The 72,089-nt window shown below is 45.1% G+C and overlaps 4 protein-coding genes across 4 annotated transcripts; 2 read left to right on the top strand and 2 right to left on the bottom strand.

Annotated features, from left to right (window-relative positions):
• Positions 1-15,306: 15,306 nt before the first annotated feature.
• Positions 15,307-17,058, bottom strand: LOC123189145 (60S acidic ribosomal protein P2A). Its single transcript, XM_044601489.1, has 4 exons — positions 16,909-17,058; positions 16,253-16,341; positions 15,704-15,930; positions 15,307-15,539 (listed from the first exon to the last, which is right to left on the bottom strand). Exons 2-4 carry the CDS (start codon positions 16,338-16,340, stop codon positions 15,513-15,515), a joined length of 342 nt encoding a protein of 113 aa, XP_044457424.1. The 5' UTR covers position 16,341; positions 16,909-17,058; the 3' UTR covers positions 15,307-15,512.
• A 175-nt stretch (positions 17,059-17,233) lies between these two features.
• LOC123189144 (uncharacterized) lies at positions 17,234-22,067 on the top strand. Its single transcript, XM_044601488.1, has 8 exons — positions 17,234-17,431; positions 17,557-17,699; positions 17,782-17,849; positions 18,345-18,494; positions 18,588-18,661; positions 18,749-18,867; positions 20,973-21,056; positions 21,764-22,067. The coding sequence occupies exons 3-8, from the start codon at positions 17,843-17,845 to the stop codon at positions 21,864-21,866; spliced, it is 537 nt and encodes a 178-aa protein (XP_044457423.1). The 5' UTR covers positions 17,234-17,431; positions 17,557-17,699; positions 17,782-17,842; the 3' UTR covers positions 21,867-22,067.
• A 710-nt stretch (positions 22,068-22,777) lies between these two features.
• Positions 22,778-24,311, top strand: LOC123185459 (uncharacterized). The gene is made up of 2 exons (XM_044597338.1): positions 22,778-23,145; positions 23,251-24,311. Exons 1-2 carry the CDS (start codon positions 22,869-22,871, stop codon positions 24,033-24,035), a joined length of 1,062 nt encoding a protein of 353 aa, XP_044453273.1. The 5' UTR covers positions 22,778-22,868; the 3' UTR covers positions 24,036-24,311.
• Positions 24,312-43,236: 18,925 nt separating this feature from the next.
• On the bottom strand, positions 43,237-46,740 carry LOC123185458 (uncharacterized). Its single transcript, XM_044597337.1, has 7 exons — positions 46,372-46,740; positions 45,813-45,895; positions 44,574-44,771; positions 44,314-44,487; positions 43,841-44,221; positions 43,610-43,756; positions 43,237-43,530 (listed from the first exon to the last, which is right to left on the bottom strand). The coding sequence occupies exons 3-7, from the start codon at positions 44,685-44,687 to the stop codon at positions 43,399-43,401; spliced, it is 948 nt and encodes a 315-aa protein (XP_044453272.1). The 5' UTR covers positions 44,688-44,771; positions 45,813-45,895; positions 46,372-46,740; the 3' UTR covers positions 43,237-43,398.
• Positions 46,741-72,089: the final 25,349 nt, after the last annotated feature.

The raw sequence follows: 72,089 nt of genomic DNA, 5'->3' as shown, positions 1-72,089 counted from the left end.
TGGAAAATAATGTAAATTGCAAGGAGATGAGATTTGTGATTAGGAACCTGGTAGATGTTGACAATGTCTCCGCGGCAACGGCGCCAGAAATTCATGAGTTGTCGGGGGACTATCTTGACTGGATCCTCCTCGGCAACGGCGCCAGAAATTAGCGAGTTGTCGGAAGACTATCTTGACTAGATCCTCCCCAGCAACGGCGCCGGAAATTCCTTTTGATGCGGCTTGAACTACGTCGGTATTTCCCCAAAGAGGAAGGGATGATGCAGCACATCTACTGTAGGTATTTCCCTCAGCGGTGAGACCAAGGTTATCAAACCAGTAGGAGAACCACGCAACACTACGTGAATGGTACCTGCACACAAAGAACAAATACTTGCAACCCGACGTAAAAGAGGGGTTGTCAATCCCTCTCGGGTAAAAAGATAGATAAAATTGTGGTAGATTGGATAAATATATCTCGCGGGAACGCGAGATAAAATAAATAACAAAAAATTGCAGCAAGGTATTTTGGGGTTGTTGGATTAATAGATCTGAAAATAAAAGCAAATAAAAATAGATCTCGGAGGAAAATATGATAAAGAAGAGACCCGGGTGCCGTAGATTTCACTAGTGGCTTCTCTCGAGAAAATAGCATACGATGGGTAAACAAATTACCGTTGGGCAATTGATAGAACTTCAAATAATTATGACGATATCCAGGCAATGATAATTATATAGGCATCGCATCCAAGATTAGTAGACCGACTCCTGACTGCATCTACTACTATTACTCCACACATCGACCGCTATCCAGCATGCATCTAGTGTATTAAGTTCATGGAGAAACGGAGTAATTCAATAAGAACGATGACATGATGTAGACAAGATCTATTCATGTAGGAATAGACCCCATCTTTTTATCCTTAATAGCAATGATACATGCGTGTCATTTCCCCTTCTGTCAGTGGGATTGAGCACCATAAGATCGAATCCATCACAAAGCACCTCTTCCCATGGCAAGAAAAATCGATCTAGTCTGCCTAACTAAACCAAAGATTCGAAGAAGAAATACGAGGCTATAAGTAATCATGCATATAAGAGATCAAGAGACTCAAATAACTTTCATGGATAAAAACATAGATCTGATCATAAACTCGAAATTCATCGGATCCCAACAAACACACCGCAAAAAGAGTTACATCAAATAGATCTCCAAGAGACCATTGTATTGAGAATCAAAAGAGAGAGAAGAAGCCATCTAGCTACTAACTATGGACCCGTACGTCTACAATGAACTACTCACGCATAATCGGAGAGGCCCCAATGAGGATGATGAACCCCTCCATGATGGTGTTTAGATTGGATCGGTGGTTTCTGGAACTTGTGGCAGCTGGAATTGTGTTTTCGTCCACTCCCCTAGGGTTTCTGGAATATTGAGGTGTTTATAGAGCGAAGAGGCGGTGCAGGAGGCCACCGAGGTGGGCACAACCCACCATGGCGCGCATGGGCCCCCAGGCGCGCCCAGGTGGGTTGTGCCCCCCCCCCTCGGGGCACTCCTCTAGTACTTCTTTGGCCCATCATGTGTCTTCTGGCCCAGAAAAATTCTCCAAAAAGTTTCGCTGCGTTTGGACTCCGTTGGTATTGATTTTTGCGAAGTAAAAAACAAGCAAAAATAGCAACTGGCACTGGGCACTATGTCAATAGGTTAGTCCCAAAAAAATGATATAAACTTACTATAAAATGATTATAAAACATCCAAGAATGATAATATAACAGCATAGAACGATAAAAAAATTATAGATAGGTTGGAGACGTATCAATATTCAGATCCATAAGATTCAAAACAAAAGTTCAATATTGTCAGAAAAATAATAATACTTCAAGCATACTAATAAAGCAATCATGTCTTCTCAAAATAACATGGCCAAAGTAAGTTATCCCTACAAAATCATATAGCTTGGCTATGATCCATCTTCATCACACAAAGTATTTCATCATGCATAACCCCGATGACAAGCCAAGCAATTGTTTCATTCTTTTAGTTTTTTCAACCTTTTTTCAACTTTCATGCAATACGTGAGCGTGAGACATGGATATACCTTATAGGTGGAATCGAATATGGTGGTTGTGGAGAAGACAAAAAGAAGGAGAAAGTCTCACATCAACTAGGCGTATTAATGGGCTATGAAGATGCCCATCAATAGATATCAATGTGAGTGAGTAGGGATTGCCATGCAACAGATGCACTAGAGCTATAAGTGTATGAAAGCTCAAAAGAAACTAAGCGGGTGTGCATCCAACTCGCTTTCCCTTGAAGACCTAGGGCAAGCCTAGGGGGAGCTCATCATTGGAATATACAAGCCAAGTTCTATAATGAAAAATTCCCACTAGTATATGAAAGTGACAAAATAAGACTCTCTATCATCAAGAACATGGTGCTACTTTGAAGCACAAGTGTGGAAAAAGGATAGTAACATTGTCCCTTCTATCTTTTCTCTCATTTTTTTGTTTGGGCTTCTTTGGCCTCTTTTCTTTTATTTGGGATTCTTTGACCTCTTTTATTTTTTATAAAGTCTGGAGACCCATCCCAACTTGTGATGGGATCATAGCTTGCATCACCCTTTCCTCATATGGGACAATGCTCTAATAATGATGACACTTTTATTTACTTACAACTCAAGAATTACAACTCAATACTAGAACAAAATATGACTATATGAATGCCTCCGGCGGTGTACCAGGATGTGCAATGATCTATCATAGAAAATGACATAAAACGGACAAGCCATGAAAACATCATGCTAGCTATCTTACGATCATGCAAAGCAATATGATAATGATGGTGGTTGTCATAGTACACGGAACGATGGAAGTTGCATGGCAATATATCTTGTAATGGCTATGGAAATGCCATAATAGGTAGGTATGGTGGTTGTTTTGAGGAAGGGTATATGGTGGGTTTAATGCACCAACGAAAGTTGCGCGGTACTAGAGAGGCTAGCAATGGTGGAAGGGTGAGAGTGTGTATAATCCATGGACTCAACAATAGTCATAAAAAACTCATATACTTATTGCAAAAAATTTATTAGCCATCAAAACAAAGTACTACACGCATGCTCCTAGGGGAGAGGTTGGTAGGAGTTAACCATCGCGCGCTCCCGACCTCCACACGAAGGATGGCAATCAAAAAATAGATCATGCTCTGACTTCATCACATAACGGTTCACCATACATGCATGTTATGGGAATCACAAACTTCAACACAAGTATTTCTATCAATACACAATTACTCACAAGGATGACTCTAACATCACCATCTTTATATCTCAAAACAATATGCAAGGAATCAAACTTCTCATAGTATTCAATGCTCTTTATATGGAAGTTTTTATTATATCCCTCTTGGATGCCCATCATATTAGGACTAAATTCATAACCCAAGCAAATTACCATGCTATTTAAAGACTCTCAAAATAATATAAGTGGAGAATGAGAGTTCAACAATTTCTATAAAATAAAGCCAACGATGTGCTCTAAAAAGATACTCCCTCCGTTCCTAAATAATTGTCTTTCTAGATATTTCAAATGGCTACCACATACGGATGTATGTAGACATATTTTAGATTGTAGATTCACTCATTTTGCTCCGTATGCAGTCACTTGCTCAAATATCTAGAAAGACAAATATTTAGGAATGGAGGGAGTATAAGTGAAGCACTAGAGCAGACTGCCTAGCTCAAAAGATATAAGTGAAGCACATAGAGTATTCTAATAAATTCACGATTAAAGTGTGTCCCTCTCAAAAGATGTGTACAGTAAGGATTATTGTGGCAAACTAAAAAGCAAAGACTCATATCATACAAGATGCTCCAAGCAAAACACATATCATGTGGTGAATAAAAATATAGCCTCAAGTAAATTTACCGATGAAACAAAGACGAAAGCGGGGATGCCATCCGGGGAATCCCCAAGCTTAGATACTTGGTTGTCATTAAATATTACCTTGGGGTGCCTTGGTCATCCCCAATCTTAGGCTCTTTCCACCCCTTATTCCATAGTCCATCAAATCTTTACCAAAAACTTGAAAACTTCACAACACAAAACTCAAGAGAAAACTCATGAGATCCGTTAGTATAATAAAGTAAATCACCACTTTAGGTGTTGTTGTGAACTCATTCTAAATTTATAATGGCATAATATCTATTGTATTCCAACTTCTCCATGGTTCGAACAGCCCCCCCCCCCCCACCCCGATACTATCCATAGATTCATCAAGATAAGCAAATAACACATAGAAAACAGAATCTGTCAAAAACAAAACAGACTATAGCAATCTGAAAACTTTGTATACTTCTGTAACTCGGAAAATACTGAAAAATTAGGACAATCTAGGCAATTTGTATATCAATCTTGTGTAAAAAAAGTCAGATCAAAATCACATTTCTGTGGATCTTTTTAAAATTCTCTCAATGAGCGCAAAAGTTTCTGTTTTTCAGCAAGATCAAATCACCTATCACTGTAGACCATCTCAAAGGTCTTACTTGGCTCAAACACTAATTAAAACATCAAAACACAATTACTACAGAGGTAATAATGTGTATACTCATAAAAACAGAAATAAAAAATATTGATTTGTCTTCCAACAAGCACATATGTTAGCCAACTTATCTCTTTCATTAGGTCTGGGACGCCACGTCTGGTTCAGCCAATCCCATGACTAGAACTGTATCCCGACATTCCCCGGCCTTGATGAATAAAGCTTGATTATACCCCTATTGATTTTGCAAAAATAGTAGGAAGGAGTGCCTTAAGTGCCAATAGGGATTGACATTAGAAACTTCAAATTAGAACGGTGAGAACGATGGGAGCCTTATCCCTTTGGTTCCTTATCAAGTCCTCCAAGTTCGTTGTATTGCCGCTTCATCCTAAAAGAAACTTTAAATATTATATTTTCTAGTGCCATAACTTTCGTGGCATATATTTTATATTGTATTGGTCAAATTGTCTATCTAAAGGTACACACGGGCCTTTTTAAGAACAAAAAAGAAGGAGTAACATTCTTTTTTTTTAACAAGGAAAGGCGCCCACAACGCCAAATTTCATTCAGCTCAATAACAGTGTACAACATGTAGTACAAAACCATGTAGATTGAGGTTACAAAGAAGAGAGATTACAGGGCAGGATATGTTCCTATGAGCGGAACCAAAGCAACTAAAAACAGGTTCCGATGCATAAGTGAGAACCTAATGAGCAACATTATGCGCAATCCCATTGATCTCCCTATATATGTGCATGAAGATCGTTCGTTGTTCTGAACAAATCAACAAGAGTAGTTCTGGTAGTCCATCGAATACAGTCTTATGAAATACTTTTGGTCGCAGCCACCTTCGCGGCAGATAGACAGACAGTGAGAAAGGTTGATTGATCCACCTGCAAAATATGAGCCACTTTGGCTGCAAGAAGAAGAGCAAGGGCTTCAGCTTGAAGAGGATATTGTGTGATCGGGGTGGAGGCTTGAATCTGCACTTGAACGTCCTTTTGACCCTGCAAAAAGTTTAGAAAAACTCCAATGCTCCGTGCCTGGTCTACCCTGCACTAAACCAGGAATTTTTAAACATTTTTAGGAGGCGTCGATGTATATTTTAGCTCATGTGACAAGTAAATCGGTTCTAAGAGTGCATCCTCAAAGCGGCATCACGTACATAAAAAGATGGGAGCCTTATCCCTTTGATTCCTTTGCAGTTAAATTCTCTGACTAAGTTGTATTGCTGCTTCACCCTTGTAATAGATTAGTCATCGGGCTATCTGTTAAACGCACATAAGCCCCAGGCTAATTCTTTGTGTTGCACATGAAATTAAAGAATGTTATTTTATTGTAATTATATTTACCGCATTGGTACCATTGTGAAAGAAATATCACCTCCGTACAGGTTTATTAGGACCAAGGACCACTTTGGCAGGACCAAAGGCACTACTGAAACATATGTCTGAAAATTAAAGCTTAAACACGTCAATCAGCCACCTTCAATCCAGCAGAGGGTAAGTGAAAAAATAATAAGGTTTTTGCTCTGCAATGCTTGCATGCAAAGATTTACTACACACGCAAAAAATGAGGCACATCATGCGCGGCCAGGAACGAACCTCATCAGTATGCACGGGAAACAAGGTGTGCAGCCTAGGAATAAGAAAATAAAAGCGCATTCATTGGTGCAGGCTTAGCTCTAGCGGTCTAATTTTCCGGACAGAGCTTCGTGACCAGCAGACCTTTAAACACGGACGGAGGTAGTACTTTTCTTACATTTAAAAAAATCTAATTTGGAAAGATGCAGTTGATGTATTAAAATGGAATAGTGTAGAGAAGGTTGAGGCAAATATATTGAGTATGTCATCTATAAAGTTTCGTACTCAATAATATATGGTGGACCGATGCGAAAATTCATCTTTGCACTCGAGCTCATCTGTACCAGCACTGACGAAAAAAAATCAAAACAAATACTAGAAAATTTTGAAAAAATCCAAATTTTTTATGTGTGGTAGACAATCTGTTGCGTGAGACCCACTCCAAATTTCAAGTCATTTGAATATATGAGCTGCTCTCAGCAAAAATGATAAATTGAGGGTCTGTAAAAATGTTTACTGTTTTGACCCGATTTGTCTTTTTTTGCTGAGAGCGCTTAGATGTCCAAATAACGTGAAATTTGGAGCGGGTTTCACGCATCAAATTTTGTACCACACAAAAAAATGGAATTTTTTTAATTTGCTTTGAATTTTTTTACGAATTTTTTTCTAACCGGGTGCAGATGAGCCTGGGCACCGAAACGCCTCTTTCGGACCGATGCAACTAGTAAACTCTTTCTGGCCCGATTTCCTCTCTTTATCACTCTTCTTTCACTATAATAGTTCTTTTTATTGAACCAAAAGGGGCTTCCTCCTTCCCCAACTTTATATTAAAGCCAAGGCAAACGTCACACAAACTGTTAACAGCGCTCGGCGGCAACCGGAGAGTAGCTGCCACAGACGGAAAGCAAGATTTTAAACTGCCCTATTACAAGTTTGAGGCAGAAACTAAGCAGGATACATAACAAGGCGGTGACATGCCAGCCTACTTTACAAGATCAAAGCTAAGATATGCAAGCTGACAGAGACACAACCCAGCGATGCCCCTTGGATAAGCAGCATTTTAGCGCGATGCAATTCTAAGCAATTCCCCTCTTCGGTTGTCCAATAGCCTTAAGCACCGGAGGAGAAGCGCACCCTGAGCCTCTAAACATAGGATTTTCCACTGTCTGATCGTTGCCCCCAACAGGTCCATAACACATCGTATACTTTGCCATCTTCGCCCCTGAAAGACAAAGTCATTTCGGAAACGCCATAAGCTCCACAAGGTAGCAACAGTAACAATGTTTAAAGCTTCACAACTTTTTCTCTTCTTCCAGAAGGAAGCCAACAGAACAAAGGAATCAGGTGCAATAACATTAAAGCTATCAGGTACTAAATCCCAACATGTCTAGCAACAATGCAATCAAAAAATAGATGCTGAATAGTTTCAGGCTCACTGCAGAAGACACAGGACATGTCGTCTACATGCCTGCGTTTGGCAAGATTATCTCTAGTTAAGCTCTTATTATAGTAAATCAACCAAAGAAAAACATGTATATTGGGTGGGACTTTGATTTTCCAGATATCATCTCGGATAGTAGAAACTACCCCCCCCCCCCCCAAGTTAATTAGCTTGTAAAAGGACTTAACAGAGTACTTGCTAGAAGATTCTAGCATCCAGATAGGCTGGTCTGGGGAATCAGATAGACACACTAGCTCAACAATCTTAATAAGTTCCTTCCATCTAATTAAGGTGCTTTCCTCAACACATCTCCTAAAAGTCAGACGTAATTCGCCATTCACCCATACCTGCGCAAGGGTAGCATCTTGTTGTTGAAAAATAGTAAACAAATCCCAAAAGGCAGTTTTAAGAGAGCAATCCACAGTCCATATGTCATGCCAGAAGGCAATGCTTTTACCATCTCCAAGGGTCCATCTATAAAAGTTCTTAGAGGCTGTAAGAGCCCAAGATAGACTTTTCATAAATGGAGACCCCAAGGCCACCCTAGTGTTAAAGAGATACAAGCAGTGTTGTATTTGTAGGTCAACATCTTCTTCCAATCACTATCACTCTCATCATAAAACCTCTTCCCCCAAGAGGCCAGAAGGGCCAGGTTGAATTCTCTAAGGTTGGGAACCCCCATACCCCCAAACTCTTTCCTTCCGGAGATCAACCCCCGGTTAGCAAGGTGATATTTATGATTATCACCCATATTTTCCCAGAAGAACTGAGACAATTGCGACGTGATCATGTCAATAGCCCACTTGGGAAATTTCATAATAGACATTAGGTACGCAGGAATGCTGGCAATGCAAGTAGTGAGCAGAATCAGTTTACCCCCATATGAGAGAAATCTCCCTAACCACCCAGAGATGTTCTTGATAATTCTATCAATAATGGGTTGGATGTCCTCCCTTCTAAGTTTTTTAAAGTGGAGGGGACACCTAAATATTTAAAGGGGAAATCCCCAAGCTGGCAGCAGAAAACCTAGGCAAAGTCATTAGATATCTGCTCAGAAATATTAATAGCATGAAGATCACTTTTATGAAAATTAATTTTCAAACCAGATAAGTTTTCAAAACAGGATAGAATCCATTTCAAATTATTGGCATACTCCAATGAGTTATCCAAGAATAGAACGGTATCATCAGCATACTGTAGACTGATGACCCCACCTGGAAAAGTCTAAGGTAACAGTCCACAGACTAAACCATTATTGGCAGCTTTGTGAAGCATTTTAGAGAAAACATCAGCTACCAAATTGAACAGGAGGAGTGAGTGGGGATCACCCTGTTTCAAGCCTTTCCCCCAGAGAACTGGGGACCATTAGAGTCATTAATCCTGACCTGAAAGGTCCCTTGATAAATAGTAGACATCACCCACTCCACCCATTTACTACCAAAGCCTCTAGAAAGAAGCATTTCCTTCAAGAATTCCCAACTAACTCTATCATATGCTTTTTCATAATCAAGTTTAAGAATTAAACCAGCTGAACCAGACCTATGAATTTCATGAATGACCTCATGAGCCATAACCACACTTTCCAAAATGAATCTGCCCTTAATGAAAGCAGTTTGGTTGGAAGAGATAAGCTTGTCACATAGGGGGGAGACCCTGGTAGTCATAGCTTTAGAAAAAAAATTAATAGCACAATCGCTAAGGCTGATAGGCCTAAAGTTCTTCATATCTCTAGCCATAGGAATTTTTGGAATGAGGGTAATAATGGCATGATTCAACTTATATATATCAAGATTACCATTCTCAAAGTCTCTAACCATCCACATAAAATCTTTTTTGATCAACTCCCAAAAGGTTTGATAAAATAAAAAGGATAGGCCTTCAGGGCCAGGGGCACCACTAGCATAAGAGCTCATCACAACTTGTTTGATTTCCTCTTCAGAAAAAGGTCTCTCTAGATGCTCTCTCTCATCATTACTAACTAATTCATCCTCATACCAAAAGTTAGCATCTAGATGGGTGTCAGGTTTGGGTTCAAAGGCAAACAGATCTTTGTAAAAAGAGGTAGCAACCTCAAGCATCTCTTTGGTCGAAGTGACCACACCACACCACTAGGACTGTTTAGTTCAGAAAGATGATTCTTCCTGTGTCTGTGGTTAGCCAGGGCTTGGAAATAAGCATTATTTCTATCCCCTTCTAAAATTTTCCTATCCCTAGATCTCTGCCAAAGAGCTGTCTCCTCTTTCTTCCACACTTCTTCCAGTTCTTTTTTAATCTCTTTCATTCTGTCATAGTCAAGCACAGATAGTTGTTGAGTTTCAGACAAGACATCAAGAGTGTCAAACTCCAAAAGGAGTGCCCTCTTCTTTTTCTTCAACACTGCATCTCTATTAATACTCCACCCCTTAGTTTTCTTCCTAAGAATTCTAGTCTTAAGCATCCAGTTATCAGCTGAGGATTTAGATGATGACACGGAATTCCAGGCTTCTGAGACCATTTGATGAAAACCTGGTTGGGAGAGCCACCATTTCTCAAACCTAAAAGGTTTGGGGTTGGATGGGGCTCTAGCACCAGTATCCAGGACCAAAGGAGCATGATCACTCCCTACTCTAGGAAGGGCAGACAAGGTAGAAAAAGGGAAATGGGTGTCCCAGTTCAAAGAAATGAACACTCTATCTAGCACAGCAAACATACAGGAAGCCTGGTTATTAGACCAGGTAAACATCCTGTTAGAGACAGAAATCTCCATCAAGGCCCATCTGTTGATCCAATCATTAAACAAGAAAGCAGTCTGTTGATTCACTAAGCCACTACTTTTCTCTTTGTCATTCCTAATCAGGTTGAAATCACCAAAAATCATGATAGGATAAGAAGCATTTGATAAAGTATCATGTAGCTCGGCTATAAAATCTACCTTTAATTCAGGGTAAGCAGATCCATACACTAATACCATCTGCCAGACAAAACCATCAGATTTATCTTTAACAGTAGCAATAATAGAAAATCTTTGGTTAATAAAACCCACTACCTCAAACATCAGTTTCTTAAAACCCACAAGGATTCCCCCAGTAGTATTATCAGCTGGCAAAAAATGCCACACAAAATTATCAAATCTATCAATAGCTTTGAGGAGACCCTCCGAAATATTCTCCCTCTTTGTTTCTTGAAAACCAATAAAATCAGGATCAGACTTAGCAATAGCATCACACATGCACTGTATCTTTCCATGTTGCCCTAGACCTCTAATATTCCAAATGAGACCTATCATAATTAATTAATTTTGAAAGGATGGGATAGGCCACAAGGCCTAGCTTTAGTTAGAACAGCAGGTGTCCCCCTAGTAGCATCAGAAGTGCTAACTGGCTCCAGGGGGAGAGCACCCTCAGGTGTACTAACTAACTCACTAGAGTCAATATCAAGATTATCAGGAAGGACTATTTCAGGGTTATTATTGGCAAACACCAAACATCTCTCTTTCTCCACACCTATCATCTCATCAATGGTGAGACTCTTTTGAATATCACCCCCCCATTATCAAGTTCATTTGATTCATTTGATTAGCAAGGACAAATTTATCCATAGTAGAAAAGGATTTACCTTTAAAAGTTTGTGGGATTTCCAGGTTCTTCTTCCTTTTGTATGCATCAGCTTTCTCCATGATGTTCATATTGACATGTCCTCCCATAGCAGGCCTTTGAGCTAGCATAGGGCCCCATCTTGGTTTCTTCTCATGAATGGCCTCATCTTTTTGGGTTTGGTTAAGTGACTCCAGCAGGGACCTCTTCTAGGTCTCACTTTGTAGGATTTGTACAGCCTCATGAGGGAGAACCCCCAACTCTTCTTCTTTTGGTCCCTCATTATCAGAATCAGATATGTCCACTGATCTTAATAGACCCTCACAGTATTCCATACTACCAGCACTTTGATTAGGAGTTTTATGTGTAGCCTTCTTTCTAAGAGGAGAAGGGGTTTCTTGGTCACCACTCCTTCATCCCCCTTCCCCTCCCCATCAGTTTTTTGGTTCTGTTCTGTAAAGTTACCAACACAACCAGACTTAAGTTTGTATCCATCAGAAGATGCACCATCAAGATCAACAGCCACCAAAGCACATTCCATAATGAAATTCTCCTGATCAGCATCATGTTCATATTCCGTAGGTGTAACCACCAACTTTTGAGCACCATATTTTTTTGAGGACACATGTTTAGCTGAGAAATTTGCTCTGTCAAGCTCATTAATGGCCAGATCACCACCTGACCCTTCAGAAGCATGTTCTCCTTGAGTTCCAGTATCTTTTTCAACTTATTCTTCTTCAGCTCCCTCATCCTCCTCATTACCATCATCATCCTCATCTATATCAATGACAGAGTCAGCACCCCCAGTTTGTTCAAACCCCTCAACAGTGAAGCCAAGTAGGAATACTTTTTTCTTCATCTCAATCAGTCTCTCAAAAGGGATCTTGGTTGGATCTCTGCAGGCTATTTTGATTCTGACATTCTCAAAAAAAGTTCTAAACATCCCATTCCAATCCACATCTGTAAGCACCCCAAATAGTGAAGCAATCTGGGCAAACACTTTCCAAGTGCACCACTTTGGGGGAATCCCCTCAATCAGTACCCAGGCTTCAATCAACTCTCCAAAAGGTTCACATCCACCCTTCCATTCAGTTAATGTCACATTCACATCTTGTGGGAGGGAGAATCCAGGCATCTCGATGAGGTCTTCCACTTTCTTCCAGAGGGGGGGTCTGACCAAAAAGGTCTTGCTGGAGAGCCCCCTGATTTGCCAAGCCCAGTGTTTAGTTTTGCAAAAGGTAGCAGACAGTAGTTCCATCAGTTTAGCACAATCTACTTCTCCTTTTAAGATATTAACCACCGCACAGTTCTGGAAATTTAACCACTTAGATTCATTAGCAACAGGGACATCCACATGGTAAAAACCAAGGCCTTGAGTTCCACTACCAAAAAAGGCACCAGTAGGTTGAATCTTAGACCATGCTGCGTAGTTGTTCATATTGTGATTCTGCTGACAAATAAAACAGGCCTTCGGCTTCACGCAGTATCCTTATACCTAGGATCAAGGACTTGTTCCATTTCAACCTCTATAGACTGGGATGATTGTACCTGAGCGGAACCAGCAGTTGAGGCTGTAGATTTGGTGGGCTTGGGGGTAGGAGCTTGTTCTTTAACTGCAGGCGCAACTGGCTTCCACCCAACGAACGTAGTTTATTTCTGGCCTGCCCCTTTTGACTAGCCAGCAGCAAGATTGTTGCCCCCTCCTGCATGGCGATCGGCCATCTTCAACCCTCTCTTGACAGCCTCCGCAAAGGAGATTGAACCAGGCCCAATCCCCTCGCGAACCACCTTGACTTGCTTTGGAGGCGGGTCAAATGGTCGATGGGATGCAGGAAAGCAATCCGCGGCCGAAAAGGACTTGTTCTCGACCAAATCTCTCCAGATCCAGCAAAGGAATCCGGTTTTTGGAGGATCTGGTGGCTGCTGGGTAGGGTTTCTATGTGGACGGCGGGGGGGGGGGGAGGAACGAGCCAGAGTTGGCCAAAGTGTTCCTCCATGTTTTCTAGGGATTCGACTTTACGTAACCCTCTCGCCCTACCCGCTTTCTTCCCAACAACACGTAAACTGAGTGTGGGGCCAGGCAAAGCTGGAGACACAAGGGAGGAACGACAGGGAGTCGCCGCCCCTGTTTTGATGTCAGATTTGAAACTATGGCCGAGCCCCTCGCCGAAAACCAACTCCGACGAGGTCTCACCGGCTCCAGAAGCAGTCACACATTCCTTATCATTACTAGAACCCGGAGGGAAAACCCTCGACTCTACCAGCGACTCTTGTTCATGTGAATGAGGATTCGAAATACTCCCTCCTTCCATCTATATAGGGCCTAATGCATTTTTTAAGACCGCCTTTGATTATTGACAAGATTAATAGTACATGACATGCACAATGTGAAAATTATATCATTGAAAGCTCCTTTCACACACGAATTTCCCGATGTGCTTTGTGTAAGTTGCATGTCATATATTATTGCTCTAATATTTGGTCAAAATTAGCCTTGAAAAACGCATTAGGCCCTATATAGATGGAAGGAGAGAGTAGCATAATCTCGCATCCCTCGATGACGCAACCGAAAATCCCGCAATCTAGCCTTAAGATTTAAATCAATGCGCAGATGCATACCTAACTCACCAGGCCAGGGCGGGGGGGGGGGGGGTCGATGGGTCGTCGCTGTGTCTGAACCAGTCGGGCAGTCGATCTATTGTCGGCGCGGGCGCCAGACGGTCCCCGGTGGGAGAAACTCCGGCGGAATGTTGGCGATGCCCTTGACGGCGGGCGGATGTTGAGCCTTGAAGGATCCGCCGTCCTGGAGTTCTCCCAGCGGGCAGCATGTCGCGGATCTGACGACTCCGCCTCCTGGATTGCCCAGAAGAGGAGCCCCACATCCTCGCAGCCGTCGTCTCCGATGAAGCGCGCCCGCTCGACGAAGTTCGCGTGGTGGAGGATGTGGAGGTGGATCTCCCTCCACTCGTCGCGGTCGGGGAAGCGTTCCAGCACCACCCGTCACATCTCGCGGCGAGTGCAGGTCGATCTCGGGCAGCGGCACCGGTGCAGGGGGTGGAAGAGCCCGCGGCTCCGCTACCCGTGCCACCGGCGCAAGTCGACGCACCCGCACGCCGCGGCGACGCGCTTCAGCCATGTGGTTTCTCATATGGGGATTTGGAATGGGGAGAGCTCGGTGAGATGCGGGGGTGGGTGGGAAGCTGGGGGTTGGGTTTTAATGGCGGCTTCGTTGCTTCGCGCGAGGATGAGGGAAGGGGCGAGAGGAAGAGCGAGACACCATTTTCGGCTCGGTCACTATAATAGTTCTCACCCCTTGAGTGTTTGATCCTACAAGTACATGTACATATATGGTCATGCCCAAGATTACTTTCACGTCAATAATCGACACCGGACCCGGGCAAATATTTAAGAAGCTATTTTATCTATCATTTCCCTTTATCTAATCCTTTTTCCTCACGATATTTCAAGCTCAAGACGAGGTACTCATCCATGTTCCACCTCTTTCTCGGTACTTGCATCAAAGTCTTCCAAATATGATTAACTCTTTAATCATAAGCATGGCCATGCAGTTTCAGAAATGGGACACTCAAGAAGGCTGTTTGTGTTTTTTTTTCATTGATCCTGTTTTTCAAAATGAAATATCTTGTGTGTCCAAATCACAAATCGTTTTATCACTGAATTTCAGATACCATTGACAGGCCTCGATGAAATCTTTTTATGGTGAAATTTCTTCCAAAATGAAAATAGGTCATGCTCTCACATGAATTAACTTGTGCTACCTCATTGATGAACCAATATTGCACTAACCTACGTTCCCAATATTACTAATCTACAACCCTAGTTCCTAAATATATGTCCTTCTAGAGATTAGTACATACAGAAACCTACAGGATTATTGTTTGTTTGATTGCATCATAGGAAAAACGTACAAATTCTTTTAGAGGTTTGAGTGGGTGTCAAAAATCCTAGCAAGTAGAAAAAACAAACTTCTATGGGATTCAATCCCATGAATCAAACTCCAAAGTTCCTATGAAAATCCTTTGGTGTACTAAGCAGAATGAGATTTGCTTTGCTGTAACGACCATGGCACTTAACACTCAAGGATGTGCCGATTTACAAAGAAATCTGAATTAGGTCGACCAAACACTTAAGAAAATGGGGAAGCCATAGAGGATACATGGAACAGGCAGAACATATCAAAACAATGCATTGTTAAAGCACCAAAATTGGATAGCAAAGGTATGGTTCACCAGTAAATCAACCAGCAACCAGGGGCTGAATTACATATCAAAACATTGTCTTGCCAGCGTTTCACAACTCAGCTAAATAAAGGCTAAAACATCATTGACTCTAGTTTCCTGGCCAAGGATAGATACTGCAGACACAAGATGCCCCACGACTTAGTCGAACAGACTGAAGCCCATGTCCTGCAAGTAGAAGCAGACGCACAAACAGTTAGTACATTATCTTAAAAAATGAATGAAAACAACATCAAAACAAGAACATTATCAGGTTCATAATCTGCAAGGCCAGTTATTATAGAGATGATACAAGTTCGTAACAAGGGGACAGGTGGGAATAGTGATCTTACATCATCACTCTCTTCCTTCTCCACGACCTTCTCTTCTTTCTTCGACTCAGCTGCAGGGGCAGCAGCACCACCAGCAGCAGGAGCAGCGGCTGAAACAGCCACACCACCACCACCAGATGGAACCGCAGCAAACTTCTCCCTACCAGCAGCCAAGAGCTCAGTGATGTCCTTGCCCTTCACTTGGGACAGCATGAGTTCCATCTTCTCATTGTCGATTTCACAACCAACTGCAACAGTGTAACGGTAAGATTACAAGCTAACACTAGAAAACAAAGAAGAACAACACATTACATACCAGTGACCGTTACTACAGATACAATCTCCCATCTGTCAGAACTAAGCACATTCTACCCTATATCAGTACAACTAAAGCCATAGAGGTTGCTTTCATTGGTAAGACACATTTCAGGTGTAGGTAACTATTGCTAAACATTACATAATGATAATAACAAATAGTAGCATAAAATGTAGGAACCACAGATGTCTTTTGCAGTAGAAGAAAACAGTAGGACGAAAACTAATGTAGGCCGCCCAGTAAGACAAAATTACCTGACTCAAGAATGGATGTCAGGTCCTCTGCAGAGGGGCTGGCGTTGCCAGAGAGGTAAGCAAGCAGATAGGCAGCGATGAACTTCATCCTGGACAGATAGCAAAGGAACAAATTAAGCCTGTGTGACCTCAACATTACAGCCAACTAAATTCGAGAAGTCACAATCAACGAAGCATCAGTTATGAATGCAAACTATTAACCTACATCAAATCTCATTAGCTTTTCTTACAAATCAAGACAACTAAGGGCATTTAAGTGCAACAATAATAGATGATAAATTCCTTTTACGAGGACAAAGAAAGTTATCTACATTCCAGTAAGAACCACGTAGTACATACATATTTCTATGGCAGTGAAATCTTAGCATCGCATTCATTCATTTTTGGATCTACGAAACCGACTAGCTAACTTGCAACTATACCGAGATGTTTTACTGAAACCAGAGCATCGTGACAAGGTGCACCTACAAAGCTGTCAGCAACAAGAACAACCCCGGACACGCAAGCAAAAAATGTAACTTCCTAGCACATGGCCCAACTAAAATCCCATTTCTTCAACATCTAATGGAGTGCAGCATACGAACAACACTATGCAGTAAGAAGATCATATCGACGGACGGAAGTACAGAAGCGCAAAGGAATGAACGACACGTTACTTGAATCGGTGAAGGAAGGAGAGAGCTGAAGGCGCGGCGGCGGCGGAGGGCTCGAGCGATCTGCTAGGGTTTCTGCGAGTAAGGGGCTCCGTGGCTGCGGCGGGGTTGCATATTTATATAGACCAAGGCCAGGTCGCACTGCGATCTGAGCCGTCCGTGTGCCATTCAGTTCCTGCCCTAGCTCCCGCCCTGGCGTTCCAGCCGTTGATCCCAGCCGATCGACGCCCCCGGTAAAGGAGTAGTAATGGGCTTTGTGTGCTGCTTACCTCGTCGACTAAAATATTCGGCCCAGTTGCAACTTTTATAGAGGCTTTTGAGTCGTTTACTAGGCCCAGCAACCGTTACTCTGTGTTTCAACGAGAAAGCCCACGAGTGTTACTGAGGCATAAACCCCCTGTTCCTCTTGTTTCCTCCCCGTCGGCCTCCGGCGCAGTTGGTTGCCACGACGAGGGGCGGACCCACCCATCGGACGAGGTCCGGCGCCGGACATTCCAGCCGGTGGTGAGCCGACGGCGGCAAGGCGGTGAGTGTCCTCTCCAATTTCCCCTGGTTTGGCTGAGATGATTTGCCCCAATTTGGGACATGTGTGTTCGTGCACGTGAGGTGTTTGATGGAATGGTGGCTGTGGGTGCTGATTGGTCTGTGCAGTGGGAGCTCGCGGCGACGTACAAGGCTGGGTGAGAGTGCGCTTGAGTCAGGGTGCTTGAGGTGGACGGCCAACTCCGACAGCGGGCCCCTCTGCCGACGACGCCACCGTCTCTGATCTATTTCACCGGCAACCGCTGGAGCTGGTAGGCATATCTGCTGCTTCGCTTCCCTTCCCGCAGAGTGAAACAAGCCTAACTGTTCCTTTTTCCTCTTGGTTGGCTGCAGGAAGTTGGTCAGCATTAGCTGCTTCAGGCTTCTGGCCGGTGTGAAAAGTTGCTAGGTCACCATGGATGGTATGCGCGTACTGCCTCTCCCACCCATTGATTTATGTTATCGTTACTCGCCGTGCATAACTCGTGTCAGTTTTAGTGGTGGATCGTGGTTTAATACGAATGAGCATTTAGTAATATGTTTAGTAGACCTGGGATGATTCCTTGATTGGCCCCCTTGTGGCATTGTGTTTATCTTCGAGGTGAGCCTAGTTGATCTTGAAGGTAGGAACCACAAATCCAGGGACGTTGATGTTACAGCTGCATCCTAGTAACGCTTCACAACGAGAAAAGAAGAGGGAACTGCGTCCACATTTTGTCTCAGCACATTGAATTGCGTTTTTCATTTCTAGAAACAATAATAAATGGAAAGATTGAAAAAAGCTGTCAGTAATAAAAGGATGCACTTGCGCTTATTTGTGCGAGAATTAGATTCTAATTTCTTCAGTTTGCTACTGCTCGTGCTCCTGCCTTTTTTCATTTTCTTCTTTTGTGGGGAATGCCTATTTTTGTCAATAGTCGATCGACAAGAAACGATGGAAGAGACTATTCTCGTCGGTGATGATCTTATGCGTGGGCCACCTTCCCCTGTCGTACCGAAAGAGATTGCATCCCATGTCCTTGAAGGTGTTGAGCTCTGTGATGGTATCCTGAAGAATCTTTTCCTATGTGAGTAACTGTTTACTCTGACATCTCTATATGTTTGTCGTTTTCCATATGTAAATAAGTATGGATAAAATGAATCCTATTTCTGCTGTCCAGGCTTGCAAATCAATGATATTGAGCCATTTTGTCAAGACGAAATTGTACTATACAAACAATGCGCTGAGAAAAGGGTCAGTTATATTAAAACTATTTGGGGCTGCAGCTTCATTCCTTTTCCTGTTTAACCAATTGTGCCATTTTCTGACTTATTTTTCCAGGATAAGGAAATAAGGGAACGACTGCAGGATAGTGAATATAAATTGGGTTTCTCGATGCCCCTCGAAGATGCAAAGGAAAGAGTCACTCAACTCCAATCAGAACTCACACTGCTCGAAAGGTAGCCTTAGTGCTGGTGCTCTTTATCATAGATACATTCCTATAGATGTGAAACGGGTTAATAGACTTATGTTCAACTTCATAGATTAACCTCCAAGCGTCATTTTTCCTTTAGAATTTTATAGACTGTGGTAAAATATACAAGGAGATATCCCATGGTGTATGCTCTTTGCGGATGATGTGGTGCTAGTTGACGATAGTCGGACGGGGGTCAATAGGAAGTTAGAGTTATGGAGACAAACCTTGGAATCGAAAGGTTTTAGGCTTAGTAGAACTAAAACCGACTACATGAGGTGCGGTTTCAGTACTACTAGGGGCGAGGAGGAGGTTAGCCTGGATGGACAGGTGGTGCCTCAGAAGGACACCTTTCGATATTTGGGGTCAATGCTGCAGAAGGATGGAGGTATTGATGAAGATGTGAATCATCGCATCAAAGCCGGATGGATGAAGTGGCACCAAGCTTCTCGCATTCTCTGTGACAAGAGAGTGCCACAAAAGCTAAAAGGCGAGTTCTACAGGACGGTGGTTCGACCCGCAATGTTGTATGGCGCTGAGTGTTGGCTGACTAAAAGGCGACATGTTCAACAGTTACGTGTGGCGGAGATGCGCATGTTGAGGTGGATGTGTGGCCACACAAGGAAGGATTGAGTCCGGAATGATGATATACGAGATAGAGTTGGGGTAGCACCAATTGAAGAGGAGCTTGTCCAACATCGTCTGAGATGGTTTGGGCATATTCAGCGCAGGCCTCCAGAAGCTCCAGTGCATAGCGGACGGCTAAAGCGTGTGGGTAATGCCAAGAGAGGTTGGGGTAGACGGAATTTGACATGGGGCGAGTCCGTAAAGAGAGATCTGAAGGACTAGAGTATCACCAAAGACCTAGCTATGGACAGGGGTACGTGAAAGCTTGCTATCCATGTGCCAGAACCATGAGTTGGTCGCGAGATCTTATGGGTTTCACCTCTAGCCTACCCCAACTTGTTTGGGACTAAAGGCTTCATTGTTGTTGTTGTTGTTGGTAAAATGTACATACATCAAATTCCCTCAGGGATACCTGCCAATCTGCATCAGCAACTAGATTAAGACTTATGGGCGTCGAGAAATGTAGGGAGATTTCTTATCCAACCTCCTTCGTATCTCAACTATTTAAAGTGGATAATGATTTTAAAAGCTTCACAAGCATTCAGCCTTCATATTTAGATCTTGTTTTCTCATTTCATTATCGCTAAAGGATCACTTTGTACACTTTTACATACTGTTGCCATGATAGTGTCCATAAGTACTGAATGGTGTAATAAGCTTGCTCCATTGATTGTGACAAACTAGAAAATACTTATCGGATTGTCTAAGCTTGCCTCCATTGATTGTGATTCCTCGGCAGCTAAGGTTATTTTAGTTTAAAATTTGTCTGTTGGAAGTCATTTGGTGTTAACACACTGAATAAATATTTGTTATCTTCAAGCCTGAGCTGTTGTACCTACTGCTTGGGCTTGTTGAGAGAGAGGGATGGACTGAGGGTGTCAGACCCAGTTAGCAAGCTCCCAGTGTCAGTGTACGAACTGAAACAAGCTCCTGGTCGCGCAGGGTTAATTCTTAATTTCTTAGTCATCATGTGCCTAACATTGTAATTTAGGCCATGGTGTTCTTTTGACTACCTAGAGGCTAGAGCTTGGTGAGATCAAAGGGTTATGATTTTCTTGGAAAGTTCATGCAAAAGACTTTCATGTACACATCAGTACTCCCATATTAATTAGTTATAGCATTTGGTATTCCCCCCAGCCGGAAGCTGCCAGAGGTATTATGTGACATTAGAGAATTGAGATAGCACATGGTTCTGCCGGCAGTAGTTTGGTAGGCCTCCTCCATTTCTGGTGGTCCACTGCTTATGAGCAGTACTAGTTCTCCAAAAGGAAGGTACTTCTAGATTGCCTCGTGACCATTCTTCAGGGCAGTACTAAATGGATTTACAGCTTTTTGTTTGAAAGACCACTTTGTTGTTCCCAATATATATATACAAAAGGAAGCATCAGGCAGTTTACTCACATAATTCTTTTCATAATTATATATGGAAAGGTTTGCCCCAATCTGATCTTTACTCTATTTTAGGCGCATGATTCTTGCTAGTGGTCTTCCGGGTATGGAAGGATTTCGCCAACGATGGAGCTTGCATGGACAGCTCGGCGATACAAGGTAATTGTTTAAGTACCAGAATGAAAACATAAAAAAAAAAGTGTGTTTGCTTTGATCCTAGGTTTGCCCCACCAAATATTTGGCTAGCCAAAATATTGGTCAAGGTTTTGTGTGCCCGTGAGTTGGCCAACTTTGGCCAAAAATATGAAGTACAGTTGGTAAGGAGCCATTGGCATGCCAAAATATTGGCAACCATCCAAACTAGAGTATCACCAAATCGGTAAGGTACATGTTGGCTATAAACCTAACATACCCTTATTGCTTTTCTCATTTGCATTGTAGCCAAGGAGGAAAATTTTCTAGTTTTGCAGTTTAGGAGATAAGAGTATTCATCGGTAATCTATCTATTATGTTTTCATGCTGCTGTCAAAACGGGAGTTCTGCTTCGCTGTTGTCTCCTTAAAAGTAAACTTGACAGTGTATTAATTGGTCTGTGTCTGTTTCATTGTGGCTTCCTCTGCTCAGTATTGTGAAGGGGGGTGATTTTCAAACGTTAGTATCCAACAAACTAATACACATCATATCTCAATGGACTCCATAGTCTATATCCGTAGTGGGATGGCAAATCATTAGTGATTAGGAAACTGTTTCGATGTTTAGTCCAAATAAAATTCTCAGTATTTCCAGAGCAAAATGAACTTAATTATTCTATTTTTTATTTGTCCAGCTAGTGTTTTTATTTATTTATGTTACTATTTTTTCTGCAGGAAAAGGTTGGAGGCGCTGAACCGTGGGATGGCAAAAAGAGAGAGCCCAAGTCCTCCAGGCGAAGGCACAACACCTGCAGTTAAGAAGAGGTGGTTCTTTTAGTGCGTTAGCGCATTTTTTTTTCCGACTTGCAAAACATTGTAACTAATGCTGTGTTAATGGCAATGTCATCCACTCATTTCTTGGTTTGGTGTTTCTACTTCCAAAGCAACTACTGTGCTGTGTTTGCTAACAGTGGTTCGCCACAGCTGTTGTAAACCTTGAACTTACCATTTGAATTACCATCGAAATGATGATACGCAACTCTTCCCCTCTCCTGGCTCTTGCGCACATACACGGACAGTATGGATTGTTTTTGTTATCGGTGGAGTAAATTGGCCGATGCACTCAACCCGCATAGTGGTGCTGTAGAAGCTGCTATGTGTAGCATAGCAATAGGGTTTAATATTGTGGAATATGCAAGCTTCATCCAACTGTGCGATTAATATGGTCTAGAGCGTAGTCTGGAGCAACTTTCTGAAGCAAGATAACAACTTGACACCTTGTGCTCTGTTAAGATGAACACTAACCATGTTCCTCTAAGGCGCCTTTTCCCTGAAGATTGTATGTACCCTACTCATGGTCCTCTTCTTGATTACTTCCAAGTTCGCCTATATATAATCCTGCACATATAGTACATAGTGCAATTTCTGTCGACCATGCTATATCTGAATCTTGGTTTCTTTCTCTAAGAAATGAGAAGAAAATTTTGTCCTAGCGGGGCATGTAGATTCTGCTTAGCCATAACGTAGAGCAGATGACACTTGACACAAAGATCGAGACCAAGCGCCCCGGATTTGAATCAACCGTTCGCCGGGACGGCAAGCGTGGAATCGTTTCATGTGGCGCGCGGGGGAGCTAGCCGAGCGATCTATCGAGCGGCAGTTGACTTGCCGGGACTAAAAGCCGTGCGTGGTTCCGACGACACTCGTTTAGTCAGATCATCCCGGGCCATAAAAGAAGGCGTTCCACGCCTTGCACCATCACACCATCACGATCGAGCACTCGCAACAGCTTCACTCAACTCGCAGTGAAGATCACCTAGAGACCGACTAGCAGTGATCGATGGCGTCCGTCCGGCGCCCGTGCGCGGTGGCGCTGCTCGCCTGCGCCGCCGCATTCCTCGTGACGGTCGGTGCCCAGCCGAAGGACAACCCCATTTTGTCGGACCCCAACGTGGTCCCCATCTACATGAGCCCCGGCGCGCAGCCCACCGTGGTGAGCTGCTACAACCAGAGCAGCCCGTCGCAGGCCCCAGAGTGCATGATTCCGGTGCGCCGGTGCCCCGCCGGCTGCCGCGACCTCTGCTACGTGCACTGCCCCAGCTGCAAGCTCGTCTGCAGTAAGAACACCACGCACATACACGTCCATGTTTTTTTTTTGCATTCATTTCACAGTTGAAGTTGCTGATCGATCGTGTGCTTGGCGCATCATTGGAACCCAACAGTGTGTGAACTGGCCGGCACGGAGTGCTACGACCCGCGCTTCGTGGGTGGCGACGGCAACAAGTTCCTCTTCCACGGCCGCAGGGACGCCGACTTCTGCCTGCTCTCCGACGCCAACCTGCACATCAACGCGCACTTCATCGGCAAGCGCAACGTGAAGGCGGCGCGTGACTTCACATGGGTGCAGGCGCTCGGCGTCCGCTTCGGTGGCCACCGCCTCTACCTCGGCGTCAAGAGGACGGTCACCTGGGACAACGCCGTCGACCGCCTCGTCATCACCTTCGACGGCGTGCCCGTCGAGCTGGACGCGGCGCCGGCCGCCAGCTGGAGCCCGGCCTCCGCGCCCGCGCTGTCCGTCTTCCGCATCGGCGCGGCCAACGGCGTGGTGGTGCGCCTCGACGGCCGGTTCCGCATCGTCGCCAACGCGGTGCCGGTGACTGAGGAGGACTCGAGGGTCCACGACTACGGCCTCACCGCCGACGACAGCCTCGCGCACCTCAACGTCGCATTCAAGTTCAACTCCATCAGCGCCGACGTGCACGGCGTGCTCGGCCAGACCTACCGCCCGGACTACGTCAGCGCCGGGGTTGACATGGGCGCCAAGATCCCGGTGATGGGGGGTGCCGCAAAGTACCAGGTGTCGGACATCTTCGGGACGGACTGCGAGGTGGCGCGCTTCGCCGGAGAGGACGTCGTCCGCGTCGGGGCGGTCGACATGATCGACGAGCCGGCCGACACCATGTGCGGCAGCGGCAAGGGCAGCGCCGGGCTGGTCTGCAAGAAGTGATGTGGTATCGCGAGCTGATTTTGCTTCGTTACCCTCGTAAGTGTGCCCATACACGTCTACGTGCTCGCTGCTGCTACACTACATTATCGGTAGTAGCTCCGCATTTCAGAATAAATAACCGCTGGTGATGTCGTGTCGTTGTGTGTTAGTCAATCGATAGTCGTGTAGGGCAACGTTGGAAATCCAGGCGTTGCTCGGTGTAACAGGCTACTTTTTTTCCCTCCATGTTTTTTCAAATGTAATGATTGAACAATCAAGTTTGTGATTTTCATGTTACATGTGTGAGATACAATATTTCGTTGAGCCACATCCGAAAGTTCGGGAATAAATAGCATAAAACTACCACAATTTGTGTTAAGGTTTCAAAAAACTACCACAAATTTGTTTGTGACTGATAACTATCAGAATCAGCGTCGGCTGTCTCAAAAAACCCAAATCACCGAGTGCTTTGCAATTGATCGCGGTTATGACCTAAAGAAACCATCTGTTTGACTGTTTACATTGACCATTACCTGACGTGTGGGTCCCACACGTTAGTGTCTCTTACACACCAATAAAAAATCTCAAAATATATGGCCTCATTTTTTACAGGATAACCCCTTCATTTTTTCAAAAGCGATAGAGTCCCTAAAAGTTTTTGAAAAAAGCAATCGGGTCCCTAGGAGAAGCCCCATCCGCCATGACAAATGGCGCCGGCAGCTCTGCAGCGTCCAGGTCGCGACAGCAGCGTGGCCGTCGGTGGAGCAGCACGACACGCCGGCGGCTCGCCGACTACAGGTCACGGGAGGCAGCGTGGCTAGCGGTGGAGCAGCTCGACGCGTCGGTCCATGGCGGCGCTGACTCGAGGTGGTGGTGGTGTGGCCGGCCTCGGCGCGGAGACAGCGACCATGCCCGCGCAGAAGGGGGCGGCATGGGCAGCAGCGAGGGCCGGCAGCCATGGCCGCGCAAAGGAGGCGGTCGGATGTGCCATAGGGCGGCGGCATGGGCAACGGCGTGGCCGACGGCTATGGCCGCGCAGAAGGGAGCGGCGTGGGCAGCAGCGAGGATCAGAAGCCATGGTCGCACTAAGGAGGTGGACAGACGTGCCATAGGGTGGCGGCATGGGCAGCAGCATGGCCGACGGCCATGGCCGCGTGAAGGAGTGGCGGCGTGGGCAGAACAAGAGGAAGGAGAAGGAAGTCAGAAAGGAGGAGAAGAACAGGAGGAAGAGACACTGATGTCGGGGTTATGATCCTGACAATGCGTACTAGGGGTACGAATAAAGGGCAGGTGTAACACTCGGTGTTTAACGAGTTCAGGCCCCTCTCGGCGGAGGTGAATGCCCAACGTCTCGATTACTCGGTGTTTAACGAGTTCAAGCCCCTCTCGGTGCTTTGACTGCATGGGTATGGTTACAAAGATTACTCGATGCCTGGCTATGGAGAGGGGTGCGGCTTATATAGAGTGCACTGATGCCCTGATACGTCTCCAACGTATCTATAATTTTTTATTGTCCCATGCTATTATATTATCATTCTTGGATGTTTTACAATTATTTTATAGCAACTTTATGTCATTTTTTGGGACTAACCTGTTTACATAGTGCCCAGTACCAGTTGCTGTTTTTTGCTTCGCAGAAAATCAATACCAAACGGAGTCCAAACGCAGCGAAACTTTTTGGAGAATTTTTCTGGGCCAGAAGACACGGGATGGGCCAAAGAAATACCAGAGGGGTGCCCCCGAGGGGGTGCACAACCCACCTGGGCGTGTCTGGGGGGCCAGGCGCGCCCTGGTGGGTTGTGCCCACCTCGGTGGCCTCCCGCACCGCCTCTTTGCTCTATAAATACCCCAATAGACCAAAAACCCTAGGGGAGTGGACGAAAATCAATTCCAACCACCGCAAGTTCCAGAAACCCACAGATCCAATCTAGACACCATCACAGAGGGGTTCATCATCCTCATTGGTGCCTCTTCGATGATGCGTGAGTAGTTCACTGTAGACCTACGGGTCCGTAGTTAGTAGCTAGATGGCTTCCTGTCTCTCTTTTGATTCTCAATACAATGGTCTCTTGGAGATCTATTTGATGTATCTCTTTTTGCGGTGTGTTTGTTGGGATTTGATGAACTTTGAGTATATGATCAGATCTATATTTTTATCCATGAAAGTTATTTGAGTTTTTTTTGATCTCTTATATGCATGATTACTTATAGCCTCGTATTTCTTTTTTGAATCTTTGATTTAGTTAGGCCGACTATGTCGGCGTCCTGGGAACGGGGGTACCCAGACTTGCCTGCCTGCGGCCCATGGCATTGCTCCGTCAACGGCTTAGTATGGCCTAGCATCAGCAACAACAACTCAAGACCCTCGCGAGGCGGACGACACCAAGACCTCCCTGGGGGGGGGCTCGCTAGGCTGACTCCCCAGGAGCGGAGATATCAAGGCAAGGTGCACCTCGCGAGGTTCATGTGACGTGAGCCATCACGATCAAGGCCAGGCGGGCGCCAGTGGGCGCAGTGTACCAGTTTCCTCTTTGGCGCTAAGGAGGAAAGCGCAGGCGCAGAGTCCTGAGGAATCAAGCAAAGGTTTCCATATCGGTGCAACAAGACCAAGACCGCCAGGACGGCAGGACGGAGGTCATCGCAGAGCCCACCGCAGCGTCACCACCAGAGCCTTTTGCAGGCGAAGACTACTTTTGTCAGGATAGTTTGTACTAGTTGTCCCCCTTCAAATTTGGCCGTTGCGGGATCCCTTCCCGCCTACATTTGGAAAGAGGACCAAGGCCACTATAAATAGGACTTAGCCTCCACCATAGAGAGGGGGATTGAGACCATCCTCTTATCCACTAGCTCATCGAGCTCAAGAACACCTCACCTCCTGAGGCTGTTCCACCACTGTACTAGTTCATCCTCAGCCCCTCGAGGCAATCCACCACAAAGATGAAGTAGGGTATTACACTGCAAGGTGGCCCGAACCAGGATAAACCGTTGTGTCTCTTGTCCCTTGGGTTCGTCAAGCTAGGCCGTGGAATCATCGAGCGGGCAGACTGGGATGGGAGAGTTCTTCACACGCACCCCAGTGTTCGAACCTCTCAAGGGTCTGCAGAACCCCGAATCCGACATTTGGCACCGACCGTAGGGATGTGTCGAAGCTCCGCCTCTCCATTCGCTCCGTCTCCCCGCTTGCTTCGTCTCTTCGTTCGGCTCTCATGGCAGGCGTCGCCCCTCCGGCTGGATCGACCGCCGCGCGCAGTGGCGCTGAGGGCCTTCGAGCCTTCACCCCTACTTTGCGACGAGTGCGGTTGCCACCCAAGTTTAGGCCAGACCTGCCGCCATGGTACGACGGTGCAGCGGACCCGGCAGGCTTCCTCCAGGCGTATGAGGAGGCCGTCTGGGTGGAAGGCGGCGACGACAAGGTCATGGCAAACTGGTTCACCATGACCCTCGCTGGCGTACCGCATGCCTGGATTCTGAGCCTGCTGATAACCCACAAGTATAGGGGATCGTTTGTAGATTTTTTTGATAAATAAGAGTGTCGAACCCAACGAAGAGCTAAAGGCAGAAAAAATATTCCCTCAAGTTCTATCGACCACCGATACAACTCTACGCACACTTGACGTTTGCTTTATCGGAAACAAGTATGAAACTATTTTGTAGGTGTGATGCTAGAACTACTTTGCAAGAATAAAACTAGAAGTACTTTGCAAGATAATAAAAGTTAGGTGTTTAGTAAAAGGGTTTGTGACAACAAGAAAGTTATTTGCCCCTAGGCAATCGATAACAAGTACCGGTAATCATTCTTGTAATTTTATATGAGGGAGAGGCATGAGCTAACATACTTTCGCTACTTGGATCATCTGCACTTATGGTTGGAACTCTAGCAAGCATCCGCAACTACTAAAGACCATTAAGGTCGTGAAACCCAACCATAGCATTAAGTATCAAGTCCTCTTTACTCCCATACGCCATAACGCACCTACTCGGGTTTAAGTTTCTGTCACTCTCGCAACCCACCGTAAGCAAATCATGAACATATTGCAACATCCTACAACAAGGGCCCCTCACGTTTGCGCAAGAACGGAGGGCACCGTAGGACAGCACCATAAATAAAATATACAATCATACCAACCAAGATCACGATTAACCCACAGGACAAAACGAATCTACTCAAACATCATAGGGTAACCATAGATCATTGGGAAATAATATATGGAGTTGAGCACCATGTTTAGGTAGAGATTACAGCGGGGGGAAGAGGTGTTACACCGCTTCATAGAGGGGAAGAGAGTTGGTGTTGATGGTAGCAAGATTGTTGATGTAGATCGCCGTCCCGATTGTTGCCCCGGTGGCACTCCGGCACCACCGGAAGCGAGGGGGAGAGAGCCCCCCTCCTTCTTCTTCTTCCTTGGCCTCCTCCCTAGGTGGGAGAAGGGTTCCCCCTCTGGTCCTTGGTCTCCATGGCGGCGTAGGGGCGGGAGCCCTTCCGAGATTGGATCTCCCTCTCTGTTCTCTTCTGTTTCGCGTTCCCCAGATCTGGCTGAAAACCGTTTCTTATATTCCTGGAGATCCGTAACTCCGATTGCGCTGAGATTTTAACACGATTTTTTTTCTGGATATAAGCTTCCTTGCACCCGAAGTAGAGCTCCAGCCGACGTATGAGGTGGGCACAACCCACCACCGCACACCAGGGGCCTCTGGCGCGCCCTGGTGTCTTGTGGGATGTGTGGTCCTCCATTTGCGGTGATTCCAACTCTAAAAAATCACATATATTCCAAAATAATTCTTCGTGAAATTTTATTGCATTTGGACTTCATTTAATATCGATACTCTGCGATACAAAAAACATGCAGAAAACAGGAACTGGCACTAGGCACTGGATCAATAGGTTAGTCCAATAAATCATATAAAAAGTTGCCAAAAGATTGTGAAAGTGATATAATATTGGCATGAAACAATCAAAAATTATAGATATGGCGGAGACGTATCAACATCCCCAAGCTTAATTCCTGCTCGTCCTCAAGCAGGTAAATGATAAAAAAGATAATTTTTGATGTGGAATGCTACCTAGCATAAACTTGATCATATATATAATCATGGCATGAATATTAAGACATAAGTGATTCAAAGCAATAGTCTATAATTTGACATAAAGACATCAATACTCAAGCATCCCAACAAACAATCATATCTTTCAAAATATCAACGCTAAAGAAAGCTATCCCTACAAAATCATATAGTCTTGTCATGCTCTGTCTTCTTAACACAAAGTATTTATCATGCACAACCACGATGACAAGCCGAGCTTGGTTCATACTTTTTAACGCACTTCAGCTTTTTCAACCCTCACGCAACACATGAGCGCAAGCCATGGATATAGCACTATGGGTGGAATAGAGTATGATGATATGGGTAAGTATAAAGAAGACAAAAAAGTAAGAAAGTATCACATCGATGTGGCTAACCAACGGGCTATGGAGATGCCCATCAACTGATATCAATGTGAGGAGTAGGGATTGCCATGCAACGGATGCACTAAGAGCTATAAGTGTATGAAAGATCAATATGAAACTAAGTGGGTGTGCATCTAATCCTATAATGAAAAATTCCCACTAGTATATGAAAGTGAAAACATAGGAGACTCCCCATATGAAAAAGATGGTGCTACTTTAAAGCACAAGTGTGGTAAAGGATACTGACATTGCCTCTTCTCTCTTTGTTTATTTCCTTTTTCTTTTTTTTCTTTCTTTTTTTTTTCTTTTTTTCTTTTTTAATATTTTTCTTCTCTCATTGTCCGGAGTCTCATCCCGACTTGTGGGGGAATCATAGTCTCCATCATCCTTTCTCACTGGGGCACTGCTCTAAAAATGAATAATGATCATCACACTTCTACTTACTTATAACTCAAAAGAAACAAAAATTACAACTCGATACCTATGACAAAGTATGACTCCATATGAATGCCTCTGGCAATGATCTAGCGTAACATGTATGAAAAATGATGAATGGTGGCTAAGCTACAACTACTATGTCAACTATATGATCATGCAAAGCAATATGAAAATAAATGCTCAAGTCATCAAATGGATGCGGTGGAAGTTGCATGGAAATATATCTCGGAATGGCCATGAAAAAGCCATAATAGGTAGGTATGGTGGCTGTTTTGAGGAAGATATAATAAGGCTTATGTGTGATAGAGCGTATCATATCACAGGGTTTGGATGCACCTGTGAAGTTTGCACCACATTTTGATGTGAGAAATGGCAATGCACGGTACCGTAGAGGCTAGCAAATTGTGGAAAAGTAAGAGTGCGTATAATCCATGGACTCACATTAGTCATAAAGAACTCATATACTTATTACAAAAGTTTATTAGCCCTCGAAGCAAAGTACTACTATGCATGCCCCTATGGGGATAGATTGGTAGGAAAAGACCATCGCTCGTCCCCGACTGCCACTCATAAGGAATACAATCAATAATAAATCATGCTCCAACTTCATAGCATAACGAGAGACTATACGTGCATGCTTTGGGAATCACAAACCTTAACACCAATATTCCTACTAACCCCAACCATTTACTAGTACCTCCCACATATTCCATCTCTATATCGCAAAACTATTATAAGGAATCAAATATATCATATTCAGTGATCCATAAGTTTTATGTAGGATTTTATGACTAACCATGCAATTGACCAATTCCTTTTAACTCTCTAAATAGATATAAGTGAAGCATGTGAGTTTAATTCTTTCTACAAAAGATCATGCTCTAATAAATATAAGTGAAGAAAAAGAGCATTCTTCAAACAATGGTTTTCTATGTGAAGAGAAACAGGCAATCCAAACTTCAAATGATATATAAGTGAAGCACATGAAGCATTCTATAAAGCCATACTCAAAAGATATAAGTGAAGTGCAATGAGCATTATATAAATCAACCATGGACTATCTCATACCAGCATGGTGCATAAAAGAAAAGTGAAAAATAAATGCAAAAGACGCTCCAAGATTTGCACATATCACATGAACGAAACGAAACCGAAAACATATTGATACTTGTTGAAGAAAGATGGGATGCTTTCCGGGGCATGCCCAAGCTTAGACACTTGAGTCTCCTTGAATATTTACTTTGGGTGCCTTGGAATCCCCAAGCTTGAGCTCTTGCCTCTCCTCCTTCTCCTCACATCGAGAACTCCTCGATCTTTGATCACTTCATCCATGCAAAACTCAACAGAAAGTTCGGTAAGACCCGTTAGTATAATAAAGCAAATCACTACTCTAAGTACAATTGCAAACCCATTCATATTTTGTTTTTGCATTGTAGCTACTATAATATAACTTTTCCATTGCTTAATCCACTGATAGAAATTGATAGTTTCATCAAAACAAGCAAACAATGCATAAAAACAGAAACTGTCTTAAACAGGACAGTCTGTAGCAATCTGAACATTAACTATACTTATGATACTCCAAAAATTCTGAAAAAATTACAAAAAATAAACAATTTTTATATAAAGATAGTGCAAAAAGTTTCAGAACAATTTGACGTTCCAGTAAAAATGTAAAATCGAGCACTACAGCCAAAGTTTCTGTTTTGCACCGCACAAACCAACAAGCAATCTAAACATCCTAAAGGCAAATCTTGGCACATTATTTTTATAATACAATGGAATTTTACAAGGGGACAATTATTTTTGTGATAATCTTCATGGAAAATTCTACATTTTTTCCATGAGCATGAAGACAAGTGTTCAAGGTCGACCCTCACTTCTCCAATGCATAACTTCGAATCGCTTCTCTTTTGTGAAAAAGTTTTTAAGTTCCCCTCTATATTTTTTTGTTTTTAAACTTTATAAAAGCACTCAACAGGAATAAATGACCCTCTAAAACTTCCGGGTTGTCTCCCTGGCAGCGCTTTCTTTAAAACCATTAAGCTAGGCATAAAGTGCTCAAGTAATGGATCCACCCGGATCCCAAGGTATATCAAAGCCAATTTTAATTAACAATGATTTGGCATTTAGTAGTGAGCACAAAGCAACATATATCATGCAATGACAAAGTCTAACTCTCTTCCTATGCATCGGCATGTCATACAAGAACAATTCATGCACATCAAGTAAAGGCCAATACATAGCATAAGCAGTTTCTTGCAATTCTTTCGTGTTGGAAACATAAAGAGGAGGAGATGTAGTTCCTCTCTCATAATAATTGCAAGTAGGAGCAGCAAGCACATGCATATTATATTCATCAAAATTATCATGTGAAATAGTAAAAGGCAACCCATTAATATAATCCTTAATAAGTGCAAACTTCTCTGATATAGTGTAGCTTGGAGAATTCAAAAAGATAATAGGACTATCATGTCTGGGTGCAATAGCAATAATTTCATTCTTAATATAAGGAATTATGGCAAGTTCATCTCCATAAGCATAATTCATATTGGCATCTTGGCCACAAGCATAGCAAGCATCAAGTTCATCAAAAAGGGATATTTCAAATGAATCAACGGGCTCATAGCAATTATCATAGCATTCATCCTTCGGTAAGAACGAAGGAACATTAAACAATGTATGAGTTGGAGGGTTACTCTCATTAGAAGGTAGGCATGGGTGATCAATCCACTCTTCCTTCACTTGTTCTTCGCTCTCCTCATCATCTTTTTCATCCAATGAGCTCACAGTTTCATCAATTCCTTCTTCCATAGACTCCTGCAAAATATTAGTCTCTTCTTGGACAACGGAGATTTTCTCAATAAATTCATCAATATCGGAATTGAATTTATAATTATCATAGAAATATTTAAGGATGGCAGAATTTTCAGGTCTATAAACATCATCATCAAAAGCTTCATACTTTTCAAACAAAGATTCAATTTCATAAGCACCCTTAAAAGCAACAAATTCTTCTATTCGTTCCACATCATAATAATCATATATACCATTAGCATAAGAAGCCAATGTTTCATTATCATTAAATTCACATGAAAAGGGAAGATGTGGAGCCTTCATCATAGAGAAACAAGTATAATCATATCTCAAGCATAGCTCCCGAGCATACCAATGCAACATATGAATTTGATCCCATAACAATTTCGCTTTATGAGTCAAGTGATAATCCCTAAAGTATTCACGTTGATCCAAACTTACTCCCATTATATAGTTGAATGGGGTTTTCTCAGGATTATCAAAGTAGTGCATAATATCTTTCACATAATGAGCATCGAGGGTTTTAGGAGGTTCCCCATCTCCATGAGTAGCAAGTACAACTAATTTTTTTGGTATTTCGTGTTCCATATCCATAACTAAAGATAGAGAACAACTTAGATCAGGAAATAAAAAACTACTTAGTGATAAAGCAAACAAGCACACACGAGAATAATCACCCCACGCTATTGCTCCCCGGCAACGGCGCCAGAAAAAGGTCTTGATAACTCACAAGTATAGGGGATCGTTTGTAGCCTTTTTTGATAAATAAGAGTGTCGAACCCAACGAGGAGCTAAAAGCAGAACAAATATTCCCTCAAGTTCTATCGACCACTGATACAACTCTACACACACTTGAAGTATGCTTTATCGGAAACAAGTATGAAACTATTTCGTAGGTGTGATGCTAGAACTACTTTCCAAGAATAAAACTAGAAGTACTTTGCAAGATAATAAAAGTTAGGTGTTTTGTAAAAGGATCTGTGACAACAAGAAAGTTATTTGTCCCTAGGCAATCGATAATAAGTACTAGTAATCATTCTTGTAATTTTATATGAGGGAGAGGCATGAGCTAACATACTTTCTCTACTTGGATCATATGCACTTATGATTGGAACTCTAGCAAGAATCCACAACTACTAAAGATCATTAAGGTCATGAAACCCAACCATAGCATTAAGTATCAAGTCCTCTTTACTCCCATACGCCATAACCCACCTACTCGGGTTTAAGTTTCTGTCACTCTCGCAACCCACCGTAAGCAAATCATGAACATATTGCAACACCCTATAGCGGGGGCCCCTCACATTTGCGCGAGAACGGAGGGTGCCATAGGATGACACCATAAATAAAATATACAATCATACCAACCAAGATCACGATTAACCCACAAGACAAAAGAGATCTACTCAAACATCATAGGATAACCATAGATCATTGGGAAATAATATATGGAGTTGAACACCATGTTTAAGTAGAGACTACAGTGGGGGAAGAGGTGTTACACCACTGCATAGATAGGGGGGGAGTTGGTGTTGACGGTAGCAAGATTGTTGATGTAGATCGCCGTCCCGATCATTGCCCCGGTGGCACTCTGGCACCACCGGAAGCGAGGGGGAGAGAGCCCCCCTCCTTCTTATTCTTCCTTGGCCTCCTCCCTAGGTGGGAGAAGGGTTCCCCCTCCGGTCCTTGGTCTCCATGGCGGCGGAGGGGCGGGAGCCCCTCCGAGATTGGATCTCCCTCTCTGTTCTCTTCTGTTCCGCGTTCCTCAGATCTGGCTGAAAACCGTTTCTTATATTCCCGGAGATCAGTAACTCCGATTGCGCTGAGATTTTAACACGATTTTTTCCCGGATATAAGCTTACTTGCACCCGAAGTAGAGCTCCAACCAACGTACGAGGTGGTCACAACCCACCACCGCGCGCCAGGGGCCTCTGGCGCGCCCTGGTGTCTTGTGGGCTGTGTGGGCCTCCGTTTGCGGTGATTCCAACTCTAAAAAATCACATATATTCCAAAATAATTCTTTGTGAAATTTTATTGCATTTGGACTTTGTTTGATATGGATACTCCGCGATACAAAAAACATGCAGAAAACAGGAACTGACATTGGGCACTGGATCAATAGGTTTGTCCAATAAATCATATAAAAAGTTGCCAAAAGTATGTGAAAGTGATATAATATTGGCATGAAACAATCAAAAATTATAGATACAACATAGACGTATCACCTTCCAGAGTCTTCTGTGGCCTCCTGGGAGGAGTTGTGCGGCCTCTTCTCGCGCACTTCGCGGCACCGGCGCCCCACGCCATTGCAGCCCTCCTTGGCGGTTCTCAGGCGCCGCCCTCGGACCGCCATATCAAGCAGTTCTTTCACCAAGCGTGTGTCGCGTGCATGTAGCAAGGAGCTCCTTCGGGATGGGCGGCATCTGAGGCCGACCTCACCTTCGACTCAAGAGACCATCCCGTGACCACCACGGGCACAAGCGCGCTCCCGATGCTTTGCACCCCCACCATCTGTAACGTGGCGGTAACTAAGACTCTCATTGACGGAGGGGCCGGGCTCAATGTGCTCTCCGTGGAAGCTTTTGGTTTGCTTCACGTATCACACGGCTGGCTCCACCCCACGAAGCCGTTCTCCGGGGTCGTCGATGGCTCCACCAGCCCCCCGGGACAAATCCGCCTCCCAGTCACCTTTGGCACCCGCGACAACTACCGCACCGAGCTCATCAACTTCGACATCGCTCGCATCGGCCTCCCGTACAACACCATCCTCGGGTACCCGGCCTTAGCCAAGTTCATGGCGGCAACTCACCCTGCCTACAACCTCATGAAGATGTCAGGAAGCAACGGCGTCCTCACGATGGTCGGGGACACCAAGGGAGCGCTGGCGGCTCTCAAGCTCGCCTTCAGGACTGCGGCTGCCGCGCGGCCGGTGGAGGAAGGAATCCCGGGGGCTCCGGGGGCTACGCCAGCAAAAAATAAGCAGTTGTTCTCTCAAGACCAGGCCGAGACGAAGCAGGTGTTGGCCGACCAAGATGGGGCATCAGGAGCCACCTTCACCATAGGTGCCAACCTTGCCCCAGACCAAGAAAAGGCACTGGTCAATTTCTTGCGCGTGAACAAGGAGGTGTTCGCATGGGAGCCCAAGGACCTGGTTGGAGTCCCAAGGGGAGTGATTGAGCATCACCTGAATGTGTGCCCCAATGTATGCCCAGTAAAGCAGAAGGCGCGACGCAGTCCACGGAGAAGCAGTCCTTCATTGTTGAGGAGACCCGCAAACAGCAAGAAGCTGGTGTCATCCACAAAGTGCGGTATCCGGAGTGGCTGGAAAACTCGGTCGTCATGCCCAGGAAAGGGGGGAAGGAGTGCATGTGCGTCGATTTCACCAACCTCAACAAGGTGTGCCTCTCAAGACCCCTTTCCTCTACCACGCATCGACCAGATCGTCAACTCCACGGATGAGTGCGACCTGTTGTGCTTCTTGGACGCATTCTCAGGGTACCACCAATTCAAGATGGCAGTACAAGATGTCGAGAAGACGGCCTTCCTGACCCCGTGCGGGGTGTACTGCTACACCTGCATGCCCTTTGGGTTGTGTAACACCGGAGCAACCTTCCAGCGGCTGATGCACATTGCTCTGGGCCAACAACTCGGGAGGATCGCTGAGGCCTACATCGACGACATACTGGTGAAGTCTCGGGAGGCAAGGACCCTCATCGAGGATTGATACGTCTCAAACGTATCTACTTTTCCTAACACTTTTCCTCTTGTTTTCGACTCTAATTTGCATGATTTGAATGAAACTAACCCCGGACTGACGCTGTTTTCAGCAGAACTACCATGGTGTTGTTTTTGTGCAGAAATAAAAGTTCTCGGAATGGAACGAAACTTTGCAAGGAATTTTTATATAATATATAAGAATTTCTAGAGCCAAGACCTACCGGAGAGGGGCCCTTGGATGGGCACAACCCACCAGGGCGCGCCCCCTCTCCTGGCGCGCCCAGGTGGGTTGTCCCCACCTGGTGGCCCCGCTGACACTGAAACCAACGCTATAAATTCCTATTTTCGGAGAAAAAATTAGGGAGAAAGAATTATCACGATCCACGAGACGGAGCCGCCGCCAAGCCATGTTCTTCCTCGGGAGGGCAGATCTAGAGTCTGTTAGGGGCTCCGGAGAGTGGGATCTTTGTTCTTCATCATCACCAACCCTTCTCCATCGCCAATTCCATGATGCTCCCCACCGGGAGTGAGTAATTCCTTCGTAGGCTCGCTGGTCGGTGAGGAGTTGGATGAGATTCATCATGTAGTCGAGTTAGTTTTGTTAGGGCTTGATCCCTAGTATCCACTATGTTCTTAGATTGATGTTGCTATGACTTTGCCATGCTTAATGCTTGTCACATTGGGCCTGGGTGCCATGATTTCAGATCTGAACCGTTTATGTTATCACCATTATATTCATGTTCTAGATACGATCTTGCAAGTTATAGTCACCTACTACGTGTTATGATCCCGTAACCCCGGAGTGACAATAACCGAGACTTCTTCCTGTGATTATCGTAGTTTGAGGAGTTCATGTATTCACTATGTGTTAATGCTTTGTTACGGTTCTCTATTAAAAGGAGGCCTTAATATCCCTTAGTTTCCAATATGGACCCCGCTGCCACAGGAGGGTAGGACAAAAGATGCCATGCAAGTTCTTTTAATAAAGCACGTATGACTATTTATGGAATACATGCCTACATTATATCGATGAACTGGAGCTAGTGCCGTATCGCCCTAGGTTATAACTGCCACATGATGAATATCATCCAACAAGCTGCCGATCCAATGCCTACGAATTTATCTTATATTGTTTCTGCTAAGTTACTACTGCTATCATCACTGTTACACTTGCTACAAAAGTACTGCTATCACTTCTACCGTTACTGGTACTAATGCTACTATTATCAAAACTATCATACTACTTTGCTACTGATCACTTTGCTGCAGATAATTAATCTCCATGTGTGGTTGAATTGACAACTCAGCTGCTAATACCTTCAAATATTCTTTGGCTCCCCTTGTGTTGAATCTATAAATTTGGGTTGAATACTCTACCCTCGAAAACTGTTGCGATCCCCTATACTTGTGGGTTATCAAGACCTTTTTCTGGCACCGTTGCCGGGGAGCATAGCTATATTTGTTGAGTCACTTGGGATTATTATCATATTATCACTATGGAGAATCTGAAGGATGCTAATACTAAGATATTTCCCTAAAAGACGTGGGGAGGTAAGGAACTGCCATCCAGTTCTGCTTTAGATTCACCTTCTGTTATGAGTAAACTTGCAACACCACCACATGCTATTAATTCTGATATGTCGCAAGTTATTGATGATGCTACTTCTACTATGAATGATGCTTATGATGATGCTAGTACCTTGCTTGATAATGATGATGTGCCACTTGGTGAATTTCTTGATAAAGAAATTGCTAGAGTTATACAACATGATGTTGTTGAATCTGATGATGAGCTTGAAACTGAAACTCCTGAAACACCTACTAGAACTAGCCCTCCTAGATATGAATTGCCTAAGGCACCGGAAGGTTATGTTATGAGTTAAGAAACAACTAGAGATATTCTTGCTTGCAATGATAGAGATGATCTAGAGAAATTACTATGCAAGTATAAAGAAAAATCTCTGAATGCTAGAATGAAATGTGATTCTAAGTTTGCTACTTCACCTATCTTTATTGATGATAAGGATTATGAATTCTCCATCGACCCACAGTTAATTACTTTGGTTGAATTCGATCCTTTCCATGGTTATGAAACTGAAACTGTTGTGGCACATCTTACTAAGTTGAATGACATAGCCACCCTTTTTACTCATGATGAGAAAACTTGCCATTACATCATTCTCAAATTATTTCCATTCTCATTAAAGGGTGATGCTAAAGCTTGGTACAATACTCTTGCTCCTGGTTGTGTGCGTAGTCCCCAGGATATGATTTATCACTTCTCTCAAAAATATTTTCTCGCTCATAAGAAACAAGCTGCCTTATAGGAAATATTTAACTTTTTGCAAATTAAAGAAGATAGTCTCCCACAAGCTTGGGGGAGGCTTTGCCAATTACTTAATGCTTTGCCTGATCATCCACTTAAAAAAATGAAATACTTGATATCTTCTATAATGGACTAATCGATGCTTCTAGGGACTTCCTAGATAGTTGTGCTGGTTGTGTTTTCAGGGAACGAACTGTTGGACAAGCTGAAGAATTATTGAATAATAGATCGAAAAATTATGATGATTGGATTCTTCCTAAACCACCGGCTAAACCTACTCCAAAGAAAAGGGGTATATTATATCTCAGTCCTGAAGATATGCAAGAGGCAAAGGAATCTATGAAGGAAAAATGTATTAAAGTTGGGGATGTTAAATTTTTTACCTCCTATTGAAGAAATACACGGGCTTAATACACCACCACTGCCTAAGGTGGTAGAGGTAAATTCTCTTATGAAGTTCAATGATAATAACAATTCTCACAATATGCATCCTAGTCAATGTCTTTATGAGTTTGAAAACTATATTAGAAAACAAGATCACCTCAATGCAAATGTTATGAAACAATTGAAATACAATTCTGATACGATTGCTCGCTTGAGTGACTTGTTATTTAGAATATCAAATGATGTTAGAGGTGTTGGAAAGCATGATTCTATGGTTCAAACTCAGTTAGAACAAGTTGCTAAATCTCAAAGAGAATTACTTGATGAAATGAATCATAATATGCATGACTTTGCTGTTAGAGTTGCAACTAGAGGAGGGAAAATGACTCAGGAACCACTTTATCCTGAGGGGCACCCAAAAATAATTGAACAAGATTCACAAAGAGCCAACACTAGTGCACCTAGTCCTTCTAAAAATAAAAAGGAAAATAAGAATGATAGGACTCTACATGCTCCTAGTGAACCCGAAATAGAAAAACCTCCTGACAATGATAATGAAGTTTCTATCTCTAATGTTGAAACCCAGTCTGGTAATGAACACTCACCTAGTGATAATGAAAAATATAATGCTAATATTCATGAAGATACCCAACCAAATAATAAAGAACCAGACAATGATGTTGAGATAGAACCACCTGTTGATCTTGATAACCCACAAGCTAAGAATAAAAGGTATGGTAAAATAGACTTTGTGGCTAGAAAACACGGTAAAGAAAGAGAACCATGGGTTCAAAAACCTATGCCTTTTCCACCTAAGTCAACTAAAAAGAATGATGATGAAGAATTTGAATGCTTTGCTGAAATGCTGAGGCCAGTCTTTTGCATACTCGCTTGACTGATATCTGATAACCCACAAGTATAGGGGATCACAACAGTTTTCGAGGGTAGAGTATTCAACCCAAATTTATTGATTTGACACAAGGGGAGCCAAAGAATATTCTCAAGTATTAGCAGCTGAGTTGTCAATTCAACCACACCTGGAAACTTAATATTTGCAGCATAGTGTTTAGTAGCAAAGTAATATGGTAGTAGAGGTAACAATAGCAAAAGTAATGTTTTTGGTATTTTGTAGTGATGATAACAATAGCAACGAAAAAGTAAATAAGTGAAGAACAATATATGGAAAGCTCGTAGGCAATGGATCAGTGATGGAGAATTATGTCGGATGTGGTTCATCATGTAACAGTCATAACATAGGGTGACACATAACTAGCTCCAATTCATCAATGTAATGTAGGCATGTATTCCGAATATAGTCATACATGCTTACGGAAAAGAACTTGCATGACATCTTTTGTCCTACCCTCCCATGGCAGCGGGGTCCTAACAGAAACTAAGGGATATTAAGGCCTTCTTTTAATAGAGTACCGGACCAAAGCATTAACACATAGTGAATACATGAACTCCTCAAACTATGGTCATCACCGGGAGTGGTTCCGATTATTGTCATTTCGGGGTTGCCGGGTCATAACACATAGTAGGTGACTATAGACTTGCAAGATAGGATCAAGAACTCACATATATTCATGAAAACATAATAGGTTCAGATATGAAATCATGGCACTCGGGCCCTAGTGACAAGCATTAAGCATAGAAAAGTCATAGCAACATCAATCTTAGAACATAGTGGATACTAGGGATCAAACCCTAACAAAACTAACTCTATTACATGATAAATCTCATCCAACCCATCACCGTCCAACAAGCCTACGATGGAATTACTCAGGCACGACGGTGAGCATCATGAAATTGGTGATGGAGGATGGTTGGTGATGATGACGACGACGAATTCCCCTCTCTGAAGCCCCGAACGGACTCCAGATCATCCCTCCCGAGAGAGTTTAAGGCTTGACGGCGGCTCCGTATCGTAAAATGTGATGAATCCTTCTCCTTTATTTTTTCTCCCCGAACACGAATATATGGGGTTGGAGTTGAGGTCGGTGGATCTCCAGGGGGCCCATGAGGTAGGGGGCGCGCCCCCCACCCTTGTGGCTAGGGTGTGGGCCCCCTAGCCTTGATTCTTTGCCAGTATTTTTTATTATTTCCAAAAATAATCTCCGTGGAGTTTCAGGTCATTCCGAGAACTTTTGTTTCTGCACATAAATAACACCATGACAATTCTACTGAAAACAACGTCAGTCCGGGTTAGTTCCATTCAAATCATGCATGTTAGAGTCCAAAACAAGGGCAAAAGTGTTTGGAAAAGTAGATACGACGAAGACGTATCAACTCCCCCAAGCTTAAACCTTTGCTTGTCCTCAAGCAATTCAGTTGACAAACTGAAAGTGATAAAGAAAAACTTTTACAAACTCTGTTTGCTCTTGTTGTTGTTGTAAATATGTAAAGCCAGCATTCAAGTTTTCAGCAAAGATTATGAACTAACCACATTCACAATAACACTTTGGTCTCATGTTTACTCATATCAATGGCATAATCAACTAGCGAGCAATAATAATAAATCTCGGATGACAACACTTTCTCAAAACAATCGTAATATGATATAACAAGATGGTATCTCGCTAGCCCTTTCTGAGACCGGGAAACATAAATGCAGAGCACCTTTAAAGATCAAGGACTGACTAGACATTGTAATTCATGGTAAAAGAGATCCAATCAAGTCATACTCAATGTAAACTAACAGTAATGAATGCAAATGACAGCGGTGCTCTCCAACTAGTGCTTTTTAATAAGAGGATGATGAATCAACATAAAAGTAAATAGATAGACCCTTCGCAGAGGGAAGCAGGGATTTGTAGAGGTGCCAGAGCTCGATTTTGAAATAGAGATAAATAATATTTTGAGTGGTATACTTTCATTGTCAACATAACAACCAAGAGATGGCGATATATTCCATGCTACACACATTATAGGTGGTTCCCAAACAGAATGGTAAAGTTTATACCCCCCCCTCCACCAACAAGCATCAATCCATGGCTTGCTCAAAACAATGAGTGCCTCCAACTAACAACAGTCCCGGGGGAGTTTTGTTTGAAATTATTTTGATTTGATTTGCATAAAGCATGGGGCTGGGCATCCCGGTGACCAGCCATTTTCTCGTGAATGAGGAGCGGAGTCCACTCCTCTTGAGAATAACCCGCCTAACATGGAAGATACGAACAACCCTAGTTGATACATGAGCTATTCGAGCATACAAAACAGAATGTTTATTTGAAGGTTTAGAGTTTGGCACATACAAATTTACTTGGAACGACAAGTAGATACCGTATATAGGAAGGTATAGTGGACTCATATGGAATAACTTTGGGGTTTATGGGATTGGATGCACAAGCAGTATTCTCGCTTAGTATAGGCACTACAGGAAACTGCTAGTTTGCCGTCTGTGGATAACAGACGGCAAAGACGTAAATCCAGACGGCAAAGAGTTTGCCGTCAGGAAGTAGATGGCAAAGTCAGACGGCGAAGAATAATCGGCAAAGAATACTTTGCCATCTACTATTTTTTCTGCTTGACGGCAAAGACTTTGCCGTCAGTCTATACCTTCTGCCGTCAGCGGGTAAAGCCAGACGGCAAAATATTGCAGCAGATGGAACAGATGGACTGACGGATGGCGTCAAGTGTTTTGCCGTCTACCGGCCGTCCAGGCAGACGGCAAAGTCTATTAACTTTGCCGTCAACTATCGCGGCAGGCAGACGGGAAAAACTCATACTTTGCCGTCTGTCGTTCTTCGGCCAGTGGGCAAAATAGTTGGACTTTGCCGTCTGTCGATCGATCCCCAGTGGGCAAAGATGCATACTTTGCCGTCTGGTAGGGCTGTCCCAGACGGCAAATAGTCACCTCTTTGTCGTCAACCGTCTTGTTGGCCAGACGGCAACATTCCAGCAGAAGCACAGGCTAGCGACATGTGGCAGTTTTGCCGTCTGTCACTAGACGGCAAAGCTTTTTTTTATAATCTCAAATTTTAATACACAATTAAACAGTTTAATACACAATATAGTAATTGCCTTGATCCATAACCAAAGATCCTCACAGCACAGTACCATAACAGGACAGCATATAGTTCCATAGCAAATATAAGCAACAATGAACAAAGTGCCATAGCATATAGTCCCAGGACAAAGTTCCATAGCATACAAGATTGAATGGTGACTGTCACGTTTTGGCACAAGAACAAATAACATGCTTGAAATCATCAATATGCCAAACAGACAAAAGAACCACCAACCATACTTGATCTCATACATTCGGAGAACCACCAAGGTTGTTGTCGCTTGGGCCTCGTGCATGTGAAGATCCATCAGTATTAGATCCATGGCCTGATTGATGAGGCATCGTCATAGCGGGCATACCATTCTGGGTACAATAAGCCTGCAAATTATGTTTGAGTGAAGATTAAGTACTGGTGGTAGAAGAGTTCATGTATGTCTTTGGCAATTAAGGAACTAACCACAAACATTGCAAAGCATTGACTAGTTTGTGCCAACACTGCCTGCTGCACCGCCTGCTGCACCGCTTGCTGCGTCCTCTCATCAGCCAGTCGCCTCTCCTCCGCCCTCTCCTCCGCCGCCACTCGCCTCAACTCCGCCAGTCGGGCCTGCAAAATATGGCATGGCAATCGCATCTTCAATCCAACAGTAAGTAAGAAACAAACATATATAGAAGGACTTGTATAGAATACCTCCATCTCAACCATAGCTGGAGTCGAGCGTTTACATGTAGAAGATTTTGAGATACCTAACCGAGCTTTGTATTCAGGGAGAGAGCTACGGGAGGAACTAGGGAACATGCCTCCTGCAATTGCTTCCTTGCCATGTTTCCTGCCTTCTCCAGAGATCATGACCAACGCGTGGTAAAGAGGCTCTGTTGTCACATCATACTCGGGCTCTTTCAACTCTTTTGCCATCCCTTTAAATTTCTCCATCCGATCGTAGGCGGTCTTGCTGGAGTACGCGGACGCTGTGTCATTCTCATCGTAAGGCGTGGCTGTTCTGTACGGTGCCTTATGGGCCAAAGCATACGAGACGAAAAGGTTGGGCAGTGGAGCATTATGGTGAGACGCCTGCAACCAAAGCAACATGATTAAGATTTCATCACAAGGATTGGCAACATGTATGACAAGAAAAAGCTTATGAAGAACTCCATAAGATATACCCAACATTCACTGAACTCCATAACGTTCAAGTTGCCTTGATGATGTGGTGGATCCAGCATTGCGGCTCGCCGATTTCTATAATCTTTGTTTTTCACCCTGTACTCTTTGGAACACCAATAGTCCATGATCCGCTCCCAACACTCCCCCTTATCGACGCACCATCTCGGAGTAACCTAATTGATCAATTGCATCTCATATATGTCAAAAAGAAATTGAGTGCCAGCCTGTTGAGGAAATAACAAGCATGAATATGCTTTACCTCCATGTACTTGTCCTTCTCAAGACGGAATCTCCTACCAGCTTTCTTATCAAGACTCTTATAGCCTTGAGTTGCCATATATTTGCGGATGGCTAAAGGGCGCGCCTCATGCATCAGATTATGCACAAGCTTCGGGCAATGTTTGTTGACAACTGCTCGTGCCTCCTCCAACTTTCCATCCTCGCATCTATAGAAATCCTGCAAATATAGAGAAAATTAGTTTGGTGCAGTAATTTTCAAACCTTTAAGTCTGAGGTTTCTTATAAAATCTAAATAAAGTAAAATCTGCTAGTAGTACGTGTACTGGTTATGGAAACTGAATTTGTTTGGTGCAGTGTAGTACGTGTACTGCTAACATATTAGCTATATGATCTAGTACATGTGAGGATGGATGTGATTTGTGCAGAATGCATCTGAAGGAAGATAGTGTCAACTGACGAAAAAACTACATGTCAAGCGATGAACATGTGGATTCAGGTTGCAGCGTCAGTGAGCTCCAAGCACTATGTACTCTATACACAGCCATTCACCCAAGCACTCTGTACAGCCACAAATCGCAGAAATATTTTCAACCCAGCTTCAAGCGATCAACATATTTTCAACCCAGCTTTACTACACAAAAGTACTCTGTACAGCCACAAATCGCAGAAATTATATCCTGTGAAAAAAATTGTGCCCAGCCATTCACCCAAGCACTATGGCCCAGAGATGGGCTCCTTTAAACATTGTTGCTCAGAAATTTCATTCAATAAAGATGATCAGATGCACATATTTCTTTGAATTGACAGGTCCAAAAATCAGGTATATATATATGCACCCAGGTTCTAGAAATATACTCTAGATACAAATAACACAATTAAGAAATACAGTACGCACTAGTTTTCCAACATAGGGAGCTCCAGTACTGAATATGTACTCTTTCTAGGAATTCATATATTAATAACTAGAGGTCGAACCAAGATTTACAGCAAAGTATCCATGTCACAGATTTTTATTCAAGTTAGATATCTGCAGGTTAATCAGCAGAGCTCAAAGAATGCCTCATGTGGTATAACATGGACAATTCGAAAGGACGACGGTTATAAATATGCAAAGACATGCATATTTATAGATGCCACCCTTTCGAACGGGAGACGCCTAGGTTACGAGACTTGACAAGAAAATAAAATCTAGTGGCATCGGCACGACGACCGGAACGAAGCAAATAGGGGAGGGGGAGGAGATGACAGTCAAGCTCACCCCGAGACCGTAGAGGCGGTAGTCGAACAATGATGGCAATGGCAGCGGGACGGACAATGCTCCTCGAGGTGAAGAGAAAATCCCTGCACATGAAAAACACCGGCACAACCAACATTAGCACTCGTGAAACAATCTGATAAAAACATTATCAACATCATCTCATAGTTGACAACTATATATATGTGTAGCAAGACTAGACTCTCTGGCTTGTCTTCTCCAATCTAAGCATGTTGCAAAAAACTGAGCATTTAATTTCCTACGAGCATTAATCAAAAGTTGAAATTTTGCCTTGCAGAACAACCGTCAGCAAATAATCCATACATCCATCAGCAAATCATCCATACATCCATCAGCAAATCAGCATGGACAAGCACAAGGCTGCCTTATACTAAAAAATTTAGGCAGAAGAAAATGGAAAGGGATACATCCATCAGCCAATCATCCATACATCCATCTACGCATCCATCCTTGCATACATCTATAAATCCATCCACATATACTGCAATCCATACATCTATCCATCTAAAAGAATATGAACAGAGATGGGAGCGGTGCTCACCGTGGGGTGGGGCAGAGGGGGAGGTGCTGCCCCGCTTCGGTGGTAACCAGCGGCGGTGGATGCGTAGGAGGGAGCCGGCGGCGGTGCTGCCCACGGCAGCCGTGCCGCTAGGGCAGGGGAGGACGGCCCGGTGGCGGTCGCGCCATTGGAGGAGGACGGGTGGGGGGCGCAGTGGACAAGGGTCCCGACGGCGGCGCGGTGGAGGCGGGGACCAGCTGCGGCGGCGCGGTGGAGGTGGAGACGGGCGGCGGCGGCGCGGTGGAGCCGGGGATGGGCGGTGGCGGCGGCGCGGTCGAGCTGGGGACGGGCGGGGATAACCTAGCGTGCGGTCGAGACAGAGCAATCGGGGAGATGCGGTCGGGTGGGGGATTTTCTTTTCTTAGTTTCCATTATTTTGCCGTCAGTGGGACCAAAAGGAGACGACAAAGCAAGGCTCGGTGCCAGTTTTTTTCTATTAGTTCGCCGTCAGTAGGACAGCAGGCAGACGACAAAGCAACTTCCTTTGCCGTCAGTGGATAACAAACACAGACGGCAAAACTGGGGCACCGTTACCTACCGTCAAACTAGACACGTGTCCATCCTTTGCCGTCACTCAGTGAAACAACAGACGGCGAAGAGCCAGTTTGCCGTCTTGGTTTCTTTGCCGTCATCCTTTCTCTAGGTTTGCCGTCAGCCAGTGCGCTCACAGACAGCAAAGAGCAGATTTGCTGTTAGTCATACTTTGCCGTAAGCTCATGACGGCAAAGTTTTCTTTGCCGTCTACCCCGACGAAATGCTGACGGCAAAGCCGCTCACTGACGGCAAACTAACAGTTTCCTGTAGTGATATACATATCCGTATTGCCTAGCTTGCCTTCCACGCCAAGTAGAGTCCCATCCGAACATGAGACGAAGTCTTCAATCTTGCATCTTCATAGTCTAACAGTCCGGCTGTCCGGAGACCCCCTAATCCAGGACTCCCTCACCTTGGTTTCAACTTAATGTATGTCTCAATGCTTTGTTACTTGAACATGATTGTGATATTTGGAAAATATCGTTGCCTTGTGCTAATGGAATCTGACAAGTCTCTAGTCTTTGAAGGGTACCGAAAAGGTGATCTATACATGGTAGATTTCTTAGCAGGACCACAGTTGGTAGTATGTCTTCTAGAAAAAGCTTCAGAGTGCTGGCTCTCGCATCGGTGGCTAGGGCATGCTGGCATGAGGAACTTGTACACTCTCGCGAAGAAGAAGCATGTCGTAGGCATCGAGGGCGTCAAGTTCAAAAAGGATCATCTGTGCGGTGCCTGCGAAGCCAGGAAGATGACTAGGGCCAAGCATCCTTCAAAGACAATCATGACTACATCACGTCCCTTCGAGCTGCTTCACATGGACCTATTCGGCCCTACTCATTACTCCACTCTTACTACTACTGCTTGTCTCTATGGCTTCATTATTGTTGATGATTACTCTAGATATACCTGGGTGCATATAATTCTCTACAAGACTGAAGTGTAGGATGTCTTCAGACGATTCGTCAATCATGCCATGACAAACTATGGCATCAAGATCAAGCACATAAGAAGTGACAACGGCACAGAGTTCAAGAACACCGGCCTCGACACTTATCTTGATACATTGGGCATCACTCATGAATTCTCAGCTCCATACACACCACAGCAGAATGACATCATGGAGTGCAAGACCAGAACACTCATTGAGATGGCTCGGACGATGCTTGATGAATACAAGACTCCAAGGAAGTTCTGGCCTGAAGCTATTGATGCTGCATGCCATGTCATCAACCGTGTTTATCTTCACAAGCTTCTAAAGAAGACATCATATGAACTACTAATTGGTAAGAAGCCAAACGTCAGCTACTTCAAAGTATTTGGTGCAAGGTGCTGGATCAAGGATCCACATCACACTTCAAAATTTGCACCGAAAGCACATGAAGGTTTTATGCTTGGTTACGGGAAGGATTCACATTCCTACAGAGTCTTCAACCTCTTTCACTATAAAGTGGTTGAAACTGTGGATGTGCGGTTCAATGAGACTAACGGCTCGCAAAGAGAGCACCTGCCAAATGTGCTAGATGAAGTTCCACCTAGTAAATCCATCAAGCTTATGGGTATTGGAGAAATCATACCTTCAGAGGCACAGGTTGAAGAGGAACTTATCATTTTCTGCACCAAATCAACCTGAAGACTCTGCTCAGCCTGAAGCCAATACTGAAGATGAAGACAATGATCAGCAAGAGCAAAGTCTTCATCCAGTTCATCCTCGTGTTGCGAATGAAGTATAGATTGAGAAGATAATTGATAGCATCAATGCACCGGGTCCCCTTACTCGGTCAAGAGCAACGCAACTGGCAAATTTTTGTGGGCACTTTGCATTGTCTCTATATTTGAACCCAAGAAAGTTGTTGAAGCTTTCATGGAATTTGAGTGGATTCAAGCCATGCAAGAAGAGCTTCAACAGTTCGAACAAAACAATGTGTGGGAATTGGTCAAGCGTCCTGATCCTCGCAAGCACAATATCATAGGCAGAAAATGGATCTATTGCAACAAACAAGATGAGCATGGTCAAGTCGTCAGAAACAAGGCTCATCTCGTTGCTCAAGGATATACTCAAGTGGAAGGAATTGACTTTGATGAAACATTCGCTCTGGTGGCTATGCTTGAAGCCATCCGCATTCTGCTAGCCTATGCCAACCATCACAACATCCTCCTGTATCAAATGGATGTGAAGAGTGCTTTTCTCAATGGCAAGATTGAAGAAGAAGTGTATGTTGCACAACCACCTGACTTTGAAGATCCAAAACATCCTGACATGGTTTACAAGCTCAACAAGGCACTGTATGGCCTCAAACAAGCCCCTCGTGCTTGGTATGACACACTCAAAGACTTCCTAAAGAGCAAAGGCTTCAAACCTGGTTCACTGGATCCCACTCTCTTCACGAAGACATACGACGGTGAACTGTTTGTGTGCCAGATCTATGTGGATGACATTATCTTCGGCTGCACTGACAAAAGATACAGTGATGAGTTTGGACACATGATGCAAGAGCAATATCAGATGTCCATGATGGGTGAGCTAAAGTTCTTTCTTGGTCTTCAAATTCGTCAGCAAAGCAATGACATCTTCATATCTCAAGAGAAATACCTCAAAGACTGCCTGAAGAAGTTTGGAATGCAAGACTGTAAGGGATACACGATTCCAATGCCAACCACAAGTCATCTGGGCCCTGACGACAATGGTAAAGAGTTCGATCAAAAGGCATACCGCTCCATGATTGGTTCTTTACTCTATTTATGTGCATCTAGGCCAGATATCATGCTTAGCATTTGCATGTGTGCCCGATTCCAAGCGGCACCAAAGGAGTCGCATCACTTAGCTGTGAAGCGAATTCTTCGATATTTGGCTTACACCCTGAGGGAGTCCTGGATTAGTTGGTATCCGGACAGACGGACTATATCCTTTGGCCGGGCTGTTGGACCATGAAGATACAAGATTAAAGACTTCGTCCCGTGTCCGGATGGGACTCTCCTTGGCGTGGAAGGCAAGCTTGGCAGTACGGATATGTAGATCTCCTTCCTTGTAACTGACTCTGTGTAACCCTAGCCCCCTCCGGTGTCTATATAAACCGGAGGGTTTAGTCCATAGGACCAACAACACACAATCATACCATAGGCTAGCTTCTAGGGTTTAGCCTCTTCGATCTCGTGGTAGATCAACTCTTGTAATACTCATATCATCAAGATCAATGAAGCAGGAGTAGGGTTTTACCTCCATCAAGAGGGCCCGAACCTGGGTAAAAACATCATGTCCCCCGTCTCCTGTTACCATCCGCCTAGACGCACAGTTCGGGACCCCCTACCCGAGATCCGCCGGTTTTGACACCGACATTGGTGCTTTCATTGAGAGTTCCACTGTGCCGTCACCATAAGGAAGGATGCCTCGTCTCGTTGTTAAAAAAACATTACCGCCAGGGGAGCCCTGGCTGTCGGCCAAACTCTTCGGCTAGGCAGTTTCATCATGACCGCCCATTCGGCTGCTGCACCGACGATGACTTCTCGGGTCATCGAAAACAGCCTCCAAGTCCGCTCGGAATTTGCCGAGCAGATGGATTCAATGGAGCTCTCATCCCTAAACGAGCTCTTGGATCGCATCCCTGCCTTGGGAGTCGCTACGGACAATGATCGGATTGGTCTTAAACCCGATCAAAGGGAGATTAACTCTCCACCGGTCACCCATCATATTGCGGTGGTGGAGGAACAATGCGGCGATTCTTCCTCTATCTTGAGGACTAACTATGTCCGGATTCCTGAGCTCTCCGAGCCGGATACCCGTTTACGGGAGGACATCACCCAAGCCCTGAACCTAGAGTCAGGCGGCGGGCCAGACTTATCGGGCAACATCCCGAAACCCGAACTTCCAAGATTGGAAACTCCTCGGCCCCTGGGTCTCAGATCAGGTAAGGGTTTGGACTCAAATCCATCCACCCACCCAAACATAAACGATCTTTCCCACATCAGGCAAGCGCCCTAGGAAACAGTACATCATTATTGGGCCAGATTCCTCCTTGTGATGAACAAGGTCAAGGACTGTCGCGAGGAAGACGCAGTCTCATTTTTCCGCAATAATTGCACGGACAAGGGAATCCTTAACGCCATAAGTCGCCGTGACATATCACGCTTCGCTGACTTGGTGCCCATAGTACGAAAGTATTGTGCGATGGAAAGCTCCTGGAAAACCGAAACGAAATTTTGGGACAATCCGACTCCAAATATACACCCAGTCCGAAGTAAAAGGGTGCACTATCATAAGACACCCGAGTTAATTACAAAGAAGCAAAAACCCTCTACAAGGAGTGGAACCGTATTGGAGGGATGGCTCAACGGACCCTACAAAAACAGCCTCCATCGGGGCACAGTTAAACCCCGCCATGGACGCCGCACTCCGAGAGTTCCTGCGCGAGAATTGGGACATATTCGCCTGGCACCCCTCAGACATGCCAGGAATCCCACGCAGGCTAGCCGAGCACAGCCTTAATATTCTAAAGGGATTCAAGCCGGTCAAGCAGACTCTTTGGCGTTTCTCTGAACCTAAGAGACAAGCTATGGGAGAGGAACTAGCCAAGTTATTGGAGGCCGGATTCATTAGAGAAATAAAACACCCGGACTGGTTAGCAAACCTGGTGATGGTACCAAATAAGGACAAATCCTGGCACCTATGTGTCGATTTCAAGGACCTCAACAAGGCTTGCCCAAAGGATCCCTTCCCCCTCCCCCGCATCGATCAAATTATTGATGCTACCGCAGCACACGATTCATTGTGTTTCCTCGACGCATACTCCGGCTACCACCAAACCAAGATGGCGGAGTCCGACCAAGCCGCAACGACATTTATCACACCATACTGCCCCTTCTATTTCAACACAATGCCTTTTGGGCTAAAAAACGCCGGTGCAACATATCAGCGCATGATTCAGACATGTCTGAAGAAACAGATCGGCAAAACAGTAGAGGCATACGTAGATGATGTGGTCATCAAAACCAAACACGTCGAATTTCTAATAGAGGACTTGAGGCTCACATTCGACAACCTCCGAACATACGACATCAAGCTCAATCCGGAAAAATGTGTTTTCGGTGTACCAGCCAGAAAGCTCCTGGGTTTCATTGTCTCCCGTAGAGGAATTGAAGCAAATCCGGCCAAAATCTGAGCTCTGTCATAGTTGGCTATCCCAATGGACCTCAAACAAATCCAGAAATTAACCGGATGTGCGGCGGCTCTAAGCCGCTTTATCTCCCGCTTAGGAGAAAAGGCATTACCCCTTTATTGCCTCCTTCGGCGCATCGAACACTTCGAGTGGACGGACGCTGCCACAGCCGGATTGGAAGAAATAAAAGCCATACTAGCAACCAACCCAATCCTGGCTGCGCCAAACATCGGTGAACCAATGCTGTTGTACATTGCGGCAACTCATCAGTTTGTAAGCGCAGTGCTCGTCGTCGAACGAGGAACGGATGGACATAAATTCCCCCTTCAAAAGCCGGTATATTATGTATCCACTGTCCTCACTCCATGCAAATCACGGTACCCACATTATCAAAAGATAGCCTATGCAGTATTCATGGCATCCCGGAAGCTGCGACACAACTTTCAAGAGTGTTTAATTACAGTAGCCTCAGAAGTGCCACTTAATGATATTATAAACAACCGCGATGCCACGGGCCAGATTGCCAAATGGGCCATTGAGCTCCTCCCATTCGACATAACATAAAAACCCCGGCGAGCCATTAAATCGCAAGTATTGGCCGACTTTGTCGCTGAATGGACGGAAGCCGAACTCCCTAAAGAGTACGGCGCATACTCCAATTGGATCATGCACTTCGACGGCTCCAAAATGCTAGCTGGTCTGGGGGCTGGCGTCGTCCTGACGTCCCCAACCGGAGATACAGTTCAATACGTACTACAGATACTGTATACAGACTCCAACAACGCAGCCGAGTACGAAGCCCTGTTACATGGTCTTTGGATGGCAGTTTCCATGGGCATTCAACGCCTGGAGGTGCATGGGGATTCGAACCTCGCAATATCCCAAATAAATGGAGACTTCGATGCCAAGGATCCAAAGATGGCGGCCTATCGCAACGCCGTCCTAAAGATGTCAGCACGGTTCGAGGGGCTCGAATTTCACCATGTGGCTCGGGAAAACAATCAGGCGGCGGATATCCTCGCCCGCATCAGCGCAAAACGCGATGCGGTCCCCCCCAACATCTTTTTGGAGAGGTTGTTTAAGCCATCCGTGGTATGGGAAGGGCACACCGGTAACAATAGTCCGGACCCGGCCAAAATACCTGATACCGAACACTCTTACATAATCGGAGGCTCTACCACCGAAATAACACCTTCAGCCCACGTAATAATGGCCATCATCGCCCCATGGACAGAACCATTCCTGGCCTACCTAACTAGGCAGGAACTTCCCGAGGACCAAAATGAGGCATGCTGCATAGTTCGGTGATCTAAAGCCTACAGGGTCCACGAGGGAGAGTTGTATAAAAAAAGCACTATCGGAGTCCTTCAAAGGTGCATCTCCAAAGAGGAAGGGCGGAAGATTTTGGCAGAAATTCACGCCGGACTCGGTGGCCACCACGCCGCAGCCCGGGCCCTTGTAAGAAAGGCCTTCCGTGCAGGTTTTTATTGGCCGACGGCCCGGGTAGATGCACATGACTTGGTCCAACGCTGCGTCGGTTGCCAGCTTTTTGCAAACCAATGCCACATGCCACCCACCGCCCTCCAAACAATCCCCATTACCTGGCCCTTCGCGGTCTGGGGGCTTGACATGGTTGGACCCGTTAAAGGGGGAACCCATAAGAAAAAATACTTACTGGTCATGGTGGATAAATTCACCAAATGGATACAAGCCAAACCTGTTAAAACGGCCGAATCCGGACCGGTGATAGACTTCATATCCGGGGTTGTACATCATTATGGCGTCCCCCACAACATCATCACTGACAATGGCACGAACTTCATGGCCGACGAGGTAAAACTCTGGTGCAGCAACATGGGCATTAAGCTCGATTATGCCTCTGTCTATCACCCACAAACTAACGGCCAAGTTGAGCGAGCAAATGGTCTTATCATGAGCGGCATCAAACCCAGATTAGTGTGGTCCTTAAAGGAGTCTAACACGCACTGGGTAGAGGAGCTCGACTCCATACTCTAGGGGCTGCAGACCATGCCGAATCGTACTACCTGATACACACCCTTCTTTATGGTGTACGGCGCAGAGGCGGTTCTGCCCTGCGACATAATTCATGACTCACCACGAGTGCGCATGTACGAAGAAAGAGAAGCCGAGCTCGATCGGCAGGACAGTCTGGACACCCTGGAGGAGGATCGCAACGTGGCAAAAGCCCGTTCCACATTCTATTAGCAACTGGCTCACAGATACCAAAGCAGAGAAGTACGGGCCAAAACTTATAACATTGGCGAGCTAGTTCTACGCCTACCGGAGAAGAAAAAGACCAAGCTCGAGCCCAAATGGGAAGGTCCCTTCATTATTGACCAAGTTCTGACCGGTGGAGCGTACTGTCTGCGGGATGCATCGAATAATCGACTTGAGCCGAACCCATGGAACGCAGCCAGGCTCCGAAGATTCTACGCCTAGTGCCGGACTCTATGTTCGTATCCTTCCTCTGTCCATTTTTTGCATATACATTATCTGTCTTTTTTCTCTTTCTTTCTTTTATTCTTTCTCAAGGCCTTCAAGGGCCAACTTGTGCCTTGCTTGCACACTATTTACGCGCTAACCGCGCTCATTATACCTGGGGCTTCTTACACAGAAGCTTAATTATTTATCTGGGCTTCATGCCCCGCACATGTGTTATTCTTCCGCATGTACCTTTTCTTCGCCATTATATGCATCGATATGACTTAAGTTTTGGCCAAGCTGGGTTGCCTGGCTCTTGTATTTATGCCCTACGTTCCCGTTAATTCGGCTAGGGCATAAGGGGAGCACCTCTGCGATTGTTACTGCCGGGTCAGCCGGATGTGTACCTCAGACTGGGTGAAGCCGAAAGCTAGCGTTCTTAAGGGAATATTCGGTCGGTGAACAAAAGATGATTTTTATTTATTTTCCATATGTGCCCCCATGTTTTTGCCTGCGTCTCCTCTCGCAGTCCGGACATGCACTTTAGGGCATGCGTATCCAGGGAAAGGAACCCTTAACGGAACTATTCTCCCTGGAAGATGTTTCTTACTACCCATGTAATATAACATAACTAGTTGGGTACTTGTCTGTTCAAGCACTAATGACCCCTACGCCTGGTTTCCACGCATACCCCGGTTCTTATATAACTGAGCGGGTATTCGGATACACTCCAGACTATTGGGTCTCGAGGTTGAAGCGAAAAGGTCCACCATGACAAATGATTTACAATCCGGCTAGAAGGCATTATACATGTCACTTTAATTACATAGTCATGTAGACTTACTAAATTCCTCTTCTATACCATCCAACAGGATGTCTAGCCTACAATCCTATTGGGAATACTTTGCGACTAATTCTACTTGCCCATACAGTAAGCTAATGGGGATCTCTTTCCCATCGGGCCCCACAGGTCCGACCTCGGCCATGTGGTTTGGGCCAGCCTTGGTATACCGCGTCTTCACCATGGCCCAGGCTTCCCTGGCACCTTGACGGCAGGCCGATATCTTCCATAATCGAAAGCGCCGCCGTGCTCCCTTGAGCTTCTCCGCAAGCTCTCAAATGCCTGCTCGCAGGGAGACAGATGGCCACAAGGCCTGGGCAATACCTTGCATCACCTGCCGAACTTGTTCGTGCAGTTGTGAGAGCTCGGGTAGAAGATCACCCGCAGACCCGGGCATCTCCTCCGCGGGACGACCCGTCAGCATACCTGCAGACATAACTCTGTTAGCCGGCTTCTCTGCCGCACTCTTTTAAGGGTTCATTCAAGCACTTACTGAAAATGCCGCGTCGAAGCCACTTATTCTCCTTCACGGAGTCCACAAGCTGGGCTCGAACATCTTTCAGTTCCACGCTCAGCTTGGTATTGGCGTCTTGGAGATTGTTTTTCTCCCGCATGACCTTAGTCAGCACGTGTTCACCAGCCTTTAGCTGTCGTACGACATGCTGGTCCTCTGGATTCTCTCCGGAGTCATGTGCAATATCTATTATTAGATCTGCAGCCATGCCGGACACTATATGGTACCTATCATTCTTTGAAACAAATGTTACCGGCTGGGGACTTTTCAGGTTCCTTCAATGTGGCAACGGTGGCCCGAAGTTGGGTCTTGCATTCCTCCAGCTCCTGTGACAGTCGAGTATTCTTCTTTGTAAGAACCTGCACAATAAATGATCCTTAAATCAGTTGTGCCAACTGTTTCAAGTCTCAGGGGCTACTGATATATATACTCATCAAATTTTCTTACCCGTACATCCTTTACATATAGGTCCATGGCTCTGGCTAGACCATTTTGAGCAGCACAGATGTACGCATCTCCCGAGTTGAATGCATCAAACGCCTCTCGGGAGAAACAAGCATCACGGAGTACGGCTCGGCGATGCCTCTGATTCATGGAGCTCTCCACTTCGTAATTCGTAGCGGATATCTTATCCGCATCCTCTGTAGAAGGAGCATCCGGCGTGTACCTCGTGTTAGCTTCCGCCTCTGTGTCCGGCCCTGGAGCCCAACTGGTAGAGGCGTGATCAGCGACCTCTCCGGATATTGTCAGTGAGTGTTCTTCCTTCTAGGAAACACGGGTGTTATTATGTTTTTAAAGACGACAACCACGGAGTGAGGTGTTGCATCATACCTCTGCGCCGGCATCTCCGTCCGGACCGCCTTCCTTTTTAGCCTATCCGGCTTTGAAACCCCTTGTTGACGAGTCGCCGCAGGCTCGGCATGGCGTCCCGAGGGCCTTCCCTATAAAACACCATTTGTATACGGTAGGTGAAGTGCATAAAAGGAAATACTTTTCAAAGGTTGGGACTCCGGTCTCATTTACCTGAGAGGCTGGGAGTAGCCCAGGGTAGTCGGCTATAATGGCCACCATGGCGTCATCACAGCTTAGCTGATAGAAAATCCTATCAATCAGCTCCATGAATATGTCCAGATCCTCTTTGAGGCTGGGGTCGAGGACCTGTTCAGGATCCTCCGGTTGTGGAGGTGGGCTATTGATCTCCCCTACCGCCTTACGCAGTACCTGTGATGAAACGGCAAGGTAAATATTTATCACGAAAACAAGGGTAGGATGGAAGTAAAAAGAGCGGAAGCTCACCCACCTTCGAGGGTTGTTCATGGAGAATCCATCTCGTGGCTTGATGTGGAGGAATTCCTCTTCTTCCCCCTTATACAGATCGGATAGAATTTTTGCTAGAACAATAACTGAGTCCGGTCCCTTGCGCCCGCAGCGAGTGGCATCATCTTCCCCATTGAAGTGCCACATGGGGTGGCCTTGATATTTAAGTGGATGCACCCCTCGCATAATGCATATTGCCATAACCTCGGTTATGGTCAGTCCTGATTTGGCCAGCAACTTTATCTGGACCATCAGATAAAATGCATCTCCATCATCTTCCTCCTGTGGGCTCCGTGGGCGCTAGCTTATGCGTTGTTGAACTCAGGAAGACCAATCCAGATAGGATCCGGGAGAGGAACATCCTCCATATAAAACCACTCAAAAGGCCAGTCCTCGATGTCTTCTTCGGGGTACCGGATAGGTATCCGGTCCCGGCGATGCGCCATACTTCGGCTCCGCCCACTTGATATATTGATCCCCTCTGTGTACGGGGCACAAGGTAGAACAACTTCTTCCACAGCGCGACATGAGCTTCGCAACCCAGAAACAACTCGCAAAGGGCTACGTAACCAGTGATGTGCAGTATGGAGGCAGGGGTGAGGTTGTGCAACTAGAGGCCGTAGAACTCTAGGAGCCCTCGGAGAAATGGATGGATTGGAAATCCGAGTCCCCTTAACAAATAAGGGACAAGGCATACCCGCTCTCCCTCGGATGGGTTGGGAAAGCTCTCCGCTTGCTCCCCACCATTATAGGTGGCGAGCCCGGCTCGAACCGGGACCATATACGCTGGAGGGAGGAATCCCTGGGTCTGTAGCTTCACTAATTGGCTGTGCGGGACGGAACACTTCTCCCAATCTCCGGGCTTGGGGCTACGGGAGCGAGAGGAGGAGCTGCGCTGGCCGACCATGTTGGGATGGATTTTTTCGGGCGCGCTCCGATGAATGCTCGCTGAGGGAGGATGGTGTGGTTTGGATCTGAGGATCCTCGTCTCTTTAATAGACAGTTCATTCACATAGATGGGGTGGTAAATGTAAAAACACCCTGGCTCCTCACATTCGCTTGACACGTGGAAGATGGCCATTATTGGACGCAGAAGCCAAGAAGCGCAACATTTACGAGAAGCCGGACACTATTTAGCAGGTACTCAGAGTTTGAAGAAGAACCCACCTTGCAATGTTGAAGACAATCTGCGTGCTGGACTCATCATCATTGAAGCCTAGTTCGGGGGCTACTGAGGGAGTCCTGGATTAGGGGTTATCCGGACAGCCGGACTATATCCTTTGGCCGGACTATTGGACTATGAAGATACAAGATTGAAGACTTCGTCCCGTGTCCGGATGGGACTCTCCTTAGCGTGGAAGGCAAGCTTGGTAGTACGGATATGTAGATCTCCTTCCTTGTAACCGACTATGTGTAACCCTAGCCCCCTCCGGTGTCTATATAAATTGGAGGGTTTAGTCCGTAGGACCAACAACACATAATCATACCATAGGCTACCTTCTAGGGTTTAGCCTCTTCGATCTTGTGGTAGATCAACTCTTGTAATACTCATATCATCAAGATCAATCAAGAAGGAGTAGGGTTTTACCTCCATCGAGAGGGCCCGAACCTGGGTAAAAACATCATGTCCCCTGTCTCCTGTTACCATCCACCTAGACGCACAGTTCGGGACCCCCTACCCGAGATCCTCCGGTTTTGACACCAACACACCCCAACACTAGGATTATGGTATCCAAAGGGCTCAGAGTTTGATCTAGTTAGATTCTCAGATGCTGATTATGCTGGTGACAAGGTTGATCGCAAGTCTACATCAGGCACATGTAACTTTCTTGGACGATCTCTTATCTATTGGTCTTCAAAGAAGCAGAACTGTGTATCTCTCTCCACTGCTGAATCTAAATACATTGTTGTTGGATCTTGCTGCGCTCAACTTCTATGGATGAAGCAAACTCTCATGGACTATGGCATCCATCTGAAGGATGTGCCACTCTACTGTGACAATGAAAGCGCCATCAAGATTGCCAATAACCCAGTTCAGCATTCGAAGACAAAGCACATTCAGATCCGTCATCACTTTCTCAGAGATCATATCATGAAGGAAGATATTGCTATCATTCACGTCAACAATGAAGAGCAATTGGCAGATATCTTCACAAAGCCCTTGGATGAGAAAAGGTTTTGCAAGTTGCGGTGTGAGCTAAATATCTTAGAATCCTCAAATGTCCTGTAGATGGACACACATCCTAACGCTTATGCATGTGATGACTTAGATGTGCAAAACACGAAGTAACATATATCTTCAAACAATGAAGACATACACTCTAAGTGTGAATACTTTAATGTGGAAATTGATTTCGGAGCACCACGATAATTGTGTGCCATGTCTGGGTCTAATACTTCCTATGCGGTGGGTAACGCCACCACCAAACTCCCATTTGAAGTTTTTATTTGATTTTGACGTCTCATTTGCATAGTCTTCGCATTTGGTTTGTCTTCAACATTGATTCGTCTTCGTGTTTATCTTCACAATGTTGATTTGGTATCATATTGGTATATACTTATAATAGTGTTATGTCCTCTATAGCATTCAGTTATAGCAATGTCTTCATGTTAGAATCTTTTGACCTAAGTGAATGTAATCGTACCCTAAACCCCTCTATGCTTCTACCTCAAATTCTATCTATCCAAATCATATGCATTCTATTGAATCTGTTGAATGTCTTCTCTTAGTCCTTGTCAGCAGAAGACACAGAGACAAAATTGAATCCGTTTTAATGTTATATCTATTTTGCCTGAGAACCGGAGAAGCGGGAACGACCAGCCGGCAATCCAGGCGTGCGTGGGAACATGGAACAACTTCCAATGTGTTGCATGTTCGCCACGTGTCCCTCAAATGTGAACTGCCAGGGCACCTGCGTAATATCATTGTGCCATACCTGTCCCTGTAAATATACACCACATCATAGTCATTATCTTTTCTTCCACCGCTCCACAAACCCTAGCGCCACTGCTAGTGTTGACGACGCCGGCGATGAAGCGCTTAGCTGCCGCGACCTCATCGATGTCGTCCTCATGCCGGCCGCGGACCTCAACTCCTCCACCGTCGCCAAGTTAGGGCACGGAAGATCGAACTGCTCGACTTCCTCTCTCCTCCATCTAGCAGTTCTTCGTGTGGTAAATAAAACCTCCTTTTTACTGTCTTTTTGATCCGATAGATTCATCCTTTTCAACCACAAGTGGTTTCTGTCCCTACAAATTTGGATCTATCATGTTCTGCATCTCATAACATGCCTAGTATATTCACTTATGCTTCACACACAGTTAGATTCCTCACTTGTACTTATTCTTGGATTCGTACAAATCTGGAACCAACTCTCATCATATAAGTGAATGTCTTCGCGCTATGAGGTCAATGTCTTCAAACTGATTTATCTTCAAAATCTTCTGAGAATGCATATGACTTCTTCCCCTTCCCTCGCATCTCTAATGTTGTCACAGGTACATGTCTGTGGGAGAATCCCTTGGTTCTCATAGTCTGCATTCATTTACAGAGTTCTTACATCGTCACATCAATTCTCCTGAAGCCAGTTCCTGTCTGACCAACAGACGGAAGCCTTTGCAAGTTCTGAAGCCATTTAGTCTGAACCTCATGGCAACAAAGAAGTCAGCAAGAAAGGGCGGTAGTCAGTGTCGTGGGAACACAGCCAAGGACCTGCCACCAGATCTCTATGAACTATACAAGTCAGATCCTGAAGAGACCTATGGGGAACGCAAGAACTAAATCCAGTGGATTCGAATATATTGGGCAGAGGAATGGTTCAAGTACAAATTTGTCACTGACGAATATGATGAAAAGAATGCCATCAAGGGCGCCCTGCGGAGATATTGTATACAAAGGTGTTCAACCCAAGTCCAAGTCTGAAGCCATTGCTCAAGGCTTCTACCCTTGCATGGTCCATGGACCTCAGCCTGCTAATGCCGACCCATCTGCTCTGTTATGGTGTCGTGAAGACAATCTCTTTAAGCGCAACTTCCAGTTTGCCAAAGAGTCTGCCAAGAAGAACAAGAAGGACCTTGGACTCGACTTCAACCCTGGTCCATATGCTCCTCGAGATGATGGCACTCATGATGCCGAACCCAATATCATCGGACCTTACTAAAACCTCGACCGTCTCCTCACTCACATTGCGGTTCAGCGGGCTGCCATGGAGCACTCTGCAGACGATGCTGATTCTGATGAAGCGCCTGCACCACCTAAGCCACAAAAGCAGAAGTCGAAGGCTTCAAAGCCCTCCACTGCACCAAAAGCTTCGCGTGCGAAGCCTCTGGCCACTGCACCTCCTGAAGCCAGTGTGCAGTCTGAAGATCTCTCTCGCATCTCCAAGACTGAGAAGAAGAAGAAGCCCATCCAGATTTCTGGTCAAGCACTGACCCCAGCTGCCGTTCTGAGGAACGAAAATGAAGCCATTGATCTGTCAAGTGACGATGATCTTGGCGATGACGCTCTTGAGCTATTGATAAAGAGCAAGGAAGAGGCGGAGATCTTCAACGACCTACCCCTGTTTGATGTGGATATCTTGAATAACTTCATTGATGAATGGTTTGAAAACCCCATCATCAACCTCGATGACCTTGAGCTTCCAATTGACATCAGTGTCTCTTTCCACAGTGCCATTGCTACTGAGCTGGCTCTGGCTCAGAAGATTGTTGAACTAAAGAACAAGATTGATTATGAGAAAGCTCAGTTCAAGCGGAACATGGCAAACCTCAGCGTGGCTGATGTTCAAAGCTTCAAGCAGATGCTGCATGAACTCAAGGAGCAGTTTCACCAGAAACGCTGGGAAGCAAAAGGTTCAAGAGAAAGAATGAAATATTTTGCTGAGAAGAGTGTGCAAGCACACAATGAGGCTAAGAAGCGTAAGGCACTGGGGAGCCCTGACACCGACCCCAAAATGGCTGCCAAGAAGAAGAAGAAGCTTGATGTGGCCCAAGCTGAAGCATCAAGGCAGGAAGAACCTCGCATTGTCTTCCCCGCCAGCATGACAGGCATGAAGCCTAAGGTCCCCATAGCTGCTTCAGAACTCAAGAAAACAAGGGCAGCTAAAGCCGAAGCCCGAAAGCGCAAGAGCAAGAAAACCACTGACGATGCTCCACCGACCAAGAAGAGAAAGACAAAGAAGAAAGATCGGGCTGCTCCCACAGAGCCCCTTGTCGTTGAGCCAATCTCAGTTGCTCGTCCTACGTCCGAACAGCGAGAGCGTCAGTTAATAGTTCATGAGCCTGCTTCCACAGAGGCTCCTGAAGCGGAAGACATTCCAGCTTCTGAAGTTGAAGACATTGGTCACCACAACAATGTAGAAGATGATGAAGTCCTTCCTCAGATTGAGAACCAAATGGTATCATCACCTGTTCGGACGAACAGCAAACTCATCAGCATTGGTCGTCCTCTGACGCCAATTGCTCAGGATGATTCATGGGCTGATCGCTCTCAAGACTCCCCCGTCAAGAATCACCAAGTACTCCCCCACCTCAAGCCATCACTCTGGTGCCTGAAGATGATGACTTTGTGGTCCAGCCGACTCCCTCTCCAAAGGCGTCGCCCGCACTCCACAGGTTTCACAAAGGACCAAGGCCACAAGTCACTCTATCAAGCGTTCCAGAAGGAGAAGAGCAACATAACTCAGTGGCACGACAAGTGTTCCCTGACGCCACTCCAACTGTGAATGTGTCTGAGTCTGAAGCAAAAGCTGATGAAGATATTCCGGCTGCATCAGCCGATGATCAACAAGAACCACCAGAACCCCGTCAAGAAGAAGAGCGAGTTGCCACACCCCCTACCAACCAAGAAACTGTTCTCGAGGAGAACGATTCTGTGCCCGACCCTCCAGCTACTCAAGTGGAGGTTGAAAACACTGAGGCGACCACCCACAACACTACTGAAGCCAATGACGTTATCATGGCTGAAGCTAATGTGGCACCTGAAGCAAATATGGTGCCTAAAGCCAATGCTGCACCTGAAGCAAATCTGCAACTCAAAGTCAATGCCTCTGCTCCTGTACTACCTTCAAGACCTCACACAATTGAGAAAGCATATGATCGTGGTCAGCTTGTCACCATCCGCTGGCCCATTTTGGTTCCTCCGCCTGCTCCCTGACCTCAATTTGACTATCATGTGGAGCATAGGCCTCAGGTCCAGAAGCCAAAGCAAGGCTGCCAAGGTTTCCAGGTACTGCAACTTCACCAGGACTGTTTAACGTGAATGGCTTCATAGCACACAACACCTTCTTTGATAGCACCAAGAACCCGTATTCCAAGCCAAGAATATCATCTGATAGGTTCTGGAGTTATCAGCAGCGCGGTTACTATTCCTGCACACTATACAATCAAGGGCGCATTTTTCCTCATATGCGTCTAGACTGCGAAGCCATGGCCATGGCTGGTCTGCCCCCTTGACTGCTTCAGAGATGCAGGCCTTCTATAGTTTGTGACCAATAAAGAGCATTAGAATGAAGAGCTTCTGCTGCAATTCTATGCGACTCTCCACATTCATGGCTACTATAGGGATCCGAAGACTTGGGTCCTTGAGTGGATGACACGCGATGTACACCATGAAGCCAAAGCCCAAGATATAATTGAGCTTACTACCCTGCCCACTCCTGGTGAACACTATGAACCGGGTTGTTAGCTGCACCATAATGCTTTGGAGAGCATCTTCCAGAAGCCTGAGCCCAACATGAGCCAAATGCTGAGCATGATGAAGCCACTGCCCCAAGACGCTCAATATCCAAAGGAGTTCTTTGTTGAAGACCTAGAGTATCTGCCCCGCACTATTTATCATATTATCAGGCGAACTCTATGTCCTGTCAAAGGACATTCTCCTACAGCGAAGCTTGAAGGAGCAATGAAGACATTGGTTTTCTATATCTTAAATGGCATCAGCTTCAATCCTCAAGACTTCTTCATTAGGCAATTGGCTGCATCTGGCTTAGTGTCAGGACCCCGATTCCAAGTCACATTGATCTAGCCGGTAACACCTCATATCACTTTGCGGCCTCACGCACGGTATCCCACAGGTGTCGCCTTACCATGGCCCGGGACCATTTGCGCCTTTTGGCTCACGTATATGATAGTGTCGCTAGCATCCATATGACAGAGAACCCGGGCCGACATGGCTAGTCGTGAACCCAAAGCGGCACAGACCTATGGAGACAGGCATACATGAATCACATCGAACATGTCGGTCATCAACGAGTGATTCCGGGCTGTAGCACTGGGCTAACAGGACTCCGGGGAACCCCGGGATGTAGCAGGCTAGGCAGGACTCCGGAAGTCACCGTGTGACATTTCCCCGAAGGGACAGACATAGGGACGAAGTGAAACACATGCCGGCCAGTCAAGTGTCCTGAACAATAGTGTTGGGCTAGCAGGACTCCGGTGAACCGGGCTGTAGCGGACTACTATGGCTCATGGAAGCACTAGACTACATTTCCCCATAAGAGAGGCTGCCAAGGATAACAACTAGATTGTCGGATCCCACACATACCAAGCATTTCAATCATACACACAATATGCTCGATATGTGTAAATACAACATGGCATCACAACATAACTCTACAACTCAAGTATTATTCATTAGGCTCCAAGGAGCGAGATATTACAAACATGGGTCTCATGACCCAACAATCAGAGCATACAAGTCAAACACATGCGGAAGCTTAACATGTCTGAGTACAGACATCTACAAATGAAAAAGGCTGAGAAGCCTGACTATCTACCAGATCCTGCCGAGGGCACAAGATCGTAGCTGAGGTATCAAGCTAAACGTCGAAGTCCACGCGAAACTACTAGCGAGACTGAAGTCTCTCTGCAAAACATAAATTAAGCAAACGTGAGTACAAATGTACCCAACAAGACTTACATCAGAACTAACTACATATGCATCGGTATCAACAAGGGGGGGTGGTGGAGTTTAACTGCAGCAAGCCAGCATTGACTCAGTGGCTAACCTGAACTACGACTGCAAGTAACTCTTTTGAGGTGGCGCACACGAGTCCACATATTCACCATCCAATACACCACTATGGAACCACTCCCGTCTCCCTACGAGAAGGCCATCCATAGCACTCACACTTATCTTGCGAGTTTTAGAGTATCCACTTTCACTTGTCTATGAACTGTTATAGGCAACCCAGAAGTCCATTACCACGGACACATCTATTCGAATAGATGATGTTAACACTGCAGGGGTGTACTTCTTCACACACGCTCTCACCACTTACCGCCGTTTACACGACATGTACTCGGCAACCTTCAAGCGGAAGCCCAACGAGGGTGTCAGCCACGGCCTACCTAAACACTCAAGTCTGTAGTCCAGGTTTATCGCCTATCCAGGTTCCATCCGCACGGAGTCCGGCCGAGGTTCCACATACGGCCCCGAACGATGTGAACAGGGTTCCCGAGACACCAAATGGGCCCCCGGTACACCGTGCCATGGTGTATCTACCGCATCATAGCCCACCCCTAGGGTCAGCGCTATGCACGGCCGCCAACACATATCCTATAAACACCAGAAACTAGTTGCAACTCCTGGACAGAGGACAAGGGTGATCAAGAAGCCGAGAGGGTCCATTGGTTTCGGGCCCAATGCGTGGTAGTAACTGTTTCATGGATCACAAACACAGAACTTAGTTCCTAAGGACGGTTTCAATGAGACAACCCACCATGTACTCCTACATGGCCTCTCACCACTACCTTTACCAAATCATGTTCACACACTTAGCTCTCAACAGTAGGACATGTTTACACACCTCCGATTCATCCCCGATGAACCAGACCTGACTCAACTCTAAGCAGTAGCAGGCATGACAAACAAGCATGAATGAGTAGGCACATCAGGGCTCAAACAACTCCTACTCATGCTAGTGGGTTTCATCTATTTACTGTGGCAATGACAGGTCATGCAAAGGAAGGGGTTCAACTACCGTAGCATGTACAGTTGAATCGTTGTTGTCCTAATGCAGTAAAAGAGAGCAGGAGCGAGAGAGTGGGCTTGTATCGAAATGAACAAGGGGGTTGTGCTTGCCTGGCACTTCTGAAGATAACATTGAGTCTTCATCAGTGTCAACGATCACAGCGTCGGAGCAGCGTATACCGAGAGGGAACAATTACCGGCAAACAAGGAAGAACACAATCAATGCGATGCAACAATATGATGCATGATCATGACATGGCAATATGCCATTGATTGAGCTAATGCAACTAGCAACGTGTTAAATGAAGTTGGTTTGAACCCTAGGTTCAAATTCAAACTCCATATGTGAGAGTTTAAATTCCATTTATATGAATTGGCCTAAACAGCAGCCATAAGTTGTTCTAACATGCATGAAAATGCCATAAACAGATTCCTTGAATTTTTCTGATAATTTTTCATATATAATTTATTTCATTTGGAGTTACGGTTGATTTTCTATGATTTTTAGAAGTTTTGGACATTTTCTGAAATAAATAAATCATTTAGATTTATTTAAATTCCAGAAAAGGCTTTACTGCGTCAGCATGACGTAAGAATGACGTCATCAGGTCAACTATGGCTGGCCAGGTCAAACCTGACCAGTGGGACCCACTGGTCAGTGACCCAGTCAACTAACCAAGTTAGTTAGCCCTAACTAACTGGGCTGGGCCCACTGGTTAGCGACTAACCTAACTAAATTAGTGTTAGTTTAACTCCTAATCTAGGTTTGACCAGGGGCGAGGCCCACGTGGTCAAATGGGACAACCCCACCGGCGACATGACGCCGGCGAGGCCCGAGACGGCGGCGCGGCTCGGAAACGCGGCACAGGCGACGAAACGAGCGGCAGAGGGCATCCGCGGGGAGCTGGAGCTCGCTCGCATCCATCCCTGCAAGCAGCAGCAGCTAGGGCGGCCGGAGCTCGTCGGAAACGAGCTCGGGGCGGCGCCGGAGTTCGGACACGAGCGGGGACGTGGTTGAAGTGGCCGTGGTGATGTGTGTTTAGCACCTACGGTGTCTACGGGGTGCAGTGAGTACGATGGGCGCATGCCCGAGACCAAATGGTCACCGGAGCATCACCGGCGACGAGCGCGGCGGCGGCGGGTTTCGGTCAACAAGGGGGTGACGGCTACGACGTGTGAGAGCGAGAACGGAGAGGGGGAGAAGGGGCAGGAGCTCACGACGAGTGTAGTGATGGCCTCGGCGTGCCCGGGGAAGCACCAGAGCGAGCGGGGCGGCGAGAGGAATCTCCGGCGGCCGGCGACGAAGGTGATGAAGATGGCGTCGATGCAGGGTCTTCGGCAAGTCACGGCTCGGTGGGGAGGAAGAGTCGGTCGAGGCGAAGCTTTTGGACACGTCGGAGAAGCGAGGCGGAGGCGGTGGCTGCGGCAGCAGCAAGCGCCGGCGATGAGATCCGCTCGGTGGGAGAGAGAGGGAGCCAGAGGAGGGGATGGGGACGAGAGAGTGAGCGAGGGGGTTCCAGGGGGTGCGTGGCGTCGTTGGAAGGGGTCGGGGAAGCAGGAGGTGGCCAGAGCAGGGTGGAGGTGGCGCGCGCGTGCCGGCGCGCCGCGGGCACACGCCCTCTGCCTACTGGCGTGAGGAGGAAGGCGACAGAGTGGAGCCCCTGGTGGGCTGGGCCGTCTCATGGGCCGCACAAGTAAGTGGCCAGGTTGGCTTTTCTCTCTCTGTTGTTTTCTGTTTTCTATTTTCTGACATTTGTTTTGATTTAAATAAAATACTAAATCATTTTATAAAATCCTGAAAATAAATATGTGACTAGAATTAAAATATCCCAAACCACATAAAATGTTCCAGGATTATTGGACATATATTAATTATATAAAGAATATATATATCCAATGCAAATAGTTATTTAATTAATTCAAAGGCCCAAAATAAATATCTCTGAGATTCCAAAAATATTGTTTTAAGTTTTACCTCTTGCCAATATTTTCAGAGACTAAGAGGAACATTTTATTGGACTTCTTTGAAAAGATTTTAATGTTGATTATTTTTGAAGTGATTTATGAGGGTTTCAACTAACCTCAATTCAACTTTCAGAATTTAGACATGATGCATGATGCTCACTCAGGTAAATAGCTACAAGCAAATTCTAGGGCTGTGACAACTCACCCCCACTAAACAAGAATCTCGTCCCGAGATTCAAGACGTGAGGTAAGAAGACAGAGGGAACACCAATAAAGAATCTTCATGATCCGATTGCCCTTCTCGAAGATGTTGATTCATTGCATCATGTCAATCTTGACATCCTCGCTTTTGAGATCTCCATCCACGTGATGATGACGGAAAGAAACTCAACTAGGATTGATCTTCTCGAAGATCGAGCTAACAATATCAACTCGCAGAATAAGATGTTGAAACATCTCAAGTTGAGACACAAAACACATCGAGAGGGATGGAAGAACAACGACGGGGTTTGATTTGGTGGGCCACAATTCCATGCCTAATAGATGGTGAGGGGGTTTCAAAGTAGCGAGAAGTTATGTTGCCCATAATACCATAACGAGGCACCTTAGTGAAGGTGACTCGTAGAGCTATTCCCTTAAGTGGCAAAAAGAATTGCTTTTGACCCATAGATCATTGAAACTCTTTATACCAGCCTAAGGTAATCACAATCGATCTTTTGAAGGAGTTTGAAAGAATGACATACTCGGCCTAGAATGGATGATGTGGACTACCTTGTTGAAGACAACGCAATGGATGATTTTTGCTTATCATCAGAAATGGATGAGACCCATGGTAAGTCCACTTTTGAAGATGATCCTGAACAACAGCTACTGAGGTGTAAGCTGGGAACAAAATGCAAATGTTGGGAATGATTCTAGTAACTGGGGAGAAGGTTCACCGGCAAAGGTGATTCCACCAATTGGATGGCTATCGAACAACTGAGAGAACGGAGGCACATTCCAGTTAACGACAACATCAGAACCTAGTGCCTGAGCATGCTCTCAAGAACTTGAGCATTTCCATATTCATCAAGGTTCTGCCAATATCCGTGTCAAGGATCCTGGCAACACAACATGCTACCATGATGAATAATGGTGGAAGGTGCAGATGCAAAGAAAGATAACACTTTCTCGGATTTCACCTTAGCGAGGCCAAGGAAACAAAATCTGGATAATCGACCGAGAGACATTTAACACTCCGCTTCTAATGTTCTCCTTGATGTGCTAGGATAACTCATTTATTGATATGGTTTGGTATCTAGGACATCAAGTAAGAGGTCGGACTTTGGGAGCACAAGAATCCATAAGGATTAACTGCGGAGGTAAATCCTACGAAATCCTCATGGGAAGGTGGCCATCTTTCTTCAATCGAGATACTACAATAATAGGTCTTCCGGCTGGATGTGTTGGCCACGACATCCACTTTACCGGTTATCGAGAGACCAATATTATAGTTCATGGAAAGTAAAATGAAGATTTGCAACACAAATCGATGAGACGACGTTGCGAGATTCTCGGGGGAATGAACTACGGTAGTAAGCTCCAAAACATGAGCCGGTTCTGCTACAAGCATGTGAACATGTTGTCCTAGACAAGCATGGTCACCTGGTAGTCTTAAAATGAAACACTACCGAGTTCAGGGGGAACCATCAACAAGGATATCAAAGTCCTTGCGTAGGTCTAACCCTTAAGAAGAAACTTCTTCTCCTTGAACAAATCAATCAGTGGCTTGGTGTGCTAGGGATACGTATAGAATGTAGATGATCAGTCTATCAGACCATAGAATACTTCGCACATGCATGACTGACTTGGGATGATTCCAAAGGAAGCAAAAACAATCTTTCTCGAATTCACGGCGGCAACTTGCACCTAATGCACATGAACTTGAAGAAAGTCACTTCTTACACCAAACATGTATTTCATGAACGGGACATGAAGATAATGCTTACAAAAGTTTCCAACACTAACTTAGATGTTCAACATGAATTATGGGGGAGACAACATGCTGCTGATGGGCTCAACAACAACTCATTGGAATTTCCATATCACTGGACTTCCACCATCATGTGAACACGGTGGTAGCATTGGTCAGACCAAAGGATGTAATGGTGTATGCTCGAGGGATCAACCACAAGTAAAACAACATTACGAACATCGTTGGTTCTGATTTGACTTGCTGATAGCCCATACTCAAGTCAAAGTTTTGACAAGACAATAGATCCAACAACTGATCACGAGGACCAATTGGTGAAGATATCATCTTTCTTCAACACACGCACAACACAAAGATATCCCTTAACATGAACTAAGTCAGACAAGCTTTTATCTTCCAACTCTCCAAGTTGTTGTTAAGCTTAACCAACTAGCTCAGGGGTATCCAACACAGGTTCTTGGGGAAAAGTGGTTTATCGGAAAACCAACTTGTTCACGAACTCAACATAACGGTCAGGTGACAACCTGGTAGCACTTCCAAGAGGATATTCGGAAAATCATGAACCACCGATATGTTATTAAGCTCGAGACAATCTTGCTTTTTAGGGCAAGACGATATGATCAAGGAGCGAGGGATTCACAGTCCTAACTCATTGGTCGATGAGTGCACCCGGGAATATGGACTAGGTAGCACGGTCAATCTTAGGATGGTGATTTAATTACCAGCACACTAAGAATGAGAGTATTGTCCATTAACTACCAAGCAACGGAGTTGCTAGGAGTATTGATTTCACACATCACAGTAAACTTGTCGGCACTCCGGTTATAATAACACGGAACTGAGGAATGAACAATGATGGCAAGAAGCATTACTGCGTCAAGAGTTCATAAGAGGTGGTGCAATTCTCATGACAGTCCTGACATAAAAGGGGTAATACTCCAGGGTAGAACAGAGCAAAAGCTGGATGGCATTTGATCTGCAGAACACAACTACTTTGACCCAATCCTGGATATGGATGAGGTACTGGAGTTTGTTTCTCCTAGTCATTCTGAAATAGAATGGCTCGACGGACCACGAGAAAAATAAGCATCGATAACACGAATGCACAACTAAAGAGGGACAACTCAAAGGAACATATAATTTTCTGAGTTGTGGATGCATAGATTAGTATGTCGAGCAAAGCCCAACATTTCTTCCGGACAACCCATGTAGATAGGTAGGACTGGCAGATTCACAATGTAGAATGGATAACTCATTAAGAGCACTATGGTTGTGATCTTTTGGTTCAAGGAACTCCTGCCAAGAATGGTTCATGATAGTTGGAAGAAGGATGTACCACGAACCTCGAGGACTATCGCAAAGGTTACTAATATCCTAAAGGAACTAGCAAGACTATCAACATGAGGTAAGTAGGGTGAATCTTGGGTTCAAGAACCCATGAATAGAGTACCTACTACTACATGGCATCACGGGATGCTTTTGAGAATAATGGCTAGAATCACACACTGGGAATACAAAACATGGCTAGATCACTAGGTGACTCCCTAAAACACCTAGGGTCATAGTACTAGCTCCAACATATATGTCGAGGCAACAGAGTACCTCAACTCACCGATTAGTGTGATTAAACTGGCCCAAAAGGACATCAGGAACAGGAGGAAGGGGTTTGCAAATGCATCAGACTACTTAGAAACCTGGGATGACTCGGACAGCATAACGGCTGTAAATGCTCAAAAAGATTTGAGACAACCTGCAAAAATGGTGGCATAGCCACTCAACAACAATATCAAGGTTCCGAGATCAACTGATAACATACAGAAGTAGTAGGAACGGAACTGAGGCTTGAAACTATCAATTCTATAAGTCTATGGATTAGTAACATGTCATCCTAATAGAAAGATGAGAAGCCTAGTTCTTAATCCCCATAGAAGAGAAGAGGATGACTCAGATTAGAAGGCCATAGGGTAAAGGAGTAAAAAGAGCCTTACGTTCAC

This window comes from Triticum aestivum, chromosome 2A (assembly GCF_018294505.1).
Source record: "Triticum aestivum cultivar Chinese Spring chromosome 2A, IWGSC CS RefSeq v2.1, whole genome shotgun sequence".
Classification (NCBI taxonomy): domain Eukaryota; kingdom Viridiplantae; phylum Streptophyta; class Magnoliopsida; order Poales; family Poaceae; genus Triticum; species Triticum aestivum.
This window is presented reverse-complemented; position numbering and strand designations above follow the sequence as displayed.

Excerpts from the sequence above, each read along its gene's own strand:
- LOC123189145 (XM_044601489.1), bottom strand. The coding sequence starts at position 16,340 with ATGAAGTTCATCGCTGCCTATCTGCTTGCTTACCTCTCTGGCAACGCC. Across the intron at positions 15,931-16,252 it reads GACATCCATTCTTGAGTCAG|TTGGTTGTGAAATCGACAAT; the intron begins GTAATTTTGTCT and ends ACACTGTTGCAG. Across the intron at positions 15,540-15,703 it reads AGAAGGAAGAGAGTGATGAT|GACATGGGCTTCAGTCTGTT; the intron begins GTAAGATCACTA and ends TTCTACTTGCAG.
- LOC123185459 (XM_044597338.1), top strand. The coding sequence starts at position 22,869 with ATGGCGTCCGTCCGGCGCCCGTGCGCGGTGGCGCTGCTCGCCTGCGCC. Across the intron at positions 23,146-23,250 it reads CAGCTGCAAGCTCGTCTGCA|TGTGTGAACTGGCCGGCACG; the intron begins GTAAGAACACCA and ends GGAACCCAACAG.
- LOC123189144 (XM_044601488.1), top strand. Across the intron at positions 18,495-18,587 it reads CCTGAAGAATCTTTTCCTAT|GCTTGCAAATCAATGATATT; the intron begins GTGAGTAACTGT and ends TCTGCTGTCCAG. Across the intron at positions 18,868-20,972 it reads GAACTCACACTGCTCGAAAG|GCGCATGATTCTTGCTAGTG; the intron begins GTAGCCTTAGTG and ends ACTCTATTTTAG.
- LOC123185458 (XM_044597337.1), bottom strand. The coding sequence starts at position 44,687 with ATGCATGAGGCGCGCCCTTTAGCCATCCGCAAATATATGGCAACTCAA. Across the intron at positions 44,222-44,313 it reads TGGAGTTCAGTGAATGTTGG|GCGTCTCACCATAATGCTCC; the intron begins GTATATCTTATG and ends CTTTGGTTGCAG. Across the intron at positions 43,757-43,840 it reads CAGCTATGGTTGAGATGGAG|GCCCGACTGGCGGAGTTGAG; the intron begins GTATTCTATACA and ends CATATTTTGCAG.